The 52,881-nt window shown below is 37.0% G+C and overlaps 3 protein-coding genes across 5 annotated transcripts; 2 read left to right on the forward strand and 1 right to left on the reverse strand.

The window, feature by feature from the left end:
• The first annotated feature begins 814 nt into the window (after positions 1-814).
• GEMIN2 (gem nuclear organelle associated protein 2) lies at positions 815-16,771 on the forward strand. Its single transcript, XM_065906547.1, has 10 exons — positions 815-977; positions 1,356-1,440; positions 2,825-2,914; positions 3,185-3,244; positions 6,158-6,271; positions 7,842-7,886; positions 9,066-9,134; positions 10,408-10,518; positions 11,866-11,924; positions 16,345-16,771. Exons 1-10 carry the CDS (start codon positions 841-843, stop codon positions 16,382-16,384), a joined length of 810 nt encoding a protein of 269 aa, XP_065762619.1. The 5' UTR covers positions 815-840; the 3' UTR covers positions 16,385-16,771.
• A 4,372-nt stretch (positions 16,772-21,143) lies between these two features.
• On the reverse strand, positions 21,144-35,287 carry TRAPPC6B (trafficking protein particle complex subunit 6B). 3 transcript variants are annotated; one of them, XM_065906513.1, is made up of 6 exons: positions 35,253-35,287; positions 26,836-26,903; positions 25,784-25,901; positions 24,739-24,822; positions 23,009-23,102; positions 21,144-22,295 (listed from the first exon to the last, which is right to left on the reverse strand). In XM_065906513.1, the coding sequence occupies exons 1-6, from the start codon at positions 35,277-35,279 to the stop codon at positions 22,264-22,266; spliced, it is 423 nt and encodes a 140-aa protein (XP_065762585.1). In that variant the 5' UTR covers positions 35,280-35,287; the 3' UTR covers positions 21,144-22,263. The 3 variants fall into 3 exon arrangements, with proteins under 3 accessions (XP_065762585.1, XP_065762583.1, XP_065762584.1); XM_065906511.1 differs by lacking the exon at positions 35,253-35,287 and adding an exon at positions 31,761-32,124; XM_065906512.1 differs by lacking the exon at positions 35,253-35,287 and adding an exon at positions 31,642-31,704.
• Positions 35,288-35,744: 457 nt separating this feature from the next.
• Positions 35,745-42,751, forward strand: PNN (pinin, desmosome associated protein). The gene is made up of 9 exons (XM_065906317.1): positions 35,745-35,910; positions 36,570-36,641; positions 37,029-37,097; positions 37,627-37,699; positions 37,816-37,910; positions 38,067-38,142; positions 39,156-39,311; positions 39,388-39,526; positions 40,289-42,751. The coding sequence occupies exons 1-9, from the start codon at positions 35,798-35,800 to the stop codon at positions 41,659-41,661; spliced, it is 2,166 nt and encodes a 721-aa protein (XP_065762389.1). The 5' UTR covers positions 35,745-35,797; the 3' UTR covers positions 41,662-42,751.
• Positions 42,752-52,881: the final 10,130 nt, after the last annotated feature.

Consider the following 52,881-nt stretch of genomic DNA (forward strand, 5'->3'; position numbering starts at 1 on the left):
TAAAAAAGAAAAAGGGATGGCTACTCTAGTAATAAGATTCATTTTGGATAAATATAAACTGATCTGCGGCACAGCCAAGTACAAGAAATTCCTCTGGGAAACTAGTTTTACATTCATTTGGCATCAGATAAATCTGGGTTGGAATTGGCTCTTCTCTTCCGTTGTTCTTGCTCATTGGTGTCTGACTCTGCGATCCCATAGACTGCAGCACGCCAGGCTTCCCTATTCACCATCTCCCAGAGTTTGCTCAAACTCAAGTCCGTGGAGTTGGTGATGCCGTCCAACCATCTCATCATCTGTCACTCCCGTCTCCTCCTGCTATCAATCTTTCCCAGCGTCAGGGGCTTTTCCAATGGGTCTTCTTTAGAAGAAAGTTACAATTGTCCTTCACCCCTCTTTCAGTCGATTTCCTCCCCCACAAACCTTGCATAATACCACTTACTTTAAAAGACAGTAAAAATTAAATGAGGAAATGCAGGTGATGTGAATTTAAAGCTCAATAAATGATCGTTACAGTAACTGCTCATTAACTTAAAAAGTACTTAAAGTTCCTCAATACTAATGATGCATAAAAGTTAATAACCCTCGGTCTTAGAAAGGTATAAGAATAAAACCCAGAAAAAACTTCAGAACCACTTCTACAAGGAACTAAGTTCGCAGTCTTCACTACAGCACCGGACCCTTAAACTCTGGGACAAGGTTCAGGTTTGCTCATGCGCAGTTACGCCCCCTAAGGCCGGCCTCTTGCTCAACTCCGCGCCTAACGCGCCTCCATGTGCGCCTGCGCTGTGACCCCAGCGCTGGCGCATGCGCTGGGTGGGACGCTCTTCATTGAAAACTATGGCGTGGGTACCTGCGGAGTCTGCGGTGGAGGAATTGATGCCACGGCTTTTGCCGGTGGAGCCCTGCGACTTGACGGAAAGTTTCGATCCCAGCGTACCTCCGAGCACTCCCCAGGAATACCTGAGGCGGGTCCAGTGAGTGTTGGACCCTGTGCGGGTGGGCCGGTTGTCCTTACGCCCTTGGGGACCGCACTCGTACCCCGCTCCACCCCAAAGTGCGATAAAGCCCCACTTCTGTTCCCTTCCCATACTCGGTCAGAACAAAATCCCTTGATTACATCTTTGTGTGAGGGAGTTTCTGTGAACTTCATTTTATTAAACCTGATTACTCGTGACAAGATACATGCTCTTAGATTGCTTTCAGTCCAGATAATTTCAGAAATTTATTGTTTAGAGCTTCAGTTGCAATTCTGAACTTTGTAATTTTATATTGAACTGTAGAAGTTGGATCGCTTGTTATACTACACGTGAACAATAGTAATCACGTTTTTTGCATTTATTACTTGTTTGTAGGATCGAAGCAGCTCAATGTCCAGATGTTGTGGTAGCTCAAATTGACCCAAAGAAGTTGAAAAGGAAGCAAAGTGTGAATGTTTCTGTGAGTGTCATTACGCGTCAGGGGATTTTTTTTTTTTTTTTTTCCTCCCCGCAAATTAAAAGACGGAGGCTCACCCCATAGTGTCAGAACGTATCAGACAGGATCAGTTACAGTGTAAGATTTGACTGCTGTATGCTCAGTTAGACAATTGCTTGTACTTTTCCCCCAAAAGGACAGCAGGCGTTTACTGCCTCTAAAGAGGCTTTCAGTAACCCTGACATTCGTGGAGTTCTGCTCATAACAGTTTAGGAGCATGATCCGATCTTCATGGAGTCTTTAAATAGGTTGTTTATGCTAGCCTTTATTTTTAAGGTACCTTTTACCAGTTCATAATTATTATTGGGCTAGCGTTTAATCTTACTTAGAGTAGTTTGTATGTTTTGAATTTGACTAGGTTTTGTTTTTTAAAAACAGAAACCCAAGTGTCACACGTTTCTACCTACTTGCCCACTATGAACCTTTTCATTCATTTATTTATCCAGCACATTTTTTTAACTAAGCAGCTGAATGCTCCAGGCACTGGGAATACAACAGAGGATGAGACAGAAAAAGTCCCTACCCTTGTAGAATTTGCTTCTCCTGAGGAAGACATTTAAAAAGCAAACAATTATATATTGTGTCTGTTACTCTGAAGAAAGTTAACATATAATGACCAGTAAGTAACAGGGAGAACTAGTCTGGATGGAGTAGCCACAGAAGGTCCACTTGATGCTGTTTAATCTATGGTGGAAGAAGAGCAGCATTTTTAAAATTACTGCAGTTCCTTTTCCTTTTTTGTTCTAAGTAATTTGTTTATCTGATGTTTATTATCAGGAGATTTTAACTCAGGCACTATAATGTTTCATATAATTCATTTACAGGAATTTTTAGTTGATGACAGATGATATCTTGTATACCTGACTTTTAAAATGTGACCACACTCAGTTTTATTTCAAGGCAATATGTGATCAGTTGTGACCTATGTGCTGTTTTGAAAAAACTCAAATGTAAAGTTAAATGTCTTGAATTATTTGCATTCTGCTCATACCAGAATGTTTTATTTGCATTATGTCTTTTTATTTCAAACAGTTTTGCTATTATAGAAAGGTAGTACTGGGTTATATCTTTAGGTCTTATATTTGGATTTTGTAGAAACTCCAACTATAAACTGTTCCAGATTGCTTTTACTAAAGCAACTATATAAGGATCTTTTCCTGATGTTTTAAACTCAGACATAAATGAATTGCCTCCTTTTTTACATCTGCAAAAAGTACTTCCTTTCTTGTGTAGTCTTACTTGCTTTATTACTCATTTTTCCTCTTGATTCTGCTTTCACTTTGCAGAGGCTTGAGATTCTAGTGGTAACACTTAACATTGATTCTGAAATTTATGAACTGATCTCTAGCTTTCAGGATGCCAGCCTGCCCCGGAAGGATACTCCCCCACTCTTCAGTGGCAGCAGCAGCAAGTGGCACAATTTTCAACTGTTCGGCAGGTAGGTTTGTACTTCTATCATTTAATCAAATTAAAACCTTCCTTCAGATGTATTTCTGTTCTTAGACTGTAGTTGGAAAAATTGGGCTACTAAATATATAAAGATAAGAATATTCATGAATCAGTTACCAAATTACTGTTATAATCACTCAACATAATACAATTTGAAACATTTTCCAGGCTTTAAGATTGTTAGAATGTTGTGCAGCAATTGATTGCTTTTGAGTTACCCATTCTATGAAGATCATTTGTCTGATTTCTCTTCCTTTAGAGTGTGAACAGACATAGAAGTCACTGGAAATCACAACAGTTGGATAGTAATGTGACCATGGTATGTAAGTTTCTCTCTTTGGATTGTACACTGTATAACTATTTGAAACAGTCCGTATTTACTTCAGTTCTTAAAGATTCTCTTGTTTAATCCATGTTATTTTAGTTCTCTCCCATCTACTATTAATAGTAACAGTTCCATTGTCTTTTCGCCTGAAAAGGATAGAATAAGTAATGCAAGTTATGTTTATGACACCCTTAATCCACATCTTGAGAGACTTTGGATCAGTCTCTACAAGTCTGTAAAGGTCCTTTTAGACATTTGGTTTTCAAGAAAGTAAATACATTTTTAGTATTTACAAAAAGATTGAATAAAGGTACCTTGGATTTTCCTGATGAGGTAATGGTGCCAGTACCAGTGATTGACTTTTTAGTAAAGTTTGTCATGCTTACTGGAAAGTACTGTTTCATGTTTTATCAGCTTAGACTAACTTTTTAAAATTTTTAATTAGAGGATAGTTATTTTACAATATTGTATTGGTTTCTGCCCTACATCAACATGAATGGTATACATACGTCCCCTCCCTCTTGAACCTCATTCCCACCTTCCACCCCATCCAACCCTTCTAGGTTGTCACAGAGCACCTGATTTGAGTATCTCATCCAGCAAATTTCTACTGGCTATTTTACATGGTAATTTATATGTTCCATGCTGCTCTGCAAATTCGTCCCACCTTCTGCTTCCCACACTGTGTCCACAAGTCTGTACCCTAAGTCTGTATCTCCATTGAAAAAGTGAAAGTGTTTGTCACTCAATCGTGTCTGACTCTTTGCAACCCTATGGACTGTAGCCCACCAGACTCCTCTGTCCATGGGATTTCCCAGGGAAGAATATTGGAGTGGATTGCCATTTCCTTCCCCAGGGTATCTTTCCAGCCCAGGGATTGAAGCCGACACTCCTGCATTGGCAGGCCAATTCTTTACCACTGAGCAACCAGGAAAGCTCTTTAACCTCTTAGGTAGTCTCATATTCTTCTGGAGAGTCAAATGAAAGCTGTTTGTTTTCAGAGGGGGGAAAATGGACCTATTCATACAATTTTGCTCATTGTTTCACGTGGTTCATAGATTTCAGGGGGTTTTTTTGGCCATGCTGCACTCCCCGTGGGATCTTGGTTCCCTGACCAGGGATCAAACCCATGCCTCCTGCAGTGTAAGCACGGAGTCCTAACCATTGGCCCACCAGGGAATTCCCCATAGATTTCAGATTTTAGAAGTTTCTTCTAGGCAGTGCTTCCTAACATCTTTTAAATGATGTCACTTTGGGATAAATGGAGGAAGCTGCTCTCATGGCTTAAGGCTACCAGCTGAAAACAGAGAGATTCAGTGTAACATCTCTATATGCTTATGTATACTAGTTGGAAGCTCTGCTCTAGGAAAAGTGTGAAAGACACTAACATCACTTGCCCAAGATCATTTAACTCATAAAATAAGTATAGCTGAGATACAGACCAGACTTTGATTTGAAAGCCTTTCACTGTACGGTGAGGCCTCCTGGTAAGAAGTGGGAGAAGGCAGTAGGTAGGTAGATACATTTTTTCCTTGCTCAAGGTAAGGACTTTTGGGTACCTATATAATTCAAAAAGAAGCTGCATCAGTAACATGATGATGATATAATTTTGTCAACAAAGAAATGACAAGATAATTAATTGACTTAATAAATGAAGATCCTCCATCAAAACAGTGGAATATTACATAGCAGTAACATATATTCATCATAGCAGATGTGAAACATGTAAATAATAAAATGAATTTTTAAAGCAACCTCTGAAGACAGCTATGTAAATATCAATATTGATTGATTGATTGATCTAATCATTTGTTAAGCACAATAAGGATAATTAGGATTAGGATAATTAGGATTTTCAGTGCTACCTGAGGCAGAAACAGTCTCTGACCTAGTGGAGTAATGGGAAAACATTGTTCCAGGACAGTAGGCTTTTACCTTTTAGGGGTTTTGTTTTCCTTGTGAGAATCTAACTGCATGTGTGTGTAAAATAATTTGTGAGGTGATGTGTCCAAATGAAAATTGTTCTGTTAACTGAATCACTTTGCTATACACCTGAAACTAACTCAATATTATAAATCAACTATAAATAAATAAATATTTTTAAAAGAAATTTTAGGTTGTTCTGTTAAGATTGAGCTGAAAGGTCATGCTTTTTTCCTCTGACAGTGTAAATCTATTCCTTCTTTGATTGGACAGCCTTTTATGTGAAGTATATAATTATGTCTCCTTCCTTGGGATAAATAGGCTTCATTCTTGTAAGCATTCTTAGTGTATTTTTTTTAATATCAATTTTACGTCTTTATCACCCCCTTTTGAGCACGTACTTGCTTGTCAGTGTTCACTAAAGTATGATCCAGACTAAAAATGTCCCACATATGGTGTGACCACTTGGGTCCTGTATTGGTTTGCTAGGACTGCTGTAACAAACCACTGCAGATGGAGTGGCTTAACAAACAGTAATGTATTTTCTCACAGCTTTGTGGTTAGAGGGCTATGATCAAGGTTTCAGTAGGTTTCTCTAAAGGCCACTCTTTCTCTCTGGCTTGCAGATGCCCATCTTCTAGCTGTGTCCTCACATGGCCTTCTGTGTGCATACGCATCCCTCATGTCTTTTTATCCAAATTTCCTCTTCTAACAAGGATGTCAGTCAGATTGGATTAGGACCCACTCTCCCCACCTCATTTTAACTTAAATGACTGCTGTAAAGACTCAGTCTCCTAACCGTCACATGCTGGAGGTGAGGGTTTCAACATACGAATTTTGAGAGGACACGGTTCACTCTGTTACAAGCACTATGTATATGTTTGTGTGAGGTGGTGGGAATATGAAGGAGTCCTCACTTGTTTTTTCATTGTTCAGTATTAAAGAAAATACGTAAGTAAACTCATTTTTTTTCCTTTCTTTTAGCCAAAATCTGAAGATGAAGAAGGCTGGAAAAAATTCTGTCTAGGTGAAAGGTTATGTGCTGAAGGGGCTATTGGACCAGCTGCAAGTGAAAGTCCTGGAATCGATTATGTACAAGTAAGTGATACTGTGACTAAACAAACAAAAAACAGGTCATAGTTTTGGTGCAAGATTTAGTATAGAGACTTAGCAGAATACACCTTAGGCCAAATCCAGTCTCCTGACTGTTTTTATAAGCTCATTTGCTAAACATAGAAGCATAATAGCTTTTTTGTTTTCCAAGTTTATAAAAAAATTTTAAAAAGCAAATAATACATGGCTGATTTAGATCAGCCTGTTTTCTAAAACAGTGTGTGCTTTAGCTGTTTAATAATTTTTTGAGCTAGATAGGACTTTTTTTTTTTAATGATTAGGCAAGGGTCAAACAATGCGTTCTGAGTAGTCAGAGAAACAAAGGAAAACATGACTGAGGTGCTTAAAAATGCTTAATAAATTGCATATTCTGGCGGTGAAATGTTGAGGCTATATTTAATTTATATTTTATAAATATAAAGATTATTTATATTTCATATGACTTTAATAATAAATGTGGCCAGCCGCTTCTTGTCCTTCAGGATTCACCTGCCCTCACGCTTGCAGGCGTCCATACATCTGCATTACTGGTAACTCCCTATTCCATATGGTCTGTTCTGTTGAATAGGTGTTTATTGTTTTCTCTTTGGTGCCACGTTTTGTTTTTCTCATTGAAAATTAGTTTATCCCCTAAATGTAAAAGCTCTGAAAATCACTAAAAAAGATCAAGACCCCAATTGAAAAAAAAAAAAAAGACAATCGAAGGATGTAAAGAGACATTTCACAGGAAGGAAATGCAAATTGTTCTTTTATGAGAAGATGCCCAAACTCACTTAAAATAAAAACATTACTCAGCTCCATTGAGCTGGCATTTTTCAGTTAACATTGGTAAAGCAAGTTTGACACACTCTTAATAGGGCTGGGAAAACAGGCACTCTTAATGCATGGTGGTGGGAGTGTAGACAGATTCAGTTCTCAGAGCTAGTTTGATGCTGTTTCTTATACAGCATTTCGTCTATTGGATTATATCCCTAATGTATGTTACTTTTCAAAATTTATTCACTTATTTATTTTAATTTTTTTTCAAAATTTTTTAATTTGGCAAAGAATGTATATTCAGTTTGTTACTGCAAAATATACTTTAATGCGTGTCCACTTAAGTTTCTCATAAGTCGGTACTGTTTTCATAATCAAAGCTCCCAACATTAAAGTCCAAAATAATTTTTTTTATTTAAAGCAGATTGGGTTTGAAAGAACTCATTCAAGTACCCTTACTTCCCCAAAATGTTTGCTTTAGCTAAAAGTTTTTGAAAGAATGTGCACAAGTTATTAATATCATACTATGTTTTTAATTACATGCTTTATTTTAATATCTTCATTACTCAGATCATTCTGTATTTTTACATTTATGTATTCAAATGTCAAGACATTGTTTTCTTGGGTATTATTAACATAATAGTTAATGGAATGTTTTATTGTAATATATAATGAAGGAATTTTATCTATTTTTTGTTTTTTTAAAACAGCATGTTGAGAAATTCACCAATTTAAAAAAATGAAGCCTCCCCCCCTTTGTAATATCACCTAGTAAACTTCAGTCTCATTTTTCTTTCAGATTGGTTTTCCTCCCTTGCTTAGTATTGTTAGCAGAATGAATCAGGTAAAATATATCTAATAATAATAAGAATATATGCATTCTTCTGTTTGCAGTGTGTGTTAAGATATTTGAATACATTTATTTAATTTTTACAGTATGTAAGACCCTGTCCTAAACTCTTTAAAATTCTTATTTAATCCTCACTACAGCCTTATATGGGGAATTATTATTAATATCCATTTTTTTTTAATAAATGAGGAAACAGTTGGCGATTAAGTCATTTGCAGGTGGTTTATTAGCAGGTTTTACTGGCAGCACTGGAATTCAGTCCCAGGCTGATCTCACTTCAGAATGCATGCTCTTTATCATGCTGCTAAACTATTCATACACTTATGTTTCAGTTATAAGTCTTAGATTATGGGGTTTGAAAAAATTACTAAGGTTAAATTCCTATTTCTAGTTCCAGATGTTGTGCATACTTCATTTAGAATTAAATTTGAATTTCTTAGGTCAAAAGGGAAGCAATATGGATTTTATTTGTTCAGTCTCTCAGCAGTACGAACTCTGTTACCCACTTAAAGAGCAAATAAAACTTTGATTGTTTGTATTCACATATATTGGCTACCCTTGGAAGATAAATTTTTTAACAGGTCATACTCTGTTGTAAATAATATACTAGCCTACAGTTTTACTTATTTGATCATTTACATTAAGATACTCAAATAATTATACTAAATTCAATGAGAGTGAATTTTGTAAGTGTCCCATCTCTAGCTTATTAGAATAAGCTAGAGAATTTGGTAAATTCTATCTGTATAGCTTTAAAATTAATCTTTCTCTAGCTTACTTTGTCTTTAGATTATTTGTACTTTGATTTAATGAAAATAAGATGAAGGTATTTATGCAAAGATTTGCATTACTCTAACTTTTTTTAAGAGTAGGTGAAATTTTTAAAAAATAGTTCTGAACTAAATTAGTAGTTACTAACTAAATCCTAGGATTTAAACCATGTTGATAATTGAAAAATATATAAAAATATTTGTCAAAAAAGCCTTATCTCACTGAGTGTTCCATCTAATCAAATTACTAAATAGAGTCAAAGGTTTCTCTTTAAGTCTAAAGAAGAAGTCCATTTTAAGCAGAGCTGCTTTCTCACTGAACTTAGTGTAACTCAGCTTGAACTTGTCAGTGCTATATTACTAATGCTGTTCTCCCATCTCTTCCCCCTCCCCCTTTTTTTAGTCAACAGTAACTAGTGTCTTGGAATATCTGAATAATTGGTTTGGAGAAAGAGACTTTACTCCAGAATTGGTAGTACTGCATCTTTTTCTTTTCATAATGCAGACAAAATTATATATACTTACCTTATAAGTAAGCTATGGCTCTACACTATTTATATATATGTATGTGTTATTCATCTATATGTATAATGCAGACAATGCTTGTTTGCAGTAAAATGAGGAACTTACAATAGAATGTTAATCAACATAATACTTCCTTCATTGAGAGTCTTGCATTGGGGAGAAAAAAAATCAACCAAATAGTTGGTTTATATCCTGGGAGAAGCTGCTTATCTTTTCACAGATCAGTAGCAAACAGAATGGCTACCAGTCTGCAGACCCCATTTTCAATTAGTCCTGGCTTAGAGAAGTTTGAAATGCATTTGTAAAATGGTTTTGAAATCCAGTCCTTTAAAGAATATCAGAAATAGGAATAATAGCAAATATATGTGCCAGGCTTCATTCTAAGGATTTTCTGTATAATAACTCCTTGAATCCTTCAGTAACCTACGAGCTGTTATTTCCATTTTACAGATGAGGAAACGAGCTCATAGGGATTCAGTAACTTGCCTGAGAGCACACAGATTATGACTGGCAGAACCGAGACTCATGCTGGGGCAGTCTGGCTGTACTCTGACCAACTGTACTCCACTGTCCTTCCGTTTTATTGCGTTGCACTCACAGCTTAAAAATTTTCACCTTCAAAATTGGGTAAATTTGACAGATGTTATGTAAATGAATTGCCCACTTAATCCCCTAATAGGAAATTTTATCATCCTTTGCAGTTAGATTTGATTTTAAAAACAAATATTTTTCACCATTGAGGATACTTGCAAAAAAGAGTATCTGAAGCTTCAAGGCTCCCGGTCAAAACAAGATATAATCTTTGCCGTCCAGAAGCTTCTGGTCAAGTTTAAATGTATACCTCTCTTTTCACGTAGAAGAGAATCCCACTCACTCTTTGTGAAAGGAACCTGGATGTGAATCTTTTTGTTCAAGAAAAAGTCATTGAAATAAAGCTTGAATAGAGCGAAACCATTTTTTTTTTAAAATGGAAAAAAAAAAGCCATTGACTTGGGGTTGCTTGAGGAGCTACCTTAGTGTGTTGCACAGGTTGCTGTTTAAACTTTGTTCTAATCCTCTTGAGTAGTCCCTGGAGCGATGTGTTGCTCCAAATAAACTCAGTCATGTGTACTGCTGGTGGAATATAACTTGATACGGCCTTTCTGAGGTACAATTAAGTAATTATAAATTAAACTTACGGTGTAGTTTGCCTACTTACTACTTTTTTAAATCCTGTATAGGGAAGATGGCTTTATGCTTTATTGGCTTGTCTTGAAAAACCGTTATTACCGGAGGCTCATTCACTGATTCGGCAGCTTGCAAGAAGGTGCTCTGAAGTGAGGCTTTTGGTGGTAAGTTCAGACTCACTATTTCATATTGGAAGTACTCGGCAGCTTCTGTGGTGGTAAAGAACGATTTCAGTGAAATAACAAAACGTGGACTATGTTGTTAGACAGGATTAGATTTAGCTGCATAATAGAAGAGTCCAAAATAACATTATCTTAAATAAAATGGAAGTTTTTTCTCAAAGGGAGCATGAAGGTAGGCAGATTAGATCTAAGGTGGCGGTAACCCAGGCCTTCGAGTTCTGCCACATGTGGTTTCCCTCCCCAGACTCACTTCATAATCCAGGTTCTGCCAGTATGTTTCACTAAAGGAAGCTGGAAAGAAGAGAAGGGCCTTCCCTCTAAAGAGCCTTCCCAAAGCCTCTTACAAGCACATCTGGCCAAAACAGCTCATTGGCCAGAATTTGGTCACATGACCATAAAGAATTACAGGAAACATTTATTTTGGTTGGGTGACAGTGTACCCATCTGAAAATGAGCTTCATTTGCTACATAATAAGGGGAATCAAGCCAGAGTGGTCAACTAGCAGTCTCTGGCATGATAATGGTTTTGAATTTTTCTAGTTAGACCCTTCCTCTAACTCATGCCTGCAGCATTACGATATAAATTAATTCGATGCAGACTAAGCTGATTTTTTTTCATTCCTCCTTTCACCTGCACAAGACATATAACTGTTCTCCACTGACTACTCCAAAATATTTTCATTAAACTTCCATGAGATGGCACAGACTAATTTAAATGGCCTGTACTCTGAGCAAAATGTAACTTATTACTCACTATATATCTAAAGCGAATTTCAGGAAATGTATAGTTGAGGAACAACTTCCTTCATCATTGAGAACTCTGATCTGAAATATTTTCTTTAAAATATGTCTATATATTTTGCTTCCATTAGTGTCCAGTTAGAACACAGGCTTTTTTCAGTCTTATACTTGGAATCAGGAAAAGTATCTCTCCCAAGTTATCCTCCTTAGAGCCCTCAACTCTTATTCCTTTCTAGGACCTATTCAGGAGCTTTCTTTAAAAGATCTTAGATGTTTCTCAAGGAATCATTAACTCTACAGTTTCTCTGTTTTCTTTGATGTTTCCTATATCCATGTGATTATGATTGTCATATAATAAAATGTTCATGTTTTGCACCTTAAAACTTCCTTCAAAAATAATAGGTGGTTGGGGCTTTGCTGGCAATCCAGTGGAAGCAAAACTCTGCTTCCACCACAGGGAGCGTGGGTTTGATCTCTGGTCAGGGAACTAAGATCCCATATGCTGCGAGGCCACAATAAAGAAAGAAGAAAAAATTAGGGGATAACAGGCTACATTGCAAGCTTTCTTTTTTTCTTTTTACTTTTTAGGACAGCAAAGATGATGAAAGGGTTCCTGCTTTGAATTTATTAATCTGCTTGGTTAGCAGGTAAGTAATCCTTGACTTCTTTATGAGCTTCCCTGGTGGCTCAGATGGTAAAGCAACTAGCTGCAATGTGGGAGACCCGGGTTTGATCCCTGGGTTGGGAAGATCCCCTGGAGAGGGAAATGGCAACCCACTCCAGTACTCTTGCCTAGAAAATTCCATGGACGGAGGAGTCTGGTAGGCTACAGTCCATGGGGTCAAAGAGTCGGACACGACTGAGCGACTTTACTTTCACTTTCTTGCTTTATAATAGCATTATTAATGGTGGTAGAAAGTATTGTTTCCATTTTACAGTGAGGAAGTTGAGGCATAATGAAACAGTATTATATGTATCACAATTCCCTTTATTTCTAGTTTTTCTCTATAAATAATGCTGCATTGAAGATTCTTATACCTACAGCTCTACTTATTGCCTAAGGGCAAATTCCTGGAAATAAATTAAAGGACTTGCATGTACTTGTAAAACTAAGATATTTTTTGCATTTGCCTTCTAGAAAGATCATACCACTCTGAGTTCCCACTAAAATGTTGGTGAGAGTGCCCATCTACTATTCAACGCTGAGTGTTTTCAGTTGATGTAAATATTTGCATTCTAGTAATAAAAAGATGCAGATTATTTTTATTTGCTTTGTGTGGTTATCCATACGGATAGAGTATGTTTCATTTTATTGCAGTTTTTTTTAATTGCTTGTGTCCTTTGTTCATTTTCAGTTGGAGCATATTTTTATTTAGTTTATTTTTTATTTCATTTCTTACATTAAAATTCCACCTGGAATTTACATGAAAATGTCTTCATATTCTAAGTTCTTGTATGTGAATATGTGTATACATACACTTACATATTTATTTTAGGTCTCTTTCTGGACTTGATATTTTTGTTCATTGGTCTGTGTTTTTATTCCAACACTAATAACTTTTCAGTGCTTTATAATATATTTAAATATTGGGATGTTAAGTAATACTGTGTTCATTTTTCCCATTGCCAGGCGAGATACTTTTTCAAAATATAAACACGTTCAGCATTTAGTTTCTTGGTCTATAATAATTATGCTAATGATAATAATTAATACTTGCTGGTCAGTTGTGCCAGGCATTTTTCTTAGTGCTTCAAAATAGGAACTCATTTAATCCTTAGAAGGTAGGGCAGAAGTTTCTGAGACTATAGACTTCACTTAGGAAAACCTATAGGTTACAGCAGGTTTGAAAACCATATAACATAGGCCTTGACTCTGTTTTAACTGCTTCAGTGTAAGCAACTTACATGGTTCTAAGTCTTCTGTGTTTTTTGTTGTTGGTTTTCTTTCGATAGCTTTAAGGCAATAGCTGCTGATTCATAGAAATACCTCATCAGATGAGTAGGATCCGGCTCACACAGGACCCAGTAACTGCTGTGTGTGCATAGTTGCTTCAGTGTAGGGTCTGACTCTTGGTGACCTTACAGACTAGCCCACCAGGCTCCTCTGTCTGTGGGATCCTCTAGGCAACAATAGTGGCGTGGGTTGCCATGCCCTCCTCCAGGGGATCTTCCCAACCCAGGGATCTAACCCGGTCTCCTGCACTGCAGGCAGATTCTTTACTACTGAGCCACTGGGGAAGCCCCCCCGGTAGCTGTTAGCCACCTTAAGTATTTTACCAATCATAATTATTTTTTATGCTCCTTATTATAGAGATTTTTAAACACATAAAAAATATTTTAAACAAATATTGGACATATTATTTCTCCTGTTTTAGTGTATCTGACTGATAAAGGGCTTTTAAAAAAATGACTGTAATATTGCGCTCATAACCAGTAAATTTAGTGATAACTCAGTATCATCGGATGCCCAGTTGTGTTTCATATTCCCTAATTGTCCCAAGAATGTCTTTTTATGTTTGAATTTCAATCCAGGATCCAAGTAGGATGCACTCATTGCATTTGTCTGATATGTCTCTTAAGTACCCCCATCAATCCTTTCGGTTTTTTTCTTTGCTATTTATTTGTTGAAAAAAATGGATCCTTTGACTTGTAAAATTTCCTGTATTTCGGTTTTGACAGCTAACTTCATGGTCATGTTTAGTGGTTCATTTATCCTGCATGTTTTCTGTAAACTGGTAGGTAGGTCTAGAGGTTTGATTATATATAATGGTGTTTGTTTGTGTGTTTGTTTATAAGACTGTGTGCTCTTGTGTCACGTCAGGAAGCATACTGTCTAGTTTTCTTTCGTAGACTGGTGTGAGGATGATCTTCACATTCAGGTAAAGGGATATAGCAGTCATTCTTTTTGATGCTCAAATTGTTCTATCTTTGGATAGTGGGAGCCCTTCAAATCAGTTACTGTGCTTTTTGGTCTATGACCTCAGTGGTCTTTTGATAGCTTTCTTACTTTCTGCTCTGCCAGAATGACTCAGTTATATCTTGGGCACTTCTGGCTCCAGCTCTGGAATTAGTCTTTTCTCCTGGGAGTGCTGGTTCCTCTTTCAAAGTAGAAAGTGGTATCTATAGTCCATAATTTGAACATTAGGGAAGCTAGATGTTTTCGGGTTGGTCATTGCATTTAGGCCTTTTCACTGAACAGAACTATGAAGTATGTATTTTTTAGAAAGAAAAATAAAATCATAGGTCCAAGTTGATATTTCAGTTCTAACTTAAGATTACTTGATTTTTCTTAATAACATAATTATTGGCTTTATCCTACAATATTCACATAGTAGTTTCAGAATAACAATACTAACAATATTACCAGTAGTAAAACTGTTGAAGTCCCTTTAAGAATTCTTTGCAGTTCTTTTTGTCTATGGTATATCTTACTAGTTACATATATCAGAACATCATGTTTAAGATTACTTGGAATTATTCTATTTGGTTTATGCCACCAACATAGTATAGGAGAAGATTCGTTTAGTGGAGTCTGGTTAGTGATTTTTTTACTTAAACTTGTTTTATAATTTCATAAAATATTTACGTTGTTCCAAAGTTAAAATTGTAATTTGTATTGGAGCATTTTAGAATCCACCTTTATCCTCTGTAGTCTCTTTTCTCCCTTTTGTAGTTACCTGTTTTATTGTTAATTTTTTATTTATCCTCCCTTTCACTGTTCTTTTTTAAAAATATAAGCAAATGTATATATACCCTGCACATGCTTATAAAACAGAACATACTTAGCTTTCCATTCTGTACTTTGTTTTTTCACTTAATGAATCCTGGGAATTACATGGTTTCAGTGTAGATATTTTCCTCATTCCTTTTTTTATAAAAGCCTTGTTAATCTTTCACTGTGTAGATGTACTGTAGTTAATTCAGCCAGTCGCTTTATTGATGGATATTTGGGTTGTCTGTAGTCTTTTGCTATTATAAAAACATTATTTTTTATAGCTGAGTAATATTCCTTATATATATATATAGATGTATCTTTTTGGATATGCTGCAATTAATATTTTTAAGTATACATTAATTTTTAAAAATTGAAATATAGTTGGTTTACAATGTTGTATTAGTTTCTGGTGCATGGCAAAGTGATTCAGTTATGCACATATATATATATATATATTCTATTCTTTTTCAGATTTTTTTTCCCATTATAGTTTATTATAAGGTATTGAATATAGTTCACCATGCTGTACAGTAGGACCTTGTTTATTTTGTATGTAGCAATTTATATCTGCTCACTGGGAACTCCTAATTCAGTCTCCCCTGCCCTGCCCCTCACCTTTCTCCTTCAGTTACCATAAACTTGTTTTCTATGCCTGAGTCTGTTTCAGTTTTGTATCATTTTGTTCATTTGTATCACTTTTTAGATTCCACATAAAAGTTATATCATATGGTATTTATCTTTGTCTGACCTACTTCACCTTGTATGATAATCTTTAGGTCCATCCATGTTGCTGCAAATAGCATTATTTCATTATTTTTTATAGCTTATTGATATTCCTTATATATGTATATACATGTATCTTTTTAGAGTTTTCTCCAGATATATGCCCAGGAGTGGGATTGCTAGATCGTATGGTAACTCTACTTTTAATTTTTTTTTAGGAACCTCCATACTGTTTTTCCATAGGCTGCACCAATTTCCATTCCCACCAACAGTGTAGGAGAGTTCCCTTTTCTCCATACCCTTTCCATCATTTGATGATGGCCATTCTGATTGGCGTGAGGTGATACCTCATTGTAGTTTTGATTTGCATTTCTCAAAAATTAGTGATGTTGAGCATCTTTTCATGTGCCTGTTGGCCAGCTATATATTTTCTTTGGAGAAATGTCTGTATAGGTTTTCTGCTCACGTTTTTTATTGGGTTATTTTTGTTATTGAGTTGCATGAGCTGTTTTTTTATTTTGGAAATTAGACCCTCATGGATCACATCGTTCGCAAATATCTTCTCCCATTTCATAGGTTCCCTTTTTATTTTATGCTTTCCTTAGCTGTGCAAATTCTTTTTTCACCAGGTATTTTGACCAGCGTGACTTAGCTGATGAGCCATCTTGATGAAGCTGATCTCTCAGAGATAGAAGATACTTGTGATGAATACAGCCGGAGTCTGAGGAAGTGCACTGCCAGTTCAAGTGCAGATTGCCTCACATTTTCAGCACTGTGTGAAGAGTCTTCAACTTAACCTGTGCAACTCAGGTTGATCTTAGAAGATAGGTTGTATTATTTTGAATATCTGAGGTATCTTTGAAAGATCTTACCCAGTTTTTAATGAATAAGCAGTTTTCTGTAATCATGTGCTTTTAGAGCAAAAGTAAAAGGTTTATTGATGAAGCATCCTACACAGAACCTGTATTGTAAAATTGTACAGAGGTCTTTGGTGCTGTTTTGTTATTTACATATACACATATAAAATTTTATTAAAAATACGTTTTGGTTACTAAATTTTATTTGACTCTTTTAACAAAACAAAAGACAGCAGACTAATGTCCTTAGTATTAGAATTAAGATAATCTAGATTATATGACATGTGTATTCATAGTTAGCTACAAAATTAGTCTGATGTTTTCTCTTTACGCTCAGTACTTACATTTCTTAAAGTTTTCTTGCATAAATTTTTTCTTTACAAATCATTTTCTATAATACTATAAAAGGTCAACACTTAATTTTTCTGTCAAATCTTTTATCGTTCACTTACAATTTTTGTACATCTATATCAGGTAGGAGTGTTTCATACTTTAAGTGACAGAAGATCCAAGTAGCAATGGTTTTTAAAATAGGGATTTTTTCTCATATAACAAAAAACCTAGAGGAGCTGGCGTTGGTTCAGTGACTCCACTTTACCAAGGTCTCTGAAAGTCTGTTAGTTTTTCCCTCATGGTAAGATGGCCACTGCAGTGCAGAGCGGTGTGTCTGTATTCAAGACAGAAAAGTGAGGGAAGGAGGCAGAGCCTCCCACATCTGATCCTTTTCTCATAAAAGCAAAACCTTCTCCAGAAATCCATAGCAGACTTGTGTTCATCTGTTGGCCTTGAATGTATAAAATCATTACCTCTAGCTCCAAGAAGAATGGGAAATGAAATTGTAAGTTTTTCCAATCTTTCTAATGGAAAAGGAAAAGAGGATTGGGAATAAACGTGGATCGGGCAACCAATAGTTTTGCCACTAGTTATAAGTGGAGCAGATATAATTTTGTATTGTAATCTTTTCTACCATGTTGTCTTCCAAAAGTTGGTTTTGGCAGTGGGGGAGGGGGGTCACGCCCAGTGGCTTGTGGGATCTTAGTTCCCCAACCAGGGATTGAACCCCCGGGCCCTTAGCAATTAAAGCAAGGAGTCCAAACCACTGGACTGCCAGGAAATTCCCTCAAAAAACTGAGTTTTAAATGGTAGCCTAGTTGTCTTAAGTTGTGTTTTACCAGAATTTAAACATTCTCTCATTGTTGGATATTTAATCTGTTTTCAGTGCTAATCCAATATAGAAAATATCTTTATGTACAACTTTTTCCTTTCTTTGACCAGAAGTTCCCAAGAGTAGGATTGCAAATCATAAGATTCCAACAGTTAAATATTGCTTTTGAAACTTGACTTAATTGAGGTTTTAAAAATTAAGAATTTTTTTTCTTATTAATTCTGATTTGAGAAGTTCAGGGCTGGTGTAGCAGCTGGCTGTAACAATATCTTAAATATTCTAGGTTACATACAAATTTCTTTTATCAATCTTAGAGGATAGTTTTCATCTTTTTAGTCATGATATGGTTGTTTTATCTCTTTAAATCTACCTTCCAGGGAAGATAAAAAGGTATCACACTTCTCGATGTCATATCAGGGGAGAAAAATATTACAAGAAATCCTCAACTTACACATTATTTGCCAGAATTATGATATTTTCTACTTAGAATGAAGACTGGAAAATGTAATTATTGGTGAGCACATTGTCACTCCTACCAAAAATGGTTCTGTTAGACAAGAGGGGAGAGGGGCTGTTGAGTAGGCAGCCAGCAGTGTCTACCATGAAGAGTTTTAATTTCCAACCATTAACCACAAGTAGCCTTGTAACAGCCTCATGTTCTTTGCTATTTGATCTTTAGTGGGTAAGGCTAGGAACTGACTTATTAATAGTAGAGGTATAAAGTGTCAGTTATTGTTGTAACTAATGTATAGCTTTTCCATGGCTAGTGGCTGAGCATGTAATTATGGTCACTACTCACACAGAAGAATTAACTTTCCTGAGGACTTGAAACAAAAAAGGCAATTTTGCATGTACAGAAGACAATTGGTATATGAAATTATTTTAATGCTCTTATACCTCTGTTTTCCAGCAAGCTGTAGGTCTCTAATATTTAACTGAAAATTTATTTTTGTAATAACTTTACTTGGCATAAGGATATTTTTCAGGAATGTAGAAACAAGATATTTTAAGCCACAAATATAGTTAGGCAGACTACCAATATAGCTGAAGGGTTTATCAAGTCTTTAACAAATTAAAGTATCTTCTGATGTTAATGAGAAATTCAAGAGGAAAATTTTTCCAACTCTTTGACACAAAAATCTTTTAAGTTCATTGAGAAATTACACATTTTAAATACAGAATTTAGAGGTAATTATTTTGAAAATAATAGCTACCATACAGTAGTTTAATCAGGTCTATGGGGGTATGGACCAGATAAATTGGATTGCACCTATTTTTTTTTTCACATAAAGATTACTTCTTTTGGTCAGGAGGACATTATGCATTCATTAAATTGTTTGTAACTTTTATTGTATTCATTTTTTAAGATAAGATTATTTCATCTGTATCTCTTAGCAGAATTAGTCAATTAGAGACTGAACTAGATGAAAAGTGGTTCAAGTTACCAGTTTTACCATCTGGGGACAAAAATAATAAAAATGTGTTCGAAATTGAGAAAATGAGTATAGCAGTATATAGTAGAAAGACAGACCAAATGGACCAAGACAGGTTCTGATGACATCTCCAGGCTTAAGTTCCTTTACAGAGGTTTGGCTGGTAGACAAGTGTTGAACTGTCGTCATGGTTAGTACAGGCTACTGACTACAGTTTATAAAAACTAATTTATAAAGCTACCTCATAATTTGTCATTCATATAGTATATTTACCTTTGAAACATACAGCTGCTCTTCAACACAAGTTTACAGTTCACTTAGGGCTGTTGATGACTATAATTAAAACATAAAGTTGTACAGAAAGATGCCCAAATAAAAATGTCTTTATTGTGGGATTACTTTAAAATAATCTACTGTACAATTTACTTACACCTTTCAAGTCTTTTGGATACACTCATAGTCATGTATATTTATATTTTACATATTGCATGTGTGGTATCCTGTAAAAAAAACCTTTTTCTCAAGACCAATTAACATCATTCCGTGTAAGCAAATATATACAGCTCTATTTCATCCTTTTTACTGGCTGCACATTATTTCCTTGTTTGCCAGTACAAATCAAGTGCCATCAATGAATATAGTCAAATAGTGAAAATCCTTATACATACAATGAACATTTAGGTTGGTTCCACTTCTTGGCTATTGTTAACAATGGTGCAGTGGACATGGGAGTGCAAATAACTCTTCAACATCCTGATTTAAATTATTTGTAATAAATACTCTCAAGTGGGATTGCTGGAATATATAGTAGTTTGTTTTAAATTTTTGTGAAATCTTTATACTCTCTTCCACAGTGGCTGTATCATTTTAACATTCCCACTGAGAGTGCACAAGGGTTCCAATTTCTTCACATCCTTGCCAACACATATTTTCTGGTTTGGGGTTTTTTTAATGGCCATCCTAACTGGTGTGGGGTAGTAACTAATGGTGGTTTTGATATGCATTTCCCTCATTAGTCATGATACTTAGCATCTTTTCATATACCTGTTGGCCATTTGTATGTATTTTTGGAGTAATATGTGTTTCAGTCCTCTGTTCATTTCTAACTGGGTTATTTGAGTTTTTTTGCTAGTTTTAGTTCCCTGTATACTTTAAGTATTAACCACTTACCAGGGAACATGGTTTGCGTCAGTTTTCCGCATTCCACAGGGCCACTTCACACACTGTTCTTTCTTTTGCTGGGCAGCTTTTTGGTTTGATACAGTCTCACTTGTCTGTTTTTGCTTTTGTTGCCAGTGCTTTCAGTGTCAAATCCAAGAAACCATTGCTAAGACCAATATTACAAAGCTTTTTTCCTGTTTTCCTCTGGGAATTTTAAAGTTTCAGGTCTTGAGTGTTTAACACAGTTTCAGTAGATTTTTGTGTATGGTATAAGGGTCCAATTCCATTCTTTTGCATGTGGATGTGTATTCAGTTTTCCCAGTACCATTTCTTGAAGATATGCTATTTTTCTACTATTTGGCTTTATTTGATTTTCTACAAGTCTTGAAAAGGCCTTCTCTACTACAAGATCATAAAACCTCATATTGTCTTTAGCACCTTATGGTTTTATTGTTTTAAATGTAAACCTTTGTCTTCCCCTCCCCCTATAGAAAAAAGAAAATTCAATATTCCCATACTGTTTCTTGTATAACCTAACTTTTGCCTCACCTCTACCAAGACAGGCCTATTTTTTGGCTACAAGTGGTGGCACATTAATGGTAAAGAACCTGCTTGCCAATGCAGGAAACACAAGAGATGCAGGCTCAATCCCTGGATTGGGAAGATCTCCTGGAGAAGGAAATGGCACTCAACTCCAATATTCTTGCCTGGAGAATTCTATAGACAGAGGAGCCTGGCGGGCTACAGTCCATGGGGTCGCAAAGAGTCAGACACAACTGAGCACACACACACAACAAAATACACAAAAGGGAGACTGAACAATATAAGGAATTTATTATAAAAGAAAAAGTCCAAAGGTATAGCAGTTCCAGGATTGGTTAATTCAGGAGCACCATTCAGGTGCTTTCTGTCTGCACCTGCTATCCTCAATAATGACAGCTTTCATCTCCATGCTTGTCCTTTCATGATCATCATATGAAAGAAGAGGTAAGAGATACACTAGATGAACACTGACCTCAACCCACAGAAGCTTATGGGCCCATGAATACTGGTGTGACTATCGATTCATCCACCCCTCTGCCCTTGGGGAAGGCTAAAAGTAAGGGGGAAAAGTACAGATGTTAGAATCTTCACCAGCACTTCCACATATGGAGAGAGAAATGGAAAGTCAAGACTGTAACTGGAGTAAGTATAACAATTCCTTCCTCAAATACCTATTATTCTTTGGCTCTGGAGTCACTGAATTCACATCTGTATCCCACTTTGTCTAGATCTATATTTTACTTTATTATATTAATGGAGCTTTCAAGAACTGAATTCTATTAAAGTAAAATAAAGTTTTAAAGCAATTTAGGCAGTTAAATATACATCACACACACACAATACACAATGTATATAACGAAATCCTTATACATGCATAAAAACTCTTAATAGAAATAAATTATAAGCAATAAGATAATAAAGTTTAAAATTTAGTGTACTATTTGCTTTTTTAATAACAAATTCATAAACCAAAATTTGTTCATTTTTACACAAATGATTCTGATTGGTGCATACTTTTCTTTATGCTAATTTACCAAACCCTGAGTTTTGCTTCTCCATTTCTGGTTAAATATGTATCACTCAAAGCAAAAAAAAAATGTTTAAATAAGGGTCCTGCATTGGTGTTTAGTTATTTGAAATTAGATTTTCATTTTAAATAGTTTCAGTAAAGTGTATGTTATAGTAGAATGTCTCTACTTGCTTTAAGGTCTGTCTTAAATTGATAAAATACAACCTTCCTCTGCTTAAGCGTGCATCTTTCATTATACAGGTTAGCAAATAGCTTATATCAGTACAAATGTCCAACAATGTAATCATTGCCTTCTGAAATATTTTATACAGGAATAATTTATCTCTTTACACTAGTAAAGCCTTGCATTTCAGTAGGTTCTATAGCTTCTGTATCATCACTTGAAATTTACCTAAAAGGAAAACATGAAAATCATTTTGATTTCAGGTAAAAGGTAAACATGTCTAAACATCCATTTTCTGCTCTATATATTAAGTTGTTTCAATCAAGAAACTTGCTATATCAAATGACTTTTCACACTTCACACTATTTGATAAAGTCAATTTCATTTTTATCATGATTATCCGGTTTGTGAATGAATGCCTTTGTTTCTCTGATTTCTATATTTTAGGTATTTCATTGCTAGTTACTATGAATAGAAAGGAAATAGAGTGATGCTCAATCCAATTTTATTCTTGGTTAGTAGCTGTGGCAAAGAGATTTTTGAAAAGGAGTTTAGTGATAAAAGACTAGTTGGCTTTATCTAGCTTTATATAATAGATGTATTTGAGAAAATTTTTAAAAAATCTTCAACATTATAAGGAAATTTGCTATCTTAAAATTTTCCTTTAAAAATTGAGTCACCCTTTAAGTTGTCTTATAAATTTACATTTCCTTAACACATTTTCTTAAATCATGGTCTCATGAATTTTAAAATCATTGACTATAAATATAAGTATGCTACACATAACTACATTAAGTGCTAAAATTGACAAAAGTAAAATGAAGTGGTTTTGGCATTTTAAATGTCCTCTAAGTAACAAAAACAAGAAACAAACAAAAAGAACACCAGACCTGATAAATAACTGCTAAAAACATTTGTTAAGAAATATGAAGTCAACTTACAGGCAGGCATTGAAGATACTTCAGCTGTTACAATACTTTTTATCCCCAAGTTTGATAAGCCACCTCTGATTAAGCCACATGTAAAAGCTAAATACTGAAAGGAACAAAAGTGTACAAAGTATTAAGGATTTACTAAGACAGTAAAGGTATTGCTAAATATCACATTTAGTTAAACCTTGATGTTAATAAATAAGTCACTTATTTGGAAAAGCTGTGTAATAATTTTTCAAACTATTAAAGATTCTTACTATGAGATTTCCCAGCTCCTTGGCAACTAAACATGGACACATGACTTAAGTTCAGTCAACTCACTGGCCCAGTCCATGACCCTGAATCTACGGTGAGTGACAGAAAAAGCTGGAAACAGGTTAGAAGTCGTTCTAGAGACAGCAAAGGTGGTTTGTGTCTACCGTCAGTGCCGCCTGAAGGATTCTAACTAGACTCTCCTTGTGCAGCGATGTGGCTGCTTTAACTTCCCATGGTGCCTTTTTTTCCTTCTTTAATTTTGGCCACACCATGTTGCATGGCTTACGGGATCACAGTTCCCTGACCAGGGACTGAACCTGGGCCACAGCCAATCCTAACTACTAAACCACCAGGAGATTCCCCTTCCCTGGTTCTTGCCTGTTTTCTGAGCCTTCCCATCAGTTCTGTAAGCTAACTAATATGATTCCATTCAATCAAAATTGGTTTCTGAAGTCAAGAATCTTGTTCAAGACTTATAGCCTGCCACAACAAAGACTCCAGTTTAAAGGATCAAAGTGCCAATGCTGAGAAACTCTGTTAAGGAAACAAGCAAATGGGACTAAGCCATAGCAGAGACAGCACAAAAAGAGAACCAAAAATCAAATAGTCCAAGGTATCATCTACATTTTTGAATTGCATGATATTCAATAATATGTATGAATAATATAAAAATTATTTTATAATATACATAAATGGGTACTGATAGGTAATCAGATATAGAATCATGAAATTATAAACTGGGAGAGAACTTAGAAATTGTTTATAATATACTGTTACAATCAATTTTATTAATAAGGAAACTAAGGTCCAGAGGGGATCTATAAGTTGTGGAGTTAGCTTAAAATCTAGATTTATTTGGTCCCAAGTTCATATTCTTCCCACTACACCAAACTGCCTTTATGTTAGATTAATTTAGGTGTGGACAAATTATACAAATAAAAAGCAGCTTTTACATACTGCCCAATGTATTTTAATCTGTAATATATCTGGCCTATTTATTGATTCCTACTTGAGACTGAAAAAAAAATACATGAAACCCTGAAATGCAGATATACTTAAGACATATATTCTTAGAAACAAATATTAACTATATTAAAAATTTTTTTAATTTACTGATGGAGATTGTAAATATGAACTCTGAGTTGAATAATTTATATAGCTAATACCAGTTTTTTAAGCTTGAGTATTTTTTCTGATATATCCATACTATATTTGAGTACTATCTCATCATTAATCTACATTTTTAATGACATTTAAACTATAGTGTTTCTTGAATTGGTCATCATAAGCCTACTTAGTTACAAGTTAATATAAACTATTTCAATATGATAAATATCTTTCTCCTATTTCGTAGAGAAATGTTTAGGCAAAAGGAACAATTTTAAAACATTTTGAATTCAAGTCTACTGTGATTAGCATTGTACTTTTCCCTACATTTCTACTTGTTTCATAATAAAAAAACAATCTTTTATTCCATTAAGTACCTTTGATGCATGTTCTAAATATTGTTTTCCTGCAGACATTTGAGTAAGCAGGCGAAATTTGTTGTCCTGAAGTACATAGATGCCCTGTCCCGAAAACAGAAAGACATCCAAAGTCAATGTAATCTGTACTCTTCCCTTCAAAACAATTTAAGAATTTTTAAAAGTTATTAAAAATTTCCCTTCCATTGGTCAAATTTTCTTTATACAAAGAAGTTTTGCAGTGTTCAAGTTGAAGAGCTGTTCATCATTTATAACACTAATATTTACTGAATGCTTTAAAGATACTGAAGATACAATGATACATAAAACAGCTATCCTTAAAGAATTCAGTCTAGTGTGAAAGAATCAAAAATACATTCTAGGTGAAATTAGCAGCTATATCTAATTAACTCATACCTGGAAAGCCAATAATCAGTGTCACTTTTTCACATAAGCATTTCAAGTACTTTTAGGTTAAGGCTGATGTTATCTGTAAAAATGAATTCTACTGGTAGCTAAGAGAGAACATTATTTTCATTTTTTATACTTTAGTAAATGCCAAATATATTCTAAATATCTCCTAAAATTTTATAAGTCAATTTTTGCATAATCTCTCATGCAACCTATTAACTTTTTTTTTCCCTATTAACTTTTATATTAACAAAATATTTTAAGAATAAAAAATACAATGGCAACTGAACAGGCAAGAAGTACAATGAGACTTCAGGAATTATTTGAAAGACAGAAATGTGATATATCTATGGTTCTGCATATTACCACCACTAAGTAAGAATAATGAAAGAACCAAGTCCTAAAACTTATCATTCTGATATTTGCTTTTTAAAACTTAAAATTTTATTGAGAGAAAGGGACAACTGTCATTACAGATAACTGCCCTTGTCTTTATTCACTATACCCTGTTAGAGAAAAAAAGTAATGATGTATTAATAACATAGAAACATTCCTAAGTTTCTGAGAAATTAATTTTATATAACAAGTCACTAAAATAGGACATTTATATTAAGATAAAGGACTTTAAAAAATAGGCCTTAATTTATCTAAATACCTGATGATTTGTCCTTAAATTGTCGATTTGCTTCTTGAATACTGTAGTCCAAAAATCTTTACAAATGAACTTCATGATATCTAACTCATCCTTGAACCTTGCAGTATCTTTTGTAAACCTAAAAAGATCAACTAGAAGTAATACAGTACTTTTCATCCAGAGAAAGGAGGGGTAAATTATTCACTAATTTCCAAATGTCACAATAGCACTGAACATTTACTGACAGTCATAAAGTGACAAGCACCAAGCAACGTAGTTCCCATTTCAGTGAATTCACTTGCTGTTATATAATGATGGGGCTAAAGTTAGTCTTAACAGTAAGCAATTTTAGGTACAGCTGACACTTTTTTTTTAAAAAAAAGCTGAGCATGATCATGGTACTGTTATATAAAATATAAAAGAGAGAGGTCGCTCAGTTGTGTCCGACTCCTTGTGATCCGTGGTGTAGCCCGCCAGGCTCCTCTGTCCATGGGATATTCCTGGCAGAAACACTGGAGTGGGTTGCCATTTCCTTCTCCAGGGGATCTTCCCAATCCAGGGATCAAATCCAGATCTCCTGCATTGCAGGTGGATTCTTTACCACCTGAGCCATGAGGGAAGATCAGGAAAATATAACAGAGTTCAGTTATTTCAGATAGTGAGAAAGGAACACTAAAAGAAATTGATCTGTAAGTTTGAAGATGATCACATGCATAAACAGACTCTTAAGGTACACATTTAAACCATATTCCATTTAGGATAAAGAACCTACTAGAGCTTAAGTAGGAAATGCAACAAGATTTTAGATAGTTGTTTCAGCACATCAAAGTTTTCAGGAAAAAAGTTTTAAACAAATACTTATTTTCTTCAAATTCTGAAACATGAAAGTTGGATAACTGAGTTAAAATAGCATCAGACCTAAAAAGAAATTTCAATCTGTGAATAAAGAACAGAGAATAAATAAAATTCAGGAATTAAAATGAAAGTATCTCAAGTTTTATGCAATCTTTTGAAATGGATCATCTTTGTTCATAACCTACCTGGAAGAAAATTTTCAAATCCATACTGCTCACCTTTCTATCAATCCTTGTCCCACTCGAAACCCCATGTTTTCCAGTTTAGTTATACAGCGTCCATTTTCCTATTTAAAAAAAATAATAGTTTTGAATAATTTTAGAATGCCAGAATGTAAATATTTCACTGAACATTGTGAGAAAAAGTGAATTGCAGGTCATATTTGAATTTTCTTAATCATTTTCATAAGGCAATAAGATAAACAGAACTGTTACTACTTTTCAGAAATGCCAAAGCCTCTTCCCAATTACTCTTCCTGCTTTCCCTGGCTTTTTCCATTTTCAACTATTTGTTCCGTTATAATATTGAGGTCAAGGTATCGCTTTTGACTTTTTTCTGTCATTCCCTTTATGCCGTCACTGTTCTAAGTTCTGCTTCAAAATGTCTCTTAAGAGTCACCCAAGCTTTCCATTTCCCAGTGTATCTTAGTTGGTGACCCCACCATCCTATTTCTGGAATCATGCAATTGCCTCACTCTTCCTTTGACAATCTCATCCACTCTTAAGTCTTTAAATAACACCTATGTCAAAGACTCTCAAAATCCTCTGGATGACCTACAAAGCCCTATACAATCCAGACTCCTGTGCCTCTCTAACCTCACCTCCTCTTCTTCACTCACTCCATCCAGCTTCACTGATTTCCTTGCTGTCCTTAAACATGCCAGGCAGGCTCTAGGCAGCTCTCCATCTAGATAACTCACATGACCACCTCACTGGCTTTAGGTCTTCACTCACAAGTCATCATCTCAATGAGGCCAATTTCAGTCTTTTAAAACTACAGTATCATTCCACTTCAGAAACTACCTAATGATTCTCAAAGTGTGTCCCAAGACTAGCAACATCGGCATCACATGGGAACTTGCAAAAATTGCAAATTCTGTAACCCCACCCCCAATTCAGTGAATCAGAAACTGTAGGTATGGGTGAGTAACCTGTGTTTTAAGAAGCCCTCCAAAAGTGATACTGATGCTCTGATTTCTCTGCTTAATTTGTCTCCAGGGAACTTCTTTCACCATTTAACCCAATATACATGTTACTTATTTTATACTGTTCATGTTCCTCCATCCCCACCTACTAGAATACAGCAACAAGAGGGCAAGAAATTTTATATATTTTGAAGCCTTTGTCTTCCATTAACACCACAGGCCTCGTTATCTGCTGAACTTTCTTCTAAGTACTCCACTAATAGGCCTGACTACTAAATCTTTATTTCTAGTACAGATTTTAGCAGACACAGTCATCTAGCGGTCCCATTGTGTGCATGCTCAGTCATGTCCAACTCTTTGCGACCCCGTTGACTGTCACTCATCAGGCTCCTCTGTCTGGGATTCTCCAGGCAAGAATACTGGAGTGGGTTGCCATTGACCTCCTCCAAGGGATCTTCCCAACCCAGAGATCAAACCCATGTCTCCTGCGTCTCTTGGATTGCAGGTGGATTCTTTACCACTAGGGCCACCTGGGAAGCCCTGAGGTCCCATAGGCCCCTTAAATACGGCATGTTTAAAATGATATTATCTTAGCATCCTCAGCTCGCTCTGCCTCCAAAATTCTTTAACCTCACTAATGGCACCACCGTCTATCTAGTTACTACAACCAGAAAACTTCCATTTCCTTCACCTCTGTGCTGCCAAGCCTACATACACACTGCAGTCCTGTGGAGCCTATCATCTACATGCTTTTCCAAGTCCATCTTCTCTCTCCTGACTGCTTAAATTAGCTCTTAACCTTTCTCTCCTGGTCTTCAGTTAGAACCTCCTAACTGACCTCCTTGTCTCTAGTTTTTGCTCCTTTGATTTATATTCTATATTTATGCTATAGACTTTCTAAAAACCAAATTGTGTTGTTTCTCCACTGGACCATACAGCACCACTCTGTTACCCGTTTCCAAACATGCTCAGGTAGAATGACCTGTAAATCATGATGCTCTTTGTGAAACAATCAGCTCTTTGTAGAATCACCCAGGAATATATTGATAACCAGGAAATATGCTTACATGCAGACATTCTCAAATCTTAACTATGAATCACATGAACTCTTGAATTAAGTCCTAGGAAAACCTTCTGATGTTGCTACATGTTCATTCACTTTGGCATCTGTGAGTGGTCACTAATAAGTACCAAATTTTTAAGAAAAACTTAGGAATATTTTATCCATTAATGTAAAAAAAATTATTCCCAATAAATTGCTAAATGTCCAGTTATTCAATTATTAGATTTAATACCTCTTTGGCACAGTTGGAAAATTATTGAAGTGTGAGAACATTAGTATTTTCCTTGATTTCACTTAAACTTATGACTTCATGTCTAAAAAGATATATAAAGGCCATCTCTGAATGATAGAATTATGTCTTTCTTTTACATTTTTTTATCATGAAAAATTTGAAGCACACACAAAGTAGAGACGTTACCAAACCCTCATACACCAAGATGCCAGTATGGATTCTAATCATCAAGCCTACTACATAACTTTTTAAAAATCCTTTTTGCTTATATGCACTTATAATTTTTTCCCCACCATACACAAACTGCAATAGGAAAAGAAAGTTATTTTTAATAATTCAAAACTTTTGGATTTCCCTTCTCTTATAGCACTAGCACATCTCTCAAAATTATCAGTCACGATTAGAACAACCGTTTTGCTTTATTTTGGCTAACCCACTGGGGGCGGGGCGAATTTTTTAAAAAGGTTTTCCAGGGCAAGAGCTGAAAGAGGGAAAGTAGAAGAGAGTAGAATCAAGCAAGCTGATGCATGTGTGGTGGGGCAGGGAGCAGGGACTTTATGATAATAGAGTAAAAGAGATGTGTTACTAATTATTCTCTGGGGACAAGGATTTAAGGAAAGCTAACTCTACACAAACACAAATGTCTGCTACTCAGCACTAGCACTCAGCACAGATGCTAAACATTAACTACTGGCTGTTAATGATGTTAAAGTCAAAAGTTTGTAATTTGGAAAAAATCTCTTATTACTGATGAATCTGAATAATAGACTTTGTGGGATTCCCTGGTGGTTCTGTGGTTAGGACTCACTGCCGCGGGCATGAGTTCAACCTAGGAACTAAGATCCTACATGATGCAAGGTGTGGCCAAAAAAAAAGATAAAATTTGCTTTATTTCCAATACTCTTCCTGATATCTTCCTATTAATATCTCTAATGCATAATTAATACCATAGACTGAATGTGTCTCCCCAAAATTCCTCTGTTGAAATCCTAACCCCCAGATGGTGTTAGGAGGTAGGGGCCTTGGGAGATGATTCTGTCTTGAGGGTGGAGCCCTCAAGAAAAGCATTACTGCCCTTATAAAAGATACCCCAGAGAGCTAGTAGTCCCCTTCTACCATGTGAGCACACAGCCAAAACACCTCTATCTATAAACCAGGAGGCGGCTTTCACCAGACACTGAATTTCCTGGTGCCTTGACTGTACTTCCCAGCCTTCAGAACTGTGAGAAATGAATTTGTTGTTTATAAATCACTCTGGCATCTTTGTTACAGCCCCCTAAAACAGACAGTATCCTTCTTACAGTTCACAAACTGACAGTCACTCTTCCTGGATGTCCTAAGGTGCCACAAATTCAACCAATCCAAAATAATTCAGTATCTTCACCTCTTCTTTACTCCTTCTCCATCCAACCCAGCGGCTCAAGCTAAACACCTGGGGATAATTTTCAATTCTCATTCCTATACCTAATCACGTCTTAGAGATTCGGCCTCCTATCTCTCAAACCGTTCTCTCCTCTTCTCTTTATCCAGATCTTCATCATCTCCTGCCTGGACTCCTACAGTAAGGAAGCTTCTCACTACAAGAGCTTCCCTCTCCAGTCCAAAGAATACTTTCGTCTTTCTGAAATGCAAATGGACTGTGTCATTCTTTTTAAAAATCCTCCACTGAGAAGGTCCATGTTTTTAATCATACAAGGCTCTTTCTAGCTTCAGCTTTCAATACTTTTCACTCTCCACCTATTCAATCTAGTCACAGTGAATGCTCAGGCATATTTAAATACTCTACACCTTTCATTCCACTATGACTTTACCTTTGCCTAGGATGCTTGTCCTGCCCTTACTTTCTATCCCTCTTTATCAACAGCATTATAGAAACTAGAGCTTCTGACCTGAGCATGACTTTAGAATACTTAATTTATGAAATTCTACAACTCCATTATTTCATACCACCAAATACTGTTAATTATTCACTGAACCACATTCCCCAATGACTGTAAGGCAAGGACTTCATCTTATTAATCTAACAGTGTCAGGCCCACAATACACTTAACATATTTTCTAAATGAATCAATTAGTGAATGAAGACTCACATACATCAGAAGTAACCTCCAGGAGGATGGGGCCATTGTTTCCTTCTTCATTACTACATCCCCAGCGACCGGCTCTGACATATAATGCACACTAAATTTTTTTACATTGTGTTTCCTAATCATAGTAACACATGCAAAGTTTCCTTTGCTGCGACCTCAAATCTCATGAACGTTCTTTCTCTGAGTTTCCTGGAGTGTTAGTGAGGGTTAGGGATGTGGAGGGAGGGACAGGATTCTCAGGCTAGGAGAGATCTGTCCAGTGGACAACGGGAAGTGCTGCTAGTGACATTGTAATTAAGTAGGGGTGCCAAAATCAGCAGTTAACTCTGCCGCAAATCAGGGCAGGGACAACACATGGAAGGGACAAAACTAAGAAAATCTGTGGCCTGCCAGCCACAGATACGGGACCGGACAAAAAGGTATCATAGAGTAGGAGATACGAAAGAGACAAGAACGCAAGAGTGGACAGCTGACAGGTTCCAAGGCTTAGGATACCTGAAAGTGTACCAATTCGTCTACACTTCGGGAGGCGACGAGTGGCATGCGATGGGGCAGGGGTTGAAGGAAAGAACTGAGCGGAAACAAGCAGTGTCAGGGCGTGTGGCAGCACTCACCACCTCCCCCTGCTCCGCGGACTTGTACACTCCAGACACCATCTCGTTATGCAGAAGCAAAAACAACGCCTCGTCCGCCATTTCCTGCTTATTCCTCCAAGCTCGGGGTTTCGGCTCCCGTTTGGGTCCGGCTTGGGGATTCTGGATAGCGCCCCAACTGCTTGGACAAGCTACGCGGCTGGCTCAGTCCGCGGCCGGGCCCTCGTTGCTAGGAGACCGAGGAATCCACTCAGCTTCCTGAAGGCTGGTAATGGAGTGAGTCTGGTCCCCGGGCGAGCTCACCCCAGGGCCACCCGGCCCTGCGGCTGAACGGGAGAGTCTGACAGCAACGGGAACCAAACCCAGCCCGTGGAGACCCGATCCGGCCCCTAGACGGGGAGGTGAAAACACAACATCCGGTCCCCTCTACCCCGGCATTCCGCCAGCTCTATGGTCACACAGTTCCTTCCCCGGGGTGAACTGCTGGCGCCGATAGGAGGAAGGACTTTTCGTGTGCTAAGTGGCGAAGTTGGGAAGAGAAGAGAAGAGCTCCCGCTGCCATCTCTGTTAATTTGTTATGTTAGGCACAACAATGTCTAATAGCTTCATTAAAAGCTTCCACTTCTGCTATATGTTCCTAAATATGAAAAGTTGTAAGGAGTGAATAAATCGTCAGTTTTCAGGCTATAAATTTTAGGTTGGTTGATGGACAGGGAAGCCTGACGTGCTGCAGTGCATGGGGTCGCAGAGTCGGACACAACTGAGGACTGAATTGAACTGATAAATTTTAGGTATATTGAGAAATTATCCCAATCCATTTTGGATAAGCCTAGGTGTAAGATTTAGAGCCATTTTGGCCGCCATGAAGTTTACTGGAAGTAAGGGACAAGAAAGGGAAATTTGAATCAGAAAATGCAAATAAAAGACTTCAGAAATGCGACTGAAGGGATGGAGTTCATATAAGAATCTATGGCGGATGTGGGACAACTGCTGCAGACGTGCAAATACAAATGTTAGACCATATACACATTTTAAATGTGGCAAACTTTGGCTTAAACGTGTTGCTGCGCCTATGATTAGTTCTTTTCTTAGTAACTTACAGAAAAGATTTTTTTGCCCAATGAAGTCATTGCTTCCCTCAAAGTGCTGAGTTTCTCAAATTGTTAACCTTCCAACTCTTCATATCCTTTCATAAAATTTAAGACCATGTACCAAAATTGGAATAGAGGAGGGTTTGTTTTGTTTTTAAACATGGCCCTTATAACGTTTCAATCCGTTTTTTCAACCACCACAAAAAATCAAGCATATGTTTCAACAAACCCTTTGCAAATAGACTAATTTTGAAGAGTATTTTGTAATCTTAATCTTGATTTTTTCAGCACTAAAATTTCCCATTTGTGAAATCAGGTCCTTTATGTCCCAATTGTATTCTCCCTTGTCACCACCAGAAAGGTCAAAGATTAGGCAAAAAATTGGTGTCTTACTAAGGTCTATTTCTTAAACCACAATAACGGTGTCTTCGGATATTTTGGCGACTGGAGGGGAAACTAATATTTATTGAGCATTACTAAATGTTGGACGTGGCATTCTACTGATTATCCCCCGAAAATGAGACTTAAATTTCCCAAGGATGTTAGTAATAGATTCTAAGGAAGTAGGACTAGATCCTACCTTTTTGGCTGACTCTAAAAGCATCTTCCCATGGAAACACTGTTACACTTCATGGCACTATTACCACACTCAGGTTCCAAGTACTGTCCACTACACAGGATTGTGGTAAGGATCCATGAGACTAAGCATGCTGACAGTCAGTTCAGTTCAGTTGCTCAGTTGTGTCCGACTCTTTGCAACCCCATGGACTGCAGCACGCCAGGCCTCCCTGTCCATCACCAACTCAAGGAGTTTACTCAAACTCATGTCCATCGAGTTGGTGAAGCCATCCAACCATCTCCTCTGCCTTCAATTTTTCCCAGCATCAGGATCTTTTCAAATGATTTAGTTCTTTGCATCAGGTGGCCATAGTATTGGAGTTTCAGCTTCAACATCAGTCCTTGCAATGAATATTCAGGACTGATTTCCTTTAGGATGGACTGGTTGAATCTCCTTGCTGTCCAAGGGACTCTCAAGAGTCTTCTCCAACACCACAGTTCAAAAGTATCAATTCTTCTGTGCTCAGCTTTCTTTATAGTTCAACTCTCAAATCCATACATGACTATTAGAAAAACCGTAGCCTTGACTAGATGGACCTTTGTTGGGAAAGTAGTGTGTCTGCTTTTTAATAAGCTGTCTAGATTGGTCATAACTTTTCTTCCAAGGAGCAACCGTCTTTTAACTTCATGGCTGCAGTCACCATCTGCAGTGATTGCTCACAATCAGAACCATGTAATTTTTTTCCCCCATACAACAACTGCAAGCAGAATTTTAGTTCTCCAACCAGGGATCAAACCTGAGCCCCCTGCAGTGGAAGTTTAGGAGTCTTAACCACTGCACCACCAAAGAAGTCCCAGAATCATTTAATTATTTATCAAGATTCATCCTTCTTGGCTTCCAGGTGGTGCTAGTGGTAAAGAAACTGCCTGCCAATGCAGGAGATCCCTGGACAGGAAGACTCCCTGGAGGAGGGAACGGCAATTCACTCCAGTATTCTTGCCTGGAGATTCCCATGGACAGAGGGGCCTGGGGCTATAGGCCATAGCGTTGCAAAGGCACCACTGAGCACACACGCATCCTTCTTACCCAGCTTTACATTTTCTTTTTTTGTATAGCACTTAACCCATTTCTACCACGTTTTATAATTTACTTATGCTTTTATCTGTCTCCTCATTCGTCCCATTGCCAAGCTCCTTGTGGGCAGATATCTGCATTGTACAGTGACTATCCAAGTGCACATAGTAGGCATTTCATAAATATCTGTTAAATGCGTAAAGTACAGGAAGCCTCTTTGTTCCCTGAGAACCCTACAAACTTCGTGGAAGCAGGAACCACAGCTATCTTGTTCCAGGATTTTTCCAGAGTCCAGATTAACAGATCAAGAACTTTTAAGGATTGTTGGATGAATTTAATGGTAACTCGGATTAAATACTGCTGGCCTGCTAAGCTTAGTGCACGATGCCTAGCTAACGAGTGAAGGATGAGGACATAAAGATTATCCATAACATTGTTCTTCAGAACCCATTTTAAACCAACCAGCTGCAACCTAGGTGTAGAGGCTAATACCCGTTATCGTCGCTTTCTTCTTCTTCTTTTTTTTTTAGTATAACCCTGCACATGATCTGATCATTTTTTTGTAGTACAATCTGGCACTGGTCTGATCATAGGATGATTCCGGACCGGCGTGACCTAGGACAGTCACATTATCTCCAGACTCAATTTCCTTATCAGTAGTAACAAGCCTGAGTAACAAGTTTATTCAAGTCTTTGGCTTGTGGGGGATAATGCACGTAAAGTGTTTCACAGAGTATAAAATAATTGTTAGCTATTAGGAGGAATGACTTTTCCTCTTCACTCGCTTACCTCCGCTCTTCTAAGGTTTAACCGCATCAAGAGAAGTCTGCGGCCCGCCCACCGCCTCTCTGGGCATGCGCACCAACGGAATGGCCGCACCCTGTCCTAATCAAATCACTTACCGGGGGAAGACGGGGAAATAGACTCGTCTGAACCCTACTCTGAGGGGATCAGGTGGTAAAACGATAAGAGGCACGTCATCTACAGGTTAAAAGGACCAGGAAGACCCCGCTCTCCTCACCAGAAGAGGTGGGCCGCGAACCCACGTCTCCGAGGACCCAAGTAGTCTCAAACCCGCCCCGGCTCTGCGCTAGAAGCGGAGCCCAACCACCCGCAGCTAATTGGGGAGGGAGGGGACCCCTGCCTGACTTTTCATTGGCCCAGAGTCACAAAGGCCGGCAGTTTCTCCCCCTTCCGGTTGCTGAGTGGTTGAGGCCGAAATACAACTCCTTTTGCCATTGGCTGAGCCCAGCTGTCAGTCCTCTGGCGTCTTGCGGCGCGACACAGGCAGGCGCGGCCTATAGAGCAGTCTCGAAGCCTGCTGCAGGGAGAAGATGGCGGTCGCAGTGAGAACTTTGCAGGAGCAGCTAGAAAAGGCCAAAGAGAGCCTAAAGAATGTGGATGAGAATATTCGCAAGCTCACCGGGCGGGATCCGAATGACGTGAGGTAAGGAGTGGATGGGGTTCTGGCTCCCAGAGGCGGCCGTGAAGCCGGGGTGAATTGGGGGCGGGGAGGGCGGTCAGCCCTGAGAAGACTGGAACATCGAGGCCTGTTCCCGGGCAGCCGTGGGACCCTGTTTTCTGTGAGGTGGGAATTTCCAAGGCCTTCAGCGTTAAGTCCTGGGTCTTGGGTGCGTGAGGAAACAGAGCGGAGCCTGGGTGCGCCGGGATGGCCTCCAGTCCTGTGGGAAGGCCGGGACTGCCGATTCCCGCCCTCGGCTCCGCAGGCCCGGAACTGCAGCACAAAGCCTTCCTCCTTCCCGGGCTACCCGATTCAGGGTTGGCCCTGGGACCCTCCGGGGACGCGGCCCGCCGCCTCACCCTCCGGCTCTTGCCCACGTGCAACTTTCTTTGGGTTGGTGAAATTTGAACCTGACTCAGGTCTGTTAACGTGTAGTGGTGTTGAGAGAAATACATTTCTGTGAAACTGGTCTTGGGAAAACAAGGCAGTTAGTAAAGTACCACTTGCCGTGTTTCAAACACGTGGATTTGAAACCTTCTTATTAGAACTTCTCTGTTTATTTTCTTTTGATGGTGAACCGCACCCGTTGAAGTGTTTGGTGCTGTTAGAAACGATTGTTGCACTGATTTGTGAATATTTTGTAGGCCCATCCAAGCCAGATTGCTCGCCCTTTCTGGTCCTGGTGGAGGTAGAGGACGTGGTAGTTTATTGCTGAGGTAAGATTTCCTTAAAATTTAATACATTGGTACTGTACTAAATTAATGAATCGGTTTAAACAAATTGTGTGCTAGAGTTAGTGTTAAGAAAAGTTTGGTTTGTTTGAAGCTGTGATTAGCTGTAGTTTTCTGTATAGTTAATTTCATTTACATTTACAGCTAGAGATTGAAGAATATAGTAAGTATATCAGTTATGTGCAAACTTAATTTATTCTCATAGAGCTAAGAGAAATGCTATAAAAACATCCATCTTGAAGTAAATGTCCATTTGAGGTTACTTTATTTGGAAGAGGAGTTTTTAATAATTGCAACTAAATTATCTTCTTAAGTAGAAATAACCATTTTTCTTAATTTTCATGCGCTTTATGTTGGACATTTTTATTGCAGGCGTGGATTCTCAGATAGTGGAGGAGGACCCCCAGCCAAACAGAGAGACCTTGAAGGGGCAGTCAGTAGGTATGTTGGAGGACAAAATTCTGGAAGCATACTTTATTTTATGAGGTAGAATATAAGTATTTAATATTGTTGGATTGAGTTGTATTAGAATTGAGTAGTATATCACTTACTCTGAGTCTTTCACTTGGTATTTGACTGAACTGAGACAGCCAGTATCCCTGAAAACTCAGTTCTTCATGGCAGTAACAGAAATCTTAGCACATGGAGAAGGAAATGGCAACCCACTCCAGTATTCTTGCCTGGAAAAGTCCATGGACAGAGGAACCTGGCAGGCTGCAGTCCATGGGGTTACATGACTGAGCACGCATGCAGGATAGATATTGGAGGGAGATGGGTTGGTAGCAGTAAACTGATAGAACTAAAAAAAAAATGAAAGCACAGTAAAGGTCAGGAGAAAAATAAGATTGAGGAAATAGTCAGTTTGTGTTACTTTCCTTTCCTGTCTTACACTACAAAAGCTTAACTGGGTTGAGAGCTATAGGAGATCAAAGTTTGAATTGGCCTTTTTAAATTCCCTTTCCTATGTCAGGCTGGGAGGGGAGCGTCGGACTCGACGAGAATCACGCCAAGAAAGCGACCCAGAGGATGATGATGTTAAGAAGGTAATTGAGATTAAAAGAACTTCATAGAGGGTGAATATAGTATTTTCACCTTGCTACATTTAGTAGAGTACTACTGGTATGTTAGTTAGATTACTGAGATTTCTTTTCTCCTGCAGCCAGCTTTGCAGTCTTCAGTTGTAGCTACCTCCAAAGAGCGCACACGGAGAGACCTTATCCAGGATCAAAATATGGATGAAAAGGGAAAGCAAAGGTATCTTGAGTATCTGGAGGAAAATATCTCTTGTTAAATAATGCAATTTTAAGAAAATTTTAGGAATTGTTCAAGTGTATACTGTGCTGCTTATAGGACATGGCAGGCTCAAATGAAGTAGAACCTTTTGAAACTGGATTTTTTTCTTTTCTTTAGGAACCGTCGAATATTTGGCTTGTTGATGGGCACCCTTCAGAAATTTAAACAAGAATCCACTGTTGCTACCGAAAGGGTATTTATGCAGTTTTTCTTTTGCTTCCTTTATTAAGCTGTCAAGGTAGTTGATTATGTGTTAAATGTTTTACAAAATCTTAAGATTTAATTGTAAGATTCATAAAGTGCTTTATTGATACTTCCTAAGGAGGGAAAAAGATTTAATTGCCAGCCTAAAATAAAGCTAAGGAAAAACTTAAACCTTTCTTAAGTTGTTATTAACTGGTTCTTTCTGAGGTTCTGCTAAGTAACTTAGTGAACTTTTCTTTGTTGTTCATTGAGCCTAATCTGACTCAGGAGAACCTGTATTCAGGTTTTCAGCTCTATAGCAGTCTCACTTTCAGGTCTTGGGCAAGTCTCTCCATTTCTTCAGGCCTTAATAGTACTTTCTTTAAAACAGCAAGTTGAACTTATTAATCATTGTAATTTATTAAATAATTATAAATTCTAAAACACACTCAGAGGTACTCTAGAAGCAGAAGCATAAGTTATATTTCCTGCTCTCCAGAGTTTATTTGTCCTATTTCTGGAAGTTTTTATGTTACTAAAGCTACAAAATTGTGTCCTTGGAGTTGAACACCAAGTTACTGCTTCTCAGGGGAGAAGGGAGATAGCAGTTCAGTTACAGGAAGTTAATCAAGTTTTATTTCAGAGAGAGTGAACTAGTTGTCTGTTCTAGGATATCACTTATCTCTAGTTTTTTGCTTTGGAAAGAGTAACTGAAAATAACCTATAAAGACAGTACTCTTCTCTTTCAGGTGAACTTTTTAGGTTAAGTTCTTTCATATATTGTGTTGGAATGGAATAGTAACTGATATTACAGCTGGCAGCTTTAAAATTTAGGTTTTTTACATGAAATGGCTTCAGTCCCCATTTCCTGAAAGGGAAACTGCAGTCTGCTTCAGATGCCAAGTTTGAATTAACTGGTGTCCTGAATTGCAGATGTGACACATGTTTGTAGACATCAGTAAAATTGCAGTGTTTCACATCAGGGTGCATAATAAGCTTTTAAAGGTTATTGTTTATCCTTAGCAAAAGAGACGCCAGGAAATTGAACAAAAACTTGAAGTGCAGGCAGAAGAAGAAAGAAAACAGGTTGAAAATGAGAGGAGAGAACTGTTTGAAGAGAGACGTGCTAAACAGACAGAACTGCGACTTTTGGAACAGAAGGTTGAGCTTGCGCAGCTGGTGAGTATATTTTGGAATTCTAAGATTGGTAATACTTCATGTTGACAAAAGCACTGACCTTTTACCTTTTCTTTAGCAAGAAGAATGGAATGAGCATAATGCCAAGATAATAAAATATATCAGAACTAAAACAAAGCCCCATTTGTTCTATATTCCTGGAAGAATGTGTCCTGCTACCCAAAAATTAATAGAGGAGTCTCAGAGAAAAATGAATGGTAAGTGTAAAGAAGAGGTCCTTTGAAATTTCCTTGGTGGGTAAGGTAACAGATTCATACATACATACGTGTTTGTTTCTTTCATGTAGCAGTTGCAATTTGTTAATGTTTTAGAACGATATTCTTAAGGTACTAACGTGTTTCGAGTACAGGATCATTTGTTTCATGACAGATATTAGATACAGGAAACTTTAACATATTAGGTGGTACTTGATGATGCATGTTTGTTTCTAAAGCGTTTGTGTGAGCTGACTTCGTGTTTTGCTTGACATCCTTAGTAGTCAGGTTCAAATGCTGATGAATCAAAAAAAGGTGAAGATTGATGTAGTCTATAGAGGAAGTATATACATGGAAGGGCAGATACTACTAAGATTGTGATTAGCTCATTTGTCTCTTTTTGGGATCAGAAAAATTAATTCATGGTATGATACCATGAAACTGATTGTTTAAAAGAAGTTTTGTTCTTTTTCATTTAGTCTGCAGTAAAATAGCAAAAGGTTGTCCTGTTTTTCCATCAATTAGATAATATGTAGTTTTGCCTGCTACTGATTTCTTAAAGTGTATAGGTTTCCAGTGGTTGTTTACTTTTGTCATCTTATATCAATTTGGAATTACTTACTTGACATAATCAGTCTTGTCATCTCTTTACAAAAAAGACATTTAGATAAAACTCCAATGATATTCTGTGACCAGATGTCAAATTGTGACTTTGAGTTTTTTAAATCTTAGTAAATTTTACACATGTAAATTTTTATTCTTTAGCTTTATTTGAAGGTAGACGCATCGAATTTGCAGAACAAATAAATAAAATGGAGGCTAGGCCTAGAAGACAATCAATGAAGGAAAAAGAACATCAGGTGGTGGTGCGTAATGAAGAACAGAAGTCGGAACAAGAAGAGGGTAAGGTGGCTCAGCGAGAGGAAGAGTTGGAGGAGACAGGTAATCAGCACAATGATGTAGAAATAGAGGAAGCAGGAGAGGAAGAGGAAAAGGAAATTGGTATAGTTCATAGTGATGCAGAGAAGGAGCAGGAGGAGGAGGAACAAAAACAGGAAATGGAAGTAAAGATGGAGGAGGAAACTGAGGTAAGGGAAAGTGAGAAGCAGCAGGATAGTCAGCCTGAAGAAGTTATGGATGTGCTAGAGATGGTCGAGAGTGTCAAAAATGTAATTGCTGAGCAGGAGGTAATGGAAATCAATCAAGTTGAAAGCATAGAACCTTCAGAAAATGAAACTAGCAAAGAATTGGAGCCAGAAATGGAATTTGAAGTTGAGCCAGATAAAGAATGTAAATCTGTTTCTCCTGCAAAAGAGAATGCTAGTACTTTAGAAATGGAAAATGAACCTGAGGAAAAAGAAGAAAAAGAATCTGAGCCCCAACCTGAGCCTATGGCTCAACCTCAGTCCCTGCCTCAGCCCCTGCCCCAGTCTCAATCTCAATCCCAGTCTCAGCCCCTACAAGTACTCCAGCCCCAGCCTCTCTCTCAGCCTGAGAATTTGCCGTTAGCTGTTTCACAGCCACCACCTCAGGTTGTTCAGGAGCAAGGGCATTTACCGCCTGAGAGGAAGGAGTTTCTTGTAGAGTCTGTAAAACTCACTGAGGTGACAGAGCCAGTCCTGACGGTACATTCAGAGAGCAAGAACAAAACCAAAACTCGGAGCAGAAGTAGAGGTCGAGCTAGAAATAAGACAAGCAAGAGTAGAAGTCGAAGCAGTAGCAGTAGCAGCTCCAGTAGCAGCTCCACCAGTAGCAGCAGTGGCAGCAGCTCCAGCAGTGGCAGTAGCAGTAGTCGGAGTAGCTCCAGTAGCAGCTCCAGTACCAGTGGCAGCAGCAGTAGAGACAGCAGCAGCAGCACGACTAGCAGTAGTGAGAGTAGAAGTCGGAGTAGGGGCCGGGGGCATAACAGGGATAGAAAGCACAGGAGGAGCGTGGATCGGAAGCGAAGGGATGCTTCAGGACTAGAAAGAAGTCACAAGTCTTCAAAAGGAGGTAGCAGTAGAGATGCGAAAGGATCAAAGGATAAGAATTCCCGGTCTGACAGAAAGAGGTCTATATCAGAGAGTAGTCGATCAGGCAAAAGATCTTCAAGAAGTGAAAGAGACCGAAAATCAGACAGGAAAGACAAGAGGCGTTAATGGAAGAAGCCAGGCTTTCTTAGCCTATTCTTTGCAGCAGAAGATTTCTTGATGAGTTAAAAGGATTACCTTTCCTTGTAAGGAGAATGCTGCCTTAAGAATTGCATGTTGTAAAAAATTTTTTGGAAAATACAGACTGTTTGTTTACGAGACATTCTTGTACTTTTGCATAATTTTGTAAGAGTTATTTATCAAAATTATGTGAGGTTCCAAAATATGTAAAAACAATAATAATAAAAAAAGATTAACATCCCTTGTCATCTTTTTTAAATATCCTATACTCTTCAGTAAGAATCTGTATATTTTAATAGGTAAATCTTTAAGTCTGTTCCCTTCTGTATCATACATTGCTTTTGTAGAAATAAATGTGCATTTCTTTCATTAGCTTTGGGATGTCCTCGTTGACGCTTGTATAATAAATACCCTCTTGATACCATTTTCAGCTTTTATCACTAGATACTAAACGTGATTAGAATGTTTTTGAAGGTTTCCTCACATTTATTTGCCTTAGACAATTATTTTGAGTTGTCAAAGTCAGAACTTTCCAGCTCTGATGGGAACATAGTTTGTTCCCCTTCAAAATCACTTACCACATTTTTCTAATCTCCCTTGTTATTTTAATCTAAGCATTTCCCCATTTTTCCTGTTTTCTCATATTTAAACCATATATTTGGTAGATAAAACAGTATGACTGGCATTTTCTTTATGATTATGGGAGCATCTTTTTGTCTCCATGGTTATTTCTGTGATACAGCATATACATCTGTTAAAATAATCACTTTCTAGGGGAGGGAGGTAGAAAAGTATATTCTAAACTTGGATTTTAAGTTTGTGGTCTTGTCTTAACTTTTGTGTTGGCCCTATCTGAAACATGCCAATATGTGTTTTCAAGAATTTTTGTTTAAGTATTTGTGTGAAAGTTTACAAAATGAAGGAACTTCATCTACACTTGAATCTGTAAGCAAGATAACACGCAAGTGGTACCAAATGATTATTTGTTGTTTTATAAATTTGTATGAATTTGGAGTATCTGTTGCCCATTACTATACATGTGCAAATAAATGTGGCTTAGATGTGTGTGACTGCTTAAGACTAGTACTTGTATTAACTTTTTGATGCTTTATACAAGAGAACGCTTAAATTGCAGGTGGTCTTTGAGTTCATAATTTTTTGTTGTGACTGTAGCTTTAGGCTTAATTTTGAATATTGATTATGCCTTCTCTTGACAAGAAAACGGTAAGAGTTAAAATGTCAACACATTTCCAGCATTGTATAAATGTTAGTGAACATGGTAAAAGAAAGACGTTTTTAAAAAATCCTTTCTTGAAGCAGTTAGTAAATGTGTAGAACTTGTCAAGCTGCAAAGCTAGATACCTGCATCCCTGGGCCAGTTGTTTCTACCAAGAGTCACTTTACCGAGGAATTGTAATGCTTTTCAGCATACAGTATAAGCTTTATTTTCTTGTGTGCCATTATGGGGAGAAGGTTGGTAAACACTTAAAAGGGATAACCATAGGACAACCTGATTCTTTTCTTAAAGCATCCTTGTTCGATGAATCTAAAATACTTATATGTGTTAAGATCTTAAACAAATTAAATGTTGTTCACTCATTTTTATCCAGAAAATTTGAACTGTTGTCATGGTGCTTATACAGAAGATTATTTTGGGATTATAATGCATAAGGAGAAAAAAGGAAAAGATCTTTGGAATATGCAGAACAATTTTATTTTGGTTAAGCTATGTTGATGTATATAGAGAAAATTCTAATAGCTTTTTAGTGGTATGCATTTATAAATTAGAAAGTTTCATTTTTAAAATTGGGTTTTGCTTTGTCCTTGTAAATGATACTTTAAGGAATTTATGTTGAGAGAATCGTGTAATTGGTTCCTTACAAAGATACAAGAAATGTTAGAATATAATAAAAGTAGTGACAGTTTCTTAGGGGAAAAAGACATACAGGAATCCTATTAGAAATTATTTTTATGGGAAATTTTATAGAAGCATAAAAGGGGTACATTTACTGACCAAGGACTGAAATTAGTTTGGAGCTCTGTTAATTAGAGACATCTAAGAAGCTGTTAAGAAAACGCTCTGCTCTAAGAGTCCAACGTTTGGTATAGCTACAGAAATTAGAAAATAGTATAGTCTTCGATGAGCTGCATCCAGTCTAGGGCTTGTCTTTGCACTGTTGAACTCTGGTAATTATACACATGTTTTAGGGCCAAGCATTAATGCAGCAATTGAATGAGTTCACAGACTGCTGAATTGACAGTTGATTACATGGGATAGTAATGTAGCCCAGTGCCCTCAGAATAGCAAGCCACTAGCATGTTTGTGGTTCCGTTTCTTAACATGAGTTTTTTAGATCATTTTTTAAAAATCATTGAATAAAAGTAAAATCAGTTTCCCATCTTGAAATACTGCCATTAAAGCACCTAGCCCAGAAAACCTGACGCCTGTTTACATGTTTGGACTTTGCTTCTGTAAGAGGTCAATGGGGAGGACTGCAGCTTGGCAGACCTGAGGTAGCTGAAAATCTGAAACACTACTCTTTGTCTCACCTAGCATACTTCCCGTTGCCACTTCAGGACCTTAAGTTACAACACCCTTACTATCCTCTTTATTTTCTTCCATAATACTTAGTATTATGTAGTTATATTGTACTTTGGTATGTTGTATATGTCCCATTAGAATTCAAACTCCATGAGTGATTTTTTTTTTTTTTTTTTAATCCCATTGCTGTAATTCAGATACCTTGGATATGGCCTTGTTCGTTTTAGGCAATATCATGAATAAATTATGATGGGTAATTAATGTTTGTGTGACTTGATCTTTTTCTTTCCAGCTCACTTTGCCTCTCCTATCACATTAAAATATGCTTCTTTAAAACAATGAACTGTTTCAAATGTACCAGCCATTGTAGCTGGACCCAAGGAGACATTCTGGCTTAAGTTCTTTAGCTTTTGTTTATGGCATGTCATTAGAGAGTTTTGAACAAAGAGGTTAAATGATAGGATTTAATAGAATTACTTTGGCTACTGTGCTGAGGAAAGACTAAATGGAACCAAGGCCAGTGACAAACTGTTAAGGAGCTACTATAATTAGGCACAATGCAGTGATTTGGTGGTAGCAGTAGAAGTTGTTAGCAGATTACTTCCAGGAGGAAGTAATAATCATGTGCCAAGTGATGCAAATAGGTTAATGAAGAGTAAGAACCCTTGAATTTAGCAACAGGTCACTAGTGAACTTCAGAACAATTTCATAAAGCCCTACTATATATGTAGCACAGTGAAAATATTATTCACTATCCTGTGGTATAGTGGAAAAGTATAAAAAATACATAACTGAGTCACTGCTGTACAGCAAAAATTAAACTATTTGAATAAATTTTTTAAAGAACAGATTCAGAAGAGTGATGGGGTAAGAGCATGATGGAAAAGAAATGTGTCATTTCCAGTTAAGGTAGTTACATTGAACCTATCTCCCCACTGAGAACTAGAAAAGCTGTGACTTATAGACATGCATGTGTATGTCTGTGTGTGTATATATATATATAGAAAGAAGTATAGATATAAACATCTGAAACTCAGAGAACCACTAAGGTACTAAAGAATTATAGGGCCAAAATCTGAGAAAGGAAGAACAAAGAGGTGCTTGGTGTTTGAGGCTATTTTTTCCCCAGGACCTATTCTGGAAGAGGCTACCAAGAAGCTGAAAAACAGGTGTACAGAATCAAGTGCCAAGCAGACAAAACCTTGAGTTCAGTGATCACCAAGAAGGGGAGCCCTTTTAAGCCTCCCATGCCCCAAGCTTTGATTGGGAACCCCAAGTTACTATATACTCTAGGAATAGGTTGAACCAGAAGTATTAATAGACTAGTTTTCAAAGGAACTGAATGAACCTTACTGGATTATTATCTGAGATTCAGAGGAGCAAAGTTGTTTTGTATGAAGATGACATTACTGGTGTTTGAAATTTTTGTGCAATTTTTCGTACGTGATCAAATATATTTGATCCAGGAGTAAAAGAGATAAAGACCTGGTCAAAAAACAACAGACACAAAGGTGACAGAGTCAAAGGGAATCCTGATAATATGTAATCAATCCTGAACTTTAGCTGCTTAATATATACAAGGAACTAAGGGAAGATGGAGAATTTAACAGAATGGAAAATTAGTTTTAAGAGAGAGCAAAATGGAAATTCTTAGAACTGAGAAACTTTTTAAATCAAGAGTTCAGTAGCCAAATTTAACAATAGACAGTCAGTCAATGAACAGTGGCTGAGGATCTCCCACAACTGAGGAAACACAATAAAGCCATAGTCTTGAACGTCAAGTGAAATAAGTAAAAAGCACTTAAGCATGGTAAAACTTTTCAAAACCAAATACAAATCCAAATGTATGGGAATTTTCTAGTATTTTTTATTATTGATTTATAGTTTAAATCTGTCATTAAAGAGCTTATTCTGTGTAATTTCAATTGATTAAATTTTGTTGAGAATTACTATTAGGTTAGACCTTGCATATGTTTAGTTGACTATGACATGGCCTTGAACAAAACAGTGATTCTGTAGCTATTTGCAGTTTATGTCAATTAGATTCTTTTTATTGGTGTGTTGCTTAAATCTTTTATATCCTTATTTCTTTATTGACTCAGTTACCAAGAGGTGTGTTATAACTTGCCACTAAGTTCATGGATTTGTCTTTCTCGTTTTGTTTTTATTTTATGTATTTTTGAGGCTGTTGTAGTGCATATAAATTTAAAATAGCTTCTTCATCTTTGTGAATTGACCCTTTTAGAATTTTCAAAGGTGTTTACTTCTAACAATATTTTTTTCTTAAAGTCTACTTTGCTTGATTCTAGTATAGCTACTGTAGCTTTCTTTGGCATAGTGTTGGCATAATTTCTTTTCCACATTTTACTTTCAAGCTTTCTGTTATCCTTGTATTAAGGATGTGTTTTATAAGCAAAATATTTCTAAAAACCAATATGATAGTCTTTGTCTTTTTTTTTGGAATAGTCTAACTTTAATTATTGACATATTTAGGTTTAAATCTTAACATATTAATAATTGATTATTTTTCTTTCCTGTTCTATTTCTTTATATTTCTTTACTTTTTTGAACTGAATGAGTAATTACTAATATTTTGTTTTCCTGCTCTATTAACTTGATACATTCTTTTAAAGTTTCTTAAGGGCTTCCCTGGTGACTCAAATGGTAAGAAATCTGCCTTCAATTCAGGAGACCTGAGTTCAATCCTTGGGTCAGGAAGGACCCCTGGAGAAGGGAATAGCTACCCAAAATATTCTTGCCTAGAGAGTTCCGTGGACAGAGGAGCCTGGTAGGCTACCGTCCATGGGTTGCAGAGTCGGACACAACTGAGCGAGTAACACTTTCACCTTTTCAGGTGGCAGAGTCCTTTAATTTACATGTATCTATGCATGAGGCAATACCCTTAGAACATTTTGCTCCATTTATATGCTAGTTTTTTCATATAGTTTGTCTATTTATGTTTTAAGCCTCATAACACATTGTTATAGATTCATACTTTCATATTCATTTACTCTTTCCATTGCTTTTTATACCTTCCTGCACCTTCAAGCTTTGATCTGGGATCATTTACCTTCTGCCTGAAGAACATTCTTTAGTATATCTTTCAGTGTGGGTCTTCTGGTGATGTAGTCTCTGTTTTTATTTATCCTAAAATTCTTTTATTTCGTCTACATTTTTGCAGGATATATTTGCTCTGCATAGAAGTCTGGGTTGGTAGGTATTTTCTTTCTGTATTTTGAACAACTTGTTTTATTGCCTTCTGTATTCATTGTTTCTGTTGAAGTCAAATGATGGCCTTATTTTTGCTCCTTTGAAGGTAATCTAGACCTTTCTCCTGAGAGGAGAGGGAAACAGCAGAGGAGAAAATTCCAGGCCCCAGTTATTTCATCAGTGAATTCTATTAATTTTACACAGACCCTTACAGAGAGTAGAAGAGCAAACACTTCTGAGCTCATTTTGCGAGGCCTGTATAACACTGATAGCAGTATGACACATGGATATTAGACGAAAGGGAAAATTACAGTGCAATTCACTCAACAAACAAATGTAAAACCTTAAACTATGGGAAGGTCAAATCCAGCCATGGTTAAAAATGATATACAGCAGTAAAATACTCTGCACTTTATCCTTGAGATTAAGAACAAAAAAAGATTCATTATCTCCACCTTTATTCAACATGTTACTGAATGGACAACTCTAGTGCAATAAAGCAAGAAGAAAAAATAGATGGTGGGAAGATTGGACAGGAAAAAAAATTGAAAACTACAGAGAAAACTAAAAGATTATTGAGAGAAGTTTTAGAAGAATTAAGTGAAAGAATGTACCAGATTCAATCATTAAGATTATTATAAAAATGTTAACTTCTATCAAGTTGGTCTATCAATTCAATATAATTCTAGTATAGGTTCCACAAGTGTGTGGGGGAAGGGAGAGGTGGAGTGTGTAAGGATTGACAGGGATCCCTAAAATGTATATGAAAATAGAAAAGGTAAAAAACCTAATCCTTGAAGAAGGATATCTGGATATCTACCAGATACCAAGACTTTTTATAAACTAACTAAGACTGATATTGGTGCAAGTACAGTCAAACAGACCAATGAAATGAAGTCCAGAAATAGATGATCACCACAATAGCTAAAATTAAAAAAGAATGACAATGCCATGTGCTGGTAAGGTTATGGGGTAAAGAGAACTCTCATATATTGCTGGTGAAAAAGTTAAAAGTGTATAACCAACCTTCTTAGAAAACTGGCAGTATCTGCTGAAGTACATTTCTCTGCAGATCCTATATCCAAGCAATTTTATCACTAGGTATAAATCCAATAAAAAAGGAGCTGACTGTGGCTCAGATCATGAACTCCTTATTGACAAATTCAAACTTAAATTGAAGAAAGTAGGGAAAACCACTAGACCATTCAGGTATGACCTGAATCAAATCCCTTATGATTATACAGTGGAAGTGACAAATAGATTCCAGGGATTAGATATGATAGAGTGCCTGAAGAACTATGGACAGTTTTGTGACATTGTACCGCAGGCAGTGATCAAGACCATCACCAAGAAAAAGAAATGCAAAAAGGCAAAATGGTTATATGAGGAGACCTTACAAATAGCTGAGAAAAGAGAAGCTAAAGGCAAAGGAAAAAAGGCAAGATATACCCATTTGAATGCAGAGTTCCAAAAAATAGCAAGGAGAGATAAGAAAGCCTTCCTCTGTGGTCAATGCAAAGAAATAGAGGAAAGCAATAGAATGGGAAAGACTAGAGATCTCTTCAAAATTAGAGATACAAAGGGAACATTTCATGCAAAGATGGGCACAATAAAGGACAGAAATGGTATGGACCTAACAGAAGCAGAAGATACTAAGAAGAGGTGGTGAGAATACACAGAAGAACTATACAGAAAAGGTCTTCACAACCCAGATAATCACGATGGTCTGATCACTCACGTAGAGCCAGACATCCTGGAATGCGAAATCAAGTGAACCTTAAGAAGCATCACTACGAACAAAGCTAGTGAAGGTGATGGAATTCCAGTTGAGCTATTTCAAAAACTAAAAGATGATGTTAAAGTGCTGCACTCAATATGCCAGCTAATTTGGAAAACTCATCAGTGGCCACAGGACTGGAAAAGGTCAGTTTTAATTCCAACCCCAAAGAAGGGCAATGCCAAAGAATGTTCAAACTACTGCACAATTGCACTCATCTCACACGCTAGTAAAGTAATGCTCAAAATTCTCCAAGCCAGGCTTCAACAGTGTGTGAACCATGAACTTCCAGATGTTCAAGCTGGATTTAGAAAGGCAGAGGAAGCAGAGATCAAATTTCCAACATCTCTTGGATCATCCAAAAAGCAAGAGAGTTCTAGAAAAACATCTACTTCTGCTTTATTGATTATGCCGAAGTCTTTGTGTGGATCACAACAAACTGTGGAAAATTCTTCAAGGGATGGGAATACCAGATCACCTGACCTGCCTCCTAAGAAATCTGTATGCAGGTCAAGAAGCAACAGTTAGAACTGGACATAGTCCCTTGGACTGCAGGGAGATCCAACCAGTCCATCCTAAAGGAAATCAGTCCTGAATATTCATTGAAAGGGCTGATGCTGAAGCTGAAATTCCTCCAATACTTTAGCCACCTGATGCGAAGAACTGCCTCATTGGAAAAGACCCTGATGCTGGGAAAGATTGAAGGCAGGAGGAGAAGGGGACGACAGAGGATGAGATGGTTGGATGGCATGAGTTCGATGGACATGAGTTTGAGCAAGCTCCAGGAGTTGGTGATGGACAGGGAAACCTGGTGTGCTGCAGCTGCAGTCCATGGGGGCGCAAAGAGTCAGACATGACTGAGTGACTGAACTGATAAATCCAATAGAAAAGTATGCAGTCTTCACCAAGATATGTACATAATATCTCTAGCAGCCTTGTTTATAGATGGCCCAACTGTAAAAATCCAAATTCCCTCAACAATGAGATGAATAAATTGTGACTTACCCATATGATGGAATGCTGTTCAGCAATTCACAGTTACATCATCAACATGATACCTCATGCAACTGCAATATTGAGCAAAAGAAATCAGCGAGGAATACATATCATGTGATCCCATTGATACAAATTTCAAAAACTAATCCATAGTTTTAGAACTAATGGTGTTAGAAATCAAGACAGCGGTACCTTTGGGAGGAATGGAGAGGTTAATGACTGAAAGGGGTCATGAAGGAAACTTCTAAGTTGTTGGTAAAGTTCTTTCTTCGCCTGGATAATGGTTATATTTGTGGGAATCTGCTGGATTGTATAGTTAAAACGTGTACTTTTCTGTACCTTTGTTATCCTTAAGATCATCTCAAGAATGCTTATAAATTATTACTACTTCTAGATCAACCCAAACAAGTTAGTCTCTCAACATAGCAAAGTTAACAATCTTAGTTAACAATCTGTTGAGTGATTCAATTTAGGAAATATTTATTGAAAGCCTATTTATTTTATTTTTGTATTATTTATTTTTTTTAGCTACAGCATGTGAGATCCTAGTTGCCCCAACCAAGGATCAAACCCACACCCCCTGCATTGGGAGTGCAGTCCCTACCATTAGTCTGCTGGGGAAGTCCCAAAATCCTATTTATTCAGTAAAAGGAAGACATTGGAGAATGAGAGAGTGAGTGGTAGTCCTTGCCTTCCATTACTAAGAAAAACTTGAAGCTGCTTTCACTCTCTTAAGGACTGATAATAGTCCTACATTTATTGAGCATCTGTTCAACACAAGATGCTGGAAATGGAATATATTCACATAGACCTCACTGCTTCTTAGAAAATAGTCAAGATTCATATGTTTATAATGCATTGTGGTTTAGCTTCTACACATTTTTCACAATCTTCCCATAAGAATACTTAGCAAACCTGGTTCTAATGGTTACTTTATGGAATTAGTTTCCAGTGAAAAGTGAAAGTGAAGTTGCTCAGTCATGTCCGACTCTTTGCGACCCCGTGGACTGCAGCCTACCAGGCTCCTCTGTCCATGGGATTTTCCAGGCAAGAGTACTGGAGTGGGTTGTCATTGCCTCCTCTGATTGAAATGATAGCAGTGTTCATTTAATGAACAGATAGGTGCTTTCAATGAGAAATACTGTATGCTGGGCAATTTTGGGAAAAATCTTAAATGTTTTTCCTTTTGGAAGAAATTAACTGGGCAGATTGGTGATACCAGCAAAAAACAAACAAACAAAAAGCCACAATTGTATATATAGGTAGTCCTGGACTTATGAGGTTCAACTTAATAATTTTTTGATTTTATGATTTTTTTACTTTACCGTGGTATGAAAGCAGTATATGGCATTCAATAGAAACTGTACTTCAAATTTTGATCATTTCCCAGATTTAACAGTATCTGGTAGGATGCTCCATCATTCAGTGCACTGAATAGTCATCTGCCCAAAATACAGACCTTCCATTTTGGCTTAAATAGTGTGACACTCTGAAAAAGAAGTTAATCATGATAGCAATAGGACAGGAATTGGAAGAAGTCAGATGAAAATGCACTGCCAACTCCCACGTTACTCATCTCCAAAGGAATTTCCATAAAGATATTCAACAACATCTGAAAAGCTAGCCATGGAGATACATCTATATGTGTGTTTGCCACAATGTGACTCATTTAACATGGCATATTTTTAGAAGCCCACACAGAGTTTGTAAGGTTTCAAAGTAAAAATTTCCAAGCTTTTAAGTAGCTCTTTATTACTGTGAATTTATAATAGTCTGAATTTTATGTGCAGGTCTATAAGAAGCAATACTTTGTAATTTGATAATATCTCTAATTATTTTTGTTTGAACTACTGCTTAATTACTGTAACTCGACATGACTTTCCTATTGAGAATGAAAAATCAGGATTTAATACTGGGGATGCAGGTCTTAAGTCTTTTAACATGCACCATTTAAGTTTTTGTGCTCTACAATACGGGGAAAAAAGTATTCTACAAATGTGAGGAAAGCAGACAGGCAGAAAAGCCTCTTTGGCTGACATTTCACTCTTCACATGCTTTGAGTTGAATTTTTGGAGAAAAGAGTTTTTTATTATCACTAAATTTTGAAACATATGTATGTAGCTCTAGGTGCCGATTTTGCTGTAACGGAGTCCTGAAGAATGCATGAAGGCGACATGAATTCTCAGTAGGACTGTTGTGGGGCTTGAGTGAAAGTAGATATGTTGGATCTAGTTTACAGTACTCTGTAGAGTGTAATCCTGTGTAAGACAGGTCTCGACCTTTATATGAATGGCTGATATAGCAACATGAACTTTCTTATGAGGCAGTTCTCTGGCATAGGCCCAGAAAGCAGTCCTAAAGTAAAAGCCCTCCAATGTCTCTGAATTGTTGATCCTGAAGAAAAAAAATGCTCACACCTTTGTCACTTGAAAATGTTATTTCTTTTAAAATAATTATGGAGATAATTTTCTGTCAACAGGTTATATAAAACAAAATCTGCTCAAGTGTTGGTAATATGTTTATTGATAAGACTATGAGCATTTCCACAATATATTGGCTTTGTTCCAGCATCATTCTCACACCTTGTCTGAGAATACTAGAAATACAGATCTAATATAAAGTTAATCTCAATCCCCTGATTACAGTGTGGGTGGGTTATAGATTTTTGTAACATACCTTCAGC

The sequence above is a fragment of the Muntiacus reevesi genome, chromosome 15 (genome assembly GCF_963930625.1).
Source record: "Muntiacus reevesi chromosome 15, mMunRee1.1, whole genome shotgun sequence".
NCBI lineage: Eukaryota > Metazoa > Chordata > Mammalia > Artiodactyla > Cervidae > Muntiacus > Muntiacus reevesi.

What these genes read in the sequence shown, in the direction of transcription:
- GEMIN2 (XM_065906547.1), top strand. Translation starts at nt 841, where the DNA reads ATGGCGTGGGTACCTGCGGAGTCTGCGGTGGAGGAATTGATGCCACGG. An exon ending in GAATACCTGAGGCGGGTCCA is followed by an intron (nt 978 to 1,355) that starts GTGAGTGTTGGA and finishes ACTTGTTTGTAG; the next exon opens with GATCGAAGCAGCTCAATGTC. An exon ending in AGCAAAGTGTGAATGTTTCT is followed by an intron (nt 1,441 to 2,824) that starts GTGAGTGTCATT and finishes ACTGATCTCTAG; the next exon opens with CTTTCAGGATGCCAGCCTGC.
- TRAPPC6B (XM_065906511.1), bottom strand. Translation starts at nt 31,841, where the DNA reads ATGGCGGACGAGGCGTTGTTTTTGCTTCTGCATAACGAGATGGTGTCT. An exon ending in ATTTAAGGACAAATCATCAG is followed by an intron (nt 24,823 to 25,783) that starts GTATTTAGATAA and finishes TTTTCGGGACAG; the next exon opens with GGCATCTATGTACTTCAGGA. An exon ending in AGTATCTTCAATGCCTGCCT is followed by an intron (nt 22,296 to 23,008) that starts GTAAGTTGACTT and finishes TTTTCCTTTTAG; the next exon opens with GTAAATTTCAAGTGATGATA.
- PNN (XM_065906317.1), top strand. Translation starts at nt 35,798, where the DNA reads ATGGCGGTCGCAGTGAGAACTTTGCAGGAGCAGCTAGAAAAGGCCAAA. An exon ending in CTTGAAGGGGCAGTCAGTAG is followed by an intron (nt 37,098 to 37,626) that starts GTATGTTGGAGG and finishes TTCCTATGTCAG; the next exon opens with GCTGGGAGGGGAGCGTCGGA. An exon ending in AGGATGATGATGTTAAGAAG is followed by an intron (nt 37,700 to 37,815) that starts GTAATTGAGATT and finishes TTTCTCCTGCAG; the next exon opens with CCAGCTTTGCAGTCTTCAGT.